A 72089-nucleotide genomic window follows, 5' to 3' on the forward strand; every position below is an offset into this window, starting at 1 on the left:
GTAGTTCTGGCTACTCAGAAGGCTGAGGCAGAAGGATCACCGGAGCCCAGCAGGTCAGGGCTGCAGTGGCTGGCAGCGGCCACTGCACTCCAGTCTGAGTGACAGAGTGAGACTCCAACTCAAAAAAAAAAAAAAATCGGCCAGGCGTGGTGGTGTGTGCCTATAGCCCTAGCTGCTTGGGAGGCTGAGGCAGAAGGATCATCTGCCTCAGTGGTGTGTGTGTGTGTGTGTGTGCATTAAATGAATTAATACATAGAAAGCCCTTGAAATGTCCCTGCCACAGGGTATGCCCTAAGCACATGCAGGCCGTTATTATTATGACCAGCCCTCAGATTCTAGGCCTACTGAGACAGTTTACTTCTGACATGATTAGCCTGTGTTTACTGATGTCATAACCATATTGTACTCATTTATACCATGAATTCAAAGAAGGATAAGATGGGATGGAGGTCAGGAAATGTTTGGATACTGACATGTGTGTGAGCATGTTTAAGCATGACACCAACTATGTTGAGTTATCATTTCACCCTCCAAGAATACCTGTTTATTTGAGAAGATACCTAATACTTTTGTGACTCCTGTTAATTTTCATACCGGTCCTTATTGCTCTACTAGGTGTGTCTTTTAATATCTTGGATGTAGGGGACACAGATACATGGGTTGAAGTAAATGTGAAGGCAGGAAGGTGGTTGGTAAATGAGGAACAGGGAGTAACAGATGACGTATAAAAAAAACTACAGTATTTCTTCCCCTCGAAATTGAAATATGTAACAAACATATCTAGGTTTTTATTTGTTTACTTTGGTTTCATGCAATTTCATGTGGGATTTTTTGATAATTTTTTATTTAATTATCTTCCCAGTAATTGTTTTCTATTGCTGGGCTTGGGATACAGTTATTTTTTTCTGAGCTGTTAAGCAGTTAGACTTTTTTAAAAAATAGAAACTTAATACATGATGACTTTGATCAGTAAACTTGAAAAAAGACAGTTGTTGATTTTGTTCACAAAGAAATATTTCAATATTTTTGACAAGATATCACAAGCCATCTAAATAATAATCTTAAGTAGCTTTAAAAGAATCATGAACTTATTAGTTAAAACAATGATGAATTTCAATATAACATTTTAAGTTGGTGTTTTTGAAAGTATAGATGCTCTTACTTGGGGGACACATACAGTTAAAGATGATTACTTAATATTTAGTAACTGTCTTTACTTCTTCATTGAAGCCAGGTAGTTTATATTTTATTTTGTAAAATATTTCAGTATTCTTTTTACTTTTGAATGTTTGCAGAATATTTATTTAAATTAACATAAGGGAAGGGACAGATAATACAAACTATTGTACAGCCCGGGCAACTTGGTGAGACTTCGTCTCTACAATTAAAAAAAAAAAATTAACCAGGCGTGGTAGTGCGCGCCTGTAGTTCAGGCTACTTGGAAGGCTGAGGAGGAAGGATTGCCAGAGCCCAGCAGGTTGATGCTGGGGTGGTCGTGAGTGTGCCACTGCATTCCAGCCTGGGCGACAGAGTGAGACTCCAACTAAAAAAAAAATCCCCCCAAACAAAAAACTGTTGTAAAATCAGACATCTCAAGTCTTCATGGGAGCCAGTGTGTATCTGTTTAGTATCTACTTGAACTTGTATAGGATTTTTGTCTTTCATTTTATTATTCCTCTTCACTGGGAAATTTTTTTCCCCCCAAAGATCTTATTCTAGTCTCCGAAAAAATAAATGAAAGAGTAGCAGAAGATGATGAGACTGAATGGGAGGTAAAATTAGAATAGTTGCAATCAGTAAAAACCTTGGAAGTACTTTAGTGAGAGAACCGCAAGCAAAATACGATAGTTCATATCCTGTAAGGATTCATGATTACTTGTAATTTATTCACAAGTACATTAAAAATGTAAAACCTTGCATAAATTTAATGTATATTTAAAATGTAAATATTAAACTTAAAACCAGGAAGAGCTATGTGTGCTTCTGTCCTCTGACTAGTTCTGGAGCATGGGAGAGTTATTTCAGTTTGTCCTATTCCTGCTTCTAACATCAGCTTTAATACACACCAGCAGTTACTTTTTGGTCATACTGTTTAGCATTTATATGACTGTGTGTACGCCCGCTGGGCTCGGTGGCATACTTTTTGGTCATACTGTTTAACATTTATATGACTGTGTGTACGCCTGCTGGGCTCGGTGGCTCAGCCTGTAATCCCACGCTTTGGGAGGCTGAGGTGAGTGGATTGCCTGAGCCCACGGGTTCGAGACCCACCTGGGCAACTTAGTGAGACCTCATCTCTACAATAAATGAAAAAAATTAGCCGAGTGTGGTAGCACACGCCTGTAGTTCCAGCTACTTGGAAGGCTGCGGCAGAAGGATCGCCGGAGCCTAGCAAGTCGAGGCTGTGGTGGCCGGGAGCGGCCACGGCACTCCAGTCTGGGCGACAGAGTAAGACTCCAATTCAAAAAAGAAAAAAAGAAAATTTACGCCTTTTGGTTGGTGGGCACTCAAGTTGATGGAGGAACCAACAGTAAGGAAAAGCATTCAAGTTTTTAAAGTGGTTTTTGTTTGTTTTTACTATTTAAAAGTCAGTCTCATCTGCTGTCTCTCTTTTTCCTCCACTCTTGATTTTGGAGGTGTGAATGGACCCTCTACTTTCATTCAGAGTGGTCCTCAGGCACCCTGTGGCACCCCAGAAGCTTGTCATAGCTGCAGCCTCTCAGGCCCTGCTCAGGTCAAGTGAGTTGGAATCTGCGTTTGGCAGCATGTTCAGCTGCTTCCAGTGCTCCCACACTGGAGGAGCCCTGCCCTGTGGGATGGGTCTGGACCAGGCTGATGTCATGTCTGCTCCTGGAAGAATTGCTTCATTTTCCAAACCCACTCAGGTTCTGCACCTTTTTGAACAATCCCAGGGGCTCCTGATCTTCCTATTAGAAGTTTCTTTGTCTCCAGTAGGGAAGATCGTTCCTAATATTGTTCACAGTGTGAGTTGTGGGCAATACTAATTCCATTTATTGCCTACCTACTAGTTGTTGGGCATGGAGCAAAATGTCTCATCCATGTATTTACTTATATCCTCTCAACAACTTGACAGAAGAGAGCTTAATGAGATAATTTACAGAAAAGAAATGGAGGCTGGTGGAAGGGGTTACTTGTTCAAGCTTAAACATACAACCTTAGAGCTGAAATTCACCCCTGGTCTGTCTGACCCGAGCCTGTGTCTCCAAGTCCCCCCCCACCCCCTTTTTAAACAGTGCCGTTTTGCTACCTTTCTGCATGGTTCTTTTTGCAGTAAGGAAGGATGTGCAAAAGTCTACTTGTCTGAGGTCAGTAAACAGCCTGTGTAGGCACAGAAAGACAAATGTGTGTTACCAATGACGTGGGAACTAAAAATGTGGGGCTTATGGTTGGAGAGAGTAGAATGATGGTTACCAGAGACTGGGGAGGGTGGAGAGGGGGGTGAAGAGAGGATGATTAGTGGGTATGAAAATACAGGTACATGGGAGGAATAGGACTAGTGTTTAATAACACAGTGGGGTGGCTATAGTTAATAAGAATTTACTGTATATTCAAAATAGCGAGAAGAGAGGAATTGCAGTGTTTCCAACACAAAGAAAAAATAAATGAGGTGATGGATATTCTAATTACCCAGATTTGATCGTTACACATTGCACACATGTGTCAAAGTGTCATATGGACCCCCAAATATGTACAACTATTGTATAGCAATTAAAAAAGAAAACAAACCTGTGTAGCAGTGTTTATTGATATTTATGGTGCCTATGATTTCTGTTTCTTGATACTGACTTATAAATGTCTAGAATAAGTTTCCTTAGATTTGTAAAACCTACATATAATTTTGTGAAAAATTTTCCCAAATGTATGGGAAGATAATTTTAGTTTTGTTTCAATCAAATTTTCAAAAGAGTCCATCTATGCCCCACACTTTGTAAAGAACCATCACTCTCCTTAGCCTCTATCTCAATGACCCTCAGCTGTTGAAATTCCTGTCTGTCGTCTGGCCTTGTGGGACCCCTCCCCTTTAGCAGCCTGTCCTAGTGTCCCCCTTCCAAATCATTTGTCCCCAGTCCCAGCAGGGCACCAGGGTTGCCTCTAGACCCCGTGCAGACACACCTGCGCGGGCCCCTTCCTGGCCTCGTGAAGTACAATCCTTGGCTATGGAACCCAAAGTCTGGTTGTGTGATGCTCCACTAATGATTCTAACTGAGAGTGCTGCAAGTCAGCACAGTTTTCTTGACAGAATTGTTCAAAAGAGCATGTTTCCTGAATGTCCTGGTGCGGGATGATCTGGAGAGTGACCGAAGCAGCCCAGTCTTCCCACAGGGGCATCCTCACAGCGAGGTAGCCTTCCTCAGCCTCAGGCATGCAGGAAGACCAGAGCCTCCCTCCTGCCCTCTCCTCTCCTTTGAAAGGGCTTGCTGCATCGTCTGCTGCTTCTGGAAACAGTGCTCAGTCAGCATAGCAAGGCTTCTGTCCTGATGCTGAAAAACTACATCCTGTGGTGTTTTGACCACTATTCTGACTTTTGAGTTATCTTCTTCCTGAGAATTAAAAAAAAAAAAAAGGTTCTAAGGATCTCCTGGGAAGAGATTGTTCAAATAAGTTTTTATATCATTTATTTTGTTTTAGGCTGTTGATGCTACTGCCTCTTTATCTGCTTTTCAGCAAGTAGAGGCTTTTCTCCTTCACCTGCCTGTGTCTGCTGGAGTTGTCTGACATGTTCCCCCCACCGCCCCCCACCCCCGGAGTTCTGATGGCATCACTTTTGCTCATTCTCTGTCTATTTACCTTTGAAAGACGAACTGGTCATTTATTGGTGTGCCATATGGAGAGATGGCTGGCAGAGGGCCTAGTGTTTTTCCATTACTTTTTGTGATCATGCCTTAGTTCACCATGGTGATCTACAGTTTTCTCCCTGTTCCAGAGAACTATCAGAATTGTCGACTAATGCTTATTGAGAGCCAGGGTTTGTACAGGATAGCTTTAGAAGCTTGAACACCTGGAGTCTATCAAGCAGGAGACAGAGACCTGGCTTCTCCCAAGTCACAGGATGCTGAAGAGATCACCCCATCCAGCCTGCACAGCCTGTCTCTCAGGTGCCCTTCTGCTTCTGCGGGAATTCATGACCTCACTGCAGCCCTTCAGTCTTGCAGTCTTGCAGTGGCAAGATGACTCCGAGGAAGTGTGTTCTGCGACTGTACTATAGTCTCTCTTTGAACCTTCTAGTTACTGATTCAAATTGTGTCCTCTGGAGTTTTTCAGAATGAATTAAATCCTTCCCCACAGAACAGCCTTTGAAAACTTGAAGAGCTTTCAACCTTCAGAAGCTTGATGTTGCTGCTTAAACTTCTTTTCTCTTCTCATGGAAATTATTTTCCAAAATATACAAATCACAACAAATATGTTAAGGAGAGAATGGTCAAAGCCTGACTCATCGTCACTTGCCATAGGCATCTCCATTCACGCTTTTTGTCCCCTGCTTCTAGTGCCAGCTCATTTAATGCTGCTTGGTGCTTCACATCTTAGTGATCTATCTTTCCATTTTGTCTTATTTTCTAAGAGAGTTATATAAAATAACTAGAAACCAATAATTCTAAAGGATGTTTCAGCTAGGCATGGTAGCTCATGCCTGTAATCCTAGCACTTTGGTAGACCTAGATAGGTGATTGCTTGAGTCCAGGAGTTCTAGAGCAGCCTGGGCAACAGAGCCAGAGCCTGTCTCTACAAAAAAATACAAACATTAGTTGGGTGTGGTGCCGCAAGCCTATAGTCCCAGCTACTTGGGAGGCCAAGGTGGAGGGATCACCTGAGCCCAGGAGATCAAGGCTGCGGTGAGCTGTGATTGTATCTCTGCTCTCCAGCCTTGGTGACGGAATGAGAAACTGGAAAAAAAAAAAAAAGAGCTGCTCCAAGGTCCAATAAAGTGAAAAAAACACACAAAGGCATTTGAATAAGCATTTGATGAGGTCAATAATTGCCGCAGTATGTTAAAAAATAATCTTGGTCTTCCTTGGTGTTTAGTATCTACAGAAAGATTTCAGATCACCAAACTAAATAAAACAATCTGCCCTATTTGATTTGTATGCTAAGACACCTCTGTGCTCACCTAATGATGTTCTCAAAAACAAGTCCAGCTTTCTCTGCATCTAAAGTCTTCCACAGGCAGCTTCTCTTTGGGTAGCAACAATGAAGCGTTTCACATCACTAATTTGTAATAACTAGGTTCTGTGAATTTCAGATTATGAATTTCTGTGAATGGGCACAGAAATTATATTGCCTTTCTCATCCTGAAGACAGCCTTATAGAACAAGACAACAGGGAGAGCAGGAGGAATTTTATACATTTAATATTACTGTTGATAAATATTATAGAAAAACTATTTATTAGGTGAAAGTAAAGTTTCTTCTCTGACTTACTACGGCCAACTTCAGAGCAAAGGCTGATGTATTCTGGTGAATCAGTCACTGCTAGGATAGCTTACTCAGTCAAAAGAAATTCCTACTTCTCCACCATTCCTTCCCAGAAGTTGAACTGATAAGGGGTGGTGGTGGCTGCCCTGCTTTGGTAACAGCTCTGTATCAATACTACAAAAAGCTAAAAGCCAAAAACAAATCTCTTTTAATTCTTCCAGCGTGAAATAAAACATAATGAAAAGTGATAGGGAGGAGACTCATCAGGGTATATTTCTTAGAATGTGTTTGAAAATTCTTCAGGTTTCTTAGACCTCAGCTTCCCCTTTTGGAGAAGTTGTGAAGAAACTGGAAGCTCTATGTCCCAAATAATTGCTTTCCATATACAGGGTGCTAGAGTAGGCTTGTCCTGGCTTGTGAGAGCCTTTAAAAAAAAATTGGGGGGATATTTGCAGGCCAAGTGACCTCACATTGGTAGCTTCACATTGGCCAGAGTGGGAGTGTTTACACCGTGGAAATAGGCAGGGCTACAAACCAGAGCTCATTGTTAAGTGTCTGCCAGCACACCATGGTACATTGTTTGTAAAAGAGTTTCTAGCTTTTGTGAAGGCATCACGTACTTTTATTTCTAAAAGTGATGGCATTTCTATTAATATTGAAATCTGGCATTGCTTCGTAAACCTATGAGGCTGGAAATACCTTCTGTTCTTTTATTCACTCCTCTTTCTTCAATTAGGATTTTACCAAAAATATTCTAGCTGTCATATGTTAGATAACTTGATGGCAAATACGTAATTAATATTTTAAAAATAATTTTGTAATACATCTCTGCAGAATAATTCTGTAATATATTCCATTTTGACTACCCATTAAAAGTTAGATGAAGTAAGACTTTACTTTTTTTTTTTTTAAGAGATGAAGTGTTGCTGTGTTACCTAGGCTGGTCTCAAACTCCTGGACTCAAGCAATCCTCTCACCTGTGGCCTCCCAAAGTGCTGGGATTGATGTGATGTGAGCCACCATGCCCAGCCAAGACTTCAGTTTCAAGATGTCATGTTAATAATTTTTTTTTTTTTTTTAGTTTTTTTTTTTTTTTTTGAGACAGGGTTTCACTCTGTCACCCAGGCTGGAGTGCAGTGGCATATCACAGCTCACCACAACCTTGATCTTCTGGGCTCAGGCTCAGTGATCCTTCTACCTCAGCCTCCTGAGTAGCTGGGACTACAGGCACACACTCCTACGTCTGGCTAATTCTTTGTAAAGATGAGGTCTTGCTATTGCCCAGGCTGGTCTCTAACTCAGGACTGGAGCAGTCCTCCCACCTCAGCCTCCCAAAGTGCTGGGATTACAGGCATGAGCCATTGTGTCTGGTGATTTAGTTTTTGTTTTTGTTTTTCAAATGTCATTTTGAAGGAAGTAAGAAGCGAGAGAATATATCTCTTCTATTCTCTTTTGCAAACTTTAAAAAATATTCTCTTGCCTTTCTTTTGGTTTTCTTTCCTCCCTCCTTTCTTCACTTTTTCCTCATTTCTTCCGTAAAAAGGAAATCTATTTTTATAGCTATACCCACCCCCTTTATTTTTTATTGGCCCCCTGGAGATTTGCTTTTCCTTTAGGAATATGTTCAGCATTTTGGGCTGCTAAGCTGTGCTAACACATGACCCCTTTAATGATGCTCTCATTGACAAGTTCTAGGAAACTTGCCGGTTCATTTTCTGCAAGAATGATCTGAAAGCTATTATAAGTTAGAGTGTCAAACAAGTGGAAACAATTAATAGCACTAATGTCTCAACCCCAGGTTTACCACTGAGGGAAGAGGATCACTGATTACAAGGGCCATCTGTTCCAAAGATGTTTCCAACTTGCTTGCAGAGTAAATCAAGTTTGTAAATCAAACCAGTTCAGTAATTGTGAGATTTGTATAGCCATTTGTTTGTCTGTTTCTCAGTCATTGCTTATGTGCACAGTTTGCATACATGAAGTCTTTATTGTGGATACTATTGATATTCAGAAATATGCTTAGTTTATTACATGTACCAGAAACATGTCTCTTGAAATCTTCACTAACTCCAAGAATTATGTAATCAGTGAATTAAATACCTTCCAAGTGAATTAGTGGACTTGTATTTTGGCATACTTTGATGCTGGAGAAAGAAGAGATTCATCTGTGTGAGTTTCATCTCTATTTTCAGGATGTAAGAGGGGAGAATTCTGTTACTATAATCAAGTTCTTTTTAAAAATACCCTTAACCTACTTTTTTCTCTAAATAATGATGCTCCACTTCTTCCACAGAATTCCACAATTTACAACCTACTTTCACATTTGTTATTTCATTTACCACTGGGTATTTTCCCTCTGCTGTCTTCTTCCCATATAGAGGTCGTTGAATAATTGACTGTAAGATTTGGAAGGGATCTTCAGAGTTATCTGATCAATTACTGTATCCAGTGGTCAGTGTGTCTTCTATTTCCAAGAGAAGAAAATGCTGGATAGGTAGACAGACTGACAATGGGGCCAAACAGGAGAGTGAAAGCAAATTTTCTTGTTTGTGGGAAAGGCAGACAATATTACCTTTTACTTTTGTCTTTTTATTTGATCAGGTCCCTCCTGGACCTGTGGACTTCTTAGCAGCTGTCTGATCACTTTTGGGCATGAATTATTTTTACCACTGGGAACGTTGCTAACTTGCCTCAGCTTTAAACTGTACCCACATTGGTGTGGGTCTCTGGAGTGTAAGACATTAACATTTTATTTTTGAGGCAAGAAACTTCTTTAAGTTGCTTCTTACTGATTTAGTTTATATTAAGACAAATTGGGGTAAATTAAGAGTTACAAGTATGAACTTAATACCATTTGCCTGCTCTGGTTTGAAATTGATGTAGTTATTTCTGACATCATGAAAACCCTGGATATTATTTTTAAGACTTAAACCTGTGTGGCAGGTGTCTGTTGATACATAAGGTGGCTGTGATTTCTCTGTTTCTTAATTCTGACTTATCAATGTCGAGAATAGATTCCTTAGATTTGTAAAACCTACATATAATTTTTTGAATTTTTTCCCCAAATGTGTGGGAAGATAATTTGTAGTTTTATTTAAATCAAATTTTCAAAAGAGCCCATGCCCCACACATTGTAAAGAACCATCATCTTCTTCTGCCCGTGTCTCAACGGCCCTCAGCTGCTGGAATTCCTGTCTGCTGGCATTATGGGACCCCTCCCCATTAGCAGCCTGTCCCAGTGTCTCCCTTCCAAATTATTCATCCCCAGTCCCGGCAGAGCACCAGGCTCCCCTCTAGATCCTGTGTACACACAGCTGTGCAGGCCCCTTCCCAGCCTCCTAAAGTACTACTGTTGGCCAACCCAAAGTCTGGATGTGTGATGCTCCACTAATGATTCTGACTGAGAGTGCTGCAAGTCAGCACAGTTTTCTTGACAGAATTTTTCAAAGGAGCATGCTTCCTGAATGTTCTGCTGCAGGATGATCTGGAGGGAGATCCAGGTAGCCCAATCTTTCTCACAGTGGCATCCTCACAGTGAGTTAACCTTCCTCAACCTCAGGCATGCAGGAAGACCAGGAAGACTGGAGTCTCCCTCCTGCCCTCTCCTCTCCTTTGAAAAGCCCTGCTGCTTCCGGAACCAGTAACCCGCTCAGCACTGCAAAGTTTCTGTCCTGATGCTGAAAAAACTACGTCCTGAGATGTTTTGACCACTACTCTGACTTTTGAGTTATCTTCTTCCCAAGAGAATTTTTTAAAAAAAGTTTCCAAAGATCTCCTGGGAAGAGATTGTTCGAATAGGTTTTTACATCATTGATTTTGTTTTAGGCAGCTGATGCTACCACCTCTTTATCTGCTTATCAGCAGGTTGAAGCTTTTCTCCTTCATCTGTCTGTGTCAGCTGGAGCTACCGGATGTTTTCCGCCCACTGAATTCTGATGACATCACTTTTGTTCATTATCTGTTTACCTTTGAAAGGTCAAGCTGGTCATTCTTAGGGTTTTTCCATTACTTTTTGTGATCATGCCTTAGTTCACTATGACTGAATTCATATTCCAACCCATGGGGTCATTCAGCCTGCTGATGTCTGGACACTTTCTAAAACCTTCCTACAAGAAATGTATCTATCTATGCCTAATCTGCACTAACTACCCTACCTTGACTTGATTGATGATGTGCCACATGATGGAACTGGAACACTGATAATTATGTGAAATTGTGGGGAAATAGATGTAACAAGGAAATGGTATCTCCTGAACTTGTGAAGGACAATCTTGTGCAAAAGTAACAATTCCTCAGTTGCAGGGTTGGGAACTCAGCATTATGCGTAAAGAGGAAGATTGATTAGTAGTGAGGAGAGTGAGATCAATGTAGAATAGCTACTCCAAGGTATGCTGAGGGCAGTGCTTCTGTTGCCAGGATACACACAGTTAACACGCAGCCCAGGGTCCATGAGCAGCTGTACCTACGGGACATGACGCACTGAGCTGCATCTATCACACCTGAGGTCTGTTCTTTGTAAACACTGTAAACAGGAAGGCATATGCCATCCGCTGACCAGTCTGCTGTAAACTCTTGTGTCTTTCTGGCCACAGAGAATAAAATTAATTGGTGATGAAAAGCTGTCGCTCTATTTTTTTAATAAGTTGAGCAATAAGTTGAAAATAAGGTAAACAATTATTGACTTAGGGTCATTAAAAAACTCAAGTCTTCATCTTTATCCCTATTTCTAGATTAAGGATTTTGAAGTCAGAGTTTCTTCAGAATCTGTTGTTTAGACCTTACAACAAAAATATCCTTGCAGAGCTGCCTGGGCAGAGACTTGTGTTGACCCTGGAGATGAATCTTCTGGGTGGGAAATCCACAGCACTGCTGCCTTCATCCTGAGAATGCATGTTGCTCCTCCCCATGTACTTTGCAGACAGTGGCATGCCTCTGAGGTCCCTAGGTGTGCCACACAGGTGCCCATGCTTTGACACTGCTTTCTTTCCCATCTAAGTTCCAGAGGGTTCCAGTAAGATTTGTAGGCATCTCCAGGGAAAGCCCTGGGCTCATGGCTGCTGCTGCTGTGAGGGTGGTGAAAAGTAAGACCACTCATTGTTTATGGACTCAGGAACTTACCGGATCGATGTTCACGTGTCAATACTGTGTTCCAGTCTCTCAGTGGGGCACTGGTGACATCTTCGTGTGCTGAAGTAGGTGCCATTTCAGGACTATTGGGCCTCAAAGTCTGGGCGAGGGAGAGCCCTGCAAATAATCATATTGATTAATGTGTATTTTCAAACCGAGTTATTACAAGTAACAAAGAAACTGGGCCTAGACTAAAGACACTCCAACGAAGTCGTGATCAGAAGGACATACAGGCAAAATATGTGTGTGTGTTAATGATCTTGCAGAGAATTTTGGTCTTGATCATGAAAGCAGATGAGACGTTACAGCTGGGCTTTAGGCAGAGGTGGCCTGATGAGGGTTGTGTTTCTAAAGAGAACTCTGGCTTTTGGAGGGAGGAGGACAGAGCCCAGTGAGGTGGGAGGCTTATCCCAGTTTAGAATCGTGGAGCTGGTGAGCTCTGCACCTGGCATCCTTCACTGTGGCCTCACTCCTGAGCACAACCCATTCTAATGCCGCGTCCTTCAGATGCGCCATTTCTTTGGTTTGGGAATGCTGATGTGTTTGCAGATTTAAAGAAGAGAAACCACTGTGGAAAATTTCAGACTCTGGAACTCAGGAGTTGCAAAGATAAATGAGTAAATCAGCGACCTGGAATGGTACGGTCTGTGGCAGAACTGGGGATATCATGCTGTATCCCAAAACACTCGCATTCAAATATGGAATATACTGTGGTGGCTGAATGAGGCATCTGGGGACATTTGGCTCAGTGGCTATGAGTTGGGTATTTCTCCTTCAAATGATTTAGACAAGATTAAAACTCAGAGAAGTAATACAAAGGTTTCTGTGTGCTTCCACTCTTATGGGTTGTGGGCCAAGCGCTGTAGGGTGTCTTGAAGCTTCCAAGCTGTGTTGGGCAAGACAGCAGGACCAGAATGTGTCTTGGAGAACAATTTTCTCAATTACGTGGGGGGCAGGCTTGTACCCCTTGGTCTCTCTCTCTCTTTCTCTAATGGGCTATGGCAGTTTCTCCTGTGCTTAATCAAATGGAAACATCCAGTAAGGGAAGGTATAAAAAGCATGAGTTTAACAGGAGGAAGGTGATGACTTTTGAAGTCAGAAGCAAACAGCACATCTCATACCCTCTGGGAAGTCCCCAGGGGTTAATTTTATTAGAGGCTCTCCCTCAAAGTAAAGAATAAAGTGTATAAATAGCCCTGATCCTGCTCCCGCCTGAGCCTTAGATTAAGATTAACGTAAGTGCAGGCAGAGAGGTCATACAGGACATGGTTTCTGGGGTGAGTAGTCACTTTAAACTGATGTTCAGGAAAGGATATTTACATAACTTATTTCTAGGAGAAAAATATTCAGTGTTCTTTCTTCTGCCACAGGTGAGCAGTCCTAGTGATTGTGTAAGTGGGAGACTCTTTTCCCCTAAGAAGTTGGGCCCATGGGATGGACCAAGCAGAGGGAGCCCCACAGGGTGAATTAGGATTGCTTTGCGGCTGTGTGCTGCACTTTCTTGATTCCTTCCAGCATAGTACAGAGTCATAGGAAGGGCCGCGGCAACTTCCCTTAGAATTCTGAGCTTCTCAGCACAGCTTACCCTCTTTGAGCTGCATTTGTATCATAGGATAATAAAAATATCTGGCTTCCACATTTCAGTGGGCTGTTGTGTAGAGAAATTAGATTATGTATGGCAAAGCACCTCACAATGCCAAGATAATATGATGTACTAATAATAGTATTAAAGATAATTATAGGAGACACATAACACTCATTATCTGCCAGTCCTGTTCTAAGCATTCACATTTATCATCTCACTTTGTTCTTACAATAACCTTCCATGTGGGGAGAATCTATTGTCTATTTTTTTGATGGAGAAATAGTGTCACAGGGAACTGAAGTAACTTGCTCAAGGGCAACCAGGAAGAATTGGTGCTAGGATTTGAACCATATAGTCTGGCTCCTCTTAATTACTATGATTTGAGAATGAAAGCAAAAACAAAAACACAGCCTTTTGCCTAAAGCAGAGGACCAGCATTTTGAGCCCTGGCCTCACAGCTATGTAGCTCTGGTCAGGCCTCTTCTGCTGCCTGAGTGGCAGTCTGCTGTCTGTTAGGTGGAGACAGCCAATGACACTTACTTGAGATGTTTGGTGAGGACTAAATAAGAAAACAAAAACCCTATGTTTAACCAATAGGAGGCATGCAGTATATTATTATTATTATCAGGTATTGGAGTGAGGTTGAACTGCCATAGCAATATACTCACAGATCTGTGTCTTAAACCACAAACTCAGCTCTGGAGGCTAGAAGTCCAGGAGCAACATGCTGGCTGGCTTGGTTTGGAGTGAGGCCTCGCCTTCTGGCCTGTAGGCAGGGGCCTTCTCCCTGTGCCTCATGGGGCCTTTCTTCTGTGCGGAGGAAAGAGTCTCTCATGTCTCTTCCTCTTCTTCTAAGCACACCAGTCCTGTTGGATTAGAGCTTCATCTTGTGACCTCATTTAACCTTAGTTACTGCCTTGATATAGTCACATGGGGGTTAGGTCCTCAAGATAAGAATTTTGGGTGGACACAATGCAGCTCCTAACAGGCGGGTAGCTGTGGAGAGAGGAATAGAAGAGGAGGGGCATTGGGTGTTTTAATGTCTGAGGTTGGTTTCTTAGGCATCACTTCTGGAGTGAAAAGAGTCTGCCAGCTATTCATAATAAATTAGTAGGCATGCAGTACATTTGGCATGTGTATCATTTGTGTTTTCCATGGTGTTGTAGAACATATCTCTATACCGTCTATTTTTGATCTTCCAGGTGAGCCTGAATTTAAATACATTGGGAATATGCACGGAAATGAGGCAGTTGGGCGGGAACTGCTCATTTTCCTGGCCCAGTACCTCTGCAATGAGTACCAGAAGGGGAACGAGACAATTGTCAATCTGATCCACAGCACCCGCATCCACATCATGCCGTCCCTGAACCCTGACGGCTTTGAGAAGGCCGCGTCTCAGGTGAGTGCCAGCAGGCCAGGTTGGCATGCTTATGGTGGAGAGTAAAAGGAATCCAGCTCGCTGGGAAGGACCCCCTCTAGGATGTGAGGGATGGTGGCTGTGTTTCTCCTGCCAAGACTGTGGATGGAACATTTTGTTAGTAAGTTAGTATTTTAATAACGTTTTGTTTATATTGTTAAATATATTATATTTATTCACCCACATTTGTGATTAGGTAAGTTTTCTTGCAAAAATCTACAAATATGAAAAAATTGACTGCCATGTGTTGAAGAGCAATGCCATGGCTGGATCTGGGTGTGTCAGTGTTTTAGCACCCTCTGCTGATTCAAGGAAGAAAGATTTTTTTGTTCAGATCATTGGACAAACTTGTAAACAAACCCTGTATACCTGGTGCTTTCATGTCTGTATGAGTAAAGTTAATCAAGCAAACAAAACCCTACCCCATAACTAAAAATAATTTAATTCATCTTCACTGTTAGATAAGCTGGAAGTTGAAACTTTTAAAGAAAAGTTATATGGTATATGTTCCCGTTTTGATTGGACGGGGTGGGGGACATATTTGCTGTTATCTACAGCTTGCAATAATTTCCTTATTTCCTTATTTTGGGGACACATTAAAGTAAAAATTTAGTATGTTTATCTACAGTTAAAAAGATCTAATGACTTGATAGTTTGACTTCATAAATAACCCAGACAGTGAATTTTTGTAAAGCAGTATAACATTGATATAATTTCTAAAGTTATGAAAGGAAAATTCTAATAACATATAAAATTAAGTTATTTACTATTTTAATGTGATAGTAAAGAATTACAAGACAGATGGTCAAAAGATGATCATTTTCTGTCTTACACGTTTTTATTTCTCACAGAATAAGGCATCTAGCTTGTGACTTCCATGACTTCAAAACTATGGAAAATATGTCTATATTACGTGATATAATTTAGTGACAAAACAAGAAAATTCACGTTGTAAAGTAAAACGGAATATCTTGGAATTTATTACTTTTTCATATTGTACCATTAGTGAAATGAAGAGCTTAAACTGAACAGAATTGTCTCACAGCATGAGGTCCTAGAACTTTTCTTCTAGAGCATATATTTTTCTCTTGAAGACTACAAAAGGGAGACATGCTATTAATATGTAAATAGTGCGTGTTAAAGTCACTCAAAGTTTCTAATCTTATTTTGTTATTTATTATTTTGAATATTAAAAAAGTAGGTTGCTGTGATATATAGAGGCAATGAATATTACTTAAATCTAGTTAAAGAGTGATGTACTTTGAAGCAGGTCATGTATTACTAGTAAAAATATATAGATTTATTCAATTTGATGATAAATGTCTCTTAAATATTATTAGTATTACATTTAAAATATCATTCACTGAAAATATTTTCAAAATGCCTGTGACAAATGTAGTCAAATGCCTTGCTTAACAATGGGAATACATTGTGAGAAATGTGTTGTTAGCGGTTCTTTGGCGAACATCACAGAGAGACTGCACTTACACACACCTATGTAGTGTAGCTGCTCACACCTGGGCTGTGAGGTAGAACTTATTTATCCTAGGTTACACACCTGTACCACATGTTTCTGTACTAGATACTGCAGGCAGCTATAACACAATGGCAAGAACTCATGTATCTTAACGTATCTACACAGAAAAGGCACAGTAAAAATATGGTATATAGGACATCAAATGGTACCCTACATAGGACACTTGCATGAATGGAGCTTGCAGGATGGAAGTTCCTGGGTGAGTCAGTGCGTGAGTGTTGCATGAATGTGATTGGATGGGGTGCACATTATTGTCCATACTATAAGTTTAATAAATATTGTATACTTAGGCTATGCAAAATTTATTTAAATTTTTTTCTTTCTGAAAGAATAAATTACTCTTAGCTTACTATAACATTTTTATTTGCTAGACATTTAGTTTTTAAAAACTTTTTGGCTCTTTTGTAATAACAAATAGCTTAAAACACAGACCCATTGTACAACTGTACCAAAATATTTTCTATCCTTATTCTGTAAGCTCTTTTCCATTTTTAAAAGTTTTTATAGTTTTTGCTTTTTACACTTTTTGTTAAAACGAAGGCACAAACACACAGGCCTGCACAGGGTCAGAATTATCAAGACATCAAAGGGCAATAGGGATTTTTCAGCTCCATTATATTCTATTAAAAACTTTTTTTTTTTTTTAAGCCAGGGTCTTGCTTTATCGTCTTTGTACAGGCTGGAGTACAGTGATGTGATTATAACTCACCACAGTCTTGACTTCCCGGCTCAGGTGATCTTCTTATTCAGCCTTCAGAGTTAGTTGGGACTACAAGCATAAGCCACCATGCCCGGCCATTTTTAATTTTTAAATTTTTATAGTGGTGGGGTCTCACAGTGTTGCCCAGACTGTTCTCAAACTCCTGGCCTCAAGCAGACCTTCCACCTGGTATGACAGACACATGCCACAGCACTCAACTCCACTTCATGATAATCCTATGAGGTCATGTAGACAGTCTATGGTTCACTGAGATGTATTATGTGGTACACGGCTCTACTTCAAACCTGGTACTGCCATGCTTATATCAAAAAGTAGTGAAAATGCCATTACGGAAGGATATTGCTGGAATGCATAATTACTTGTAGCAAATTGTTCTTAAGAGCGTTGATAAAGACCTGAAATAGATAGCGACAATAACAATGAACAACTGATGATTTTTCTCTTTGCTTTTTTTTTTTTTAGCCTGGTGAACTCAAGGACTGGTTTGTGGGTCGAAGCAATGCCCAGGGCATAGATTTGAACCGGAACTTCCCAGACCTGGATAGGATCGTGTATGTTAATGAGAAAGAAGGTGGTCCAAACAACCATCTGCTGAAAAATATGAAGAAAATTGTGGATCAAAACTCGAAGGTAGAGATCATGCAGTGCCTTCTTGGGTTTGTCCTGTAGCTAAGGAAGTATGTTCTGGCATCGTCACCATCGTGAAGACCTAGAACTACTCCCAAAACTTGACTTTGGAAGTCAAGGCTGTGAGCGCTAGAACCCTGAAAGTAGTCCTGGCCCTGGAACTGGGAGAGCAGGAGTTGGGGATGGGACCAGGGAGGACGCACTCCCTGACATGCCCTTTAGGACAGGATGGATATAATTACATAGCTGCTAAACATGGGTGTGCCTTCAACACTGCTATCAGTTGCATGGGAGAAATGGAGAACATGGTGGAGGAAAGGCGGGAGGAGTTGTGGTGGGCAGCCCTCTGTGCCTTTTCTTTTGTGCTGGGCAGTTCTGCTCAGCAGATCAGCTACTTCTAGTACTTTCCTCCAGGAGAGCCTGCAAAGTTCACTTTGTACATTTGATTCTAGCTGTAGGGACATCCCAGGGTCCCATGGTCCCTGGGAGCAGCCTTCTGGTTTATTCCTTAATCTAGCTCTGACACCCCATAGACTCCAGTCACAACACCTGTTTTTATTCCTCACATGTAGTATTTTAAATAATTTTGCGTCTTCCTATGCATTGCTGTTCTGGCTGTCTAGAACTCTGGAAGGTCTCTCTCCTTCACTGCCCTCCTCCATAGGTGTCCTCTGCTCTTCAGGACAGACCCTTTCTGTGAAGCTTCCTCTCTGTGTCCCTTACAACACTTCCAAGGTGGTGCTTGTGTTACCTCCAGCTTTCCTGATAGCATCCTTTTTTGTTGATGTGGCTGTTTTCCCCTTGACTCTAGACTTTGATCCCATGAGTGCAGGAATTGCAGTCTATTTTTGAGTCTTTCATAGCAGTCCGAGGGCTTATTGTGAGTAAGTGCAGTCCAGTCCAGCAAGCAAGACACAAACTGAAATGGGTAGCAGCTCAGATCAGCAGCTGGAGCTCCAGATGGATTCATCATGTGGCCGGGACACCGGATGGGGCCCAGAAGACAGGGAGTCCCAGATGATCTGTCTAGAGTTCTTAAGACTCTCCTGCCTAAAGATAGCCTGCAGACTGGCTGGCCTGAGACAGGAACTGCCAGGGCCGAGGGTGCAGGCAGGACCCCACAGGTGGGTGACTTGAACTTTCCTGCTCCCAGGTCACAGACACAGTTCAGTTTCTCAGCCTGAAAACCATCCTTCAGGAGAGGGAGAGTTGGAAGGCTGAGGACTGGGCAGTCCTTGTGACAAACCTCGGTGGGACAGAAATGGAGAGTGTCCTGCACGCAGTTCCCAGTTGGCTGCACACTCCCCACTGCATTCCTCAGCCTGCCTGTGTTACATCTGAGAAGCGAGGTAGTTCCTACTGCCTGTCCCGGAATTGTGAAATACACTATGTTGACTGGATGTTGGTTGTGGACATTGTGCCATGCTGTTGTTCCCACTCAGCATGGCCTTCTCCTCACCAAGCCTTTGTGATATTTGCCTATGTTAGACATTTTTGTGTTTCTACCTTAGGCAATGCTTATATAAAAGAGGTATGTTCATGGTACTATTTTTTTTTTATTTTAATTTTTTTCATTTTAAAGATGTGGAGTACAATTCAGGGTTAGGTATACAAACGTTGATTATGCAGTTATCCTTGTTGATGAGGTGTGCCCCTTCCTCCCCTAGCAGTTTCCCTTAACTGCCAATCCCAAGTGGGACCTCATCGAACTGATGAACTTCTGCAAAGCAAAAGAAGCCGTGAAAAGAGCAGGGAGACAGCCCACAGAATGGGAAAAAAATATTTGCCAACTATATATCTGACATAGTACAGTTTTTTTTTTGAGTTGGAATCTCACTCTGTCGCCCAGGCTGGAGTGCAGTGGCACACTCATGGCCATCGCAGCCTCGACCTGCTGGGCTCCGGCGATCCTTCTGCCTTAGCCTTCCAAGTAGCTGGAACTATAGGTGTGTACTTCCATGCCTGGCCTATTTTTTATTTATTGTAGAGACAAGGTCTCTCCAAGTTGCCTGGGCTGGTCTTGAACCTGTAGGTTCAGGCAGTTCTCTAGCCTTGGCCTCCCAAAGTGCTGGGATTACCGGCTGAGCCACCGAGCCCGGCCAGTACTATTTTTAACAAGAGCTTTTATTTAAAAATCTCAATGCCACAACTTTTTCGAGATAAGGGGTAAATAAAATAAAAATATGTGAAAACTAAAGATTGTTCCCTTCTCTGAACATAAGCAAGATGTGTTTATGCTAAATCTTCAGTAAAGCTGCTTGATACTCAGGTGATGTTGTCTATGACTGGCTCATCTTCTCTTTTTCCGTGTTTGTCACTAAGAGTAAGACAGAGTTTAGCCCCAGCCCGGTATAACACGTGTAGTAGGCATTCTATTCATGTTGTTATACATCCGCCTCCCTTCCCCCACTCAGCCTAATCTCTTTATATTTCTTTTTTTTTTTTTTTTTTTTTGAGTTGAAGTCTCACTCTGTCGCCCAGACTGGAGTGCAATGGCCGCTCCCGGCCACCACAGCCTTGACCTGCTGGACTCCAGCGATCCTTCTGCCTCAGCCTTCCAAGTAGCTGGAACTGCAGGTGTGCACTACCACACCCGGCTAATTTTTGATTTATTATAGAGGTGAGGTATCACCAAGTAGCCCAAGCGGATTTCGAACCTGTGGGCTCAGGCAATTCACTCACTTCAGCCTCCCAAGGCGTTTATATTTCTTATAGAAGTTTTTACATTTCAGGGTTGACTGGGTGCAGTGGCTCATACCTGTAATCTCAGCACTTGGAGAGGCTGAGACAGGAGGATTGCTATAGCCCAGGAGTTTAAGACCAGCTTAGACAACATGGCAAGACCTCATCTCTACAAAAAATCAAAAATTAGCTGAGCATGGTGGCTTGCCTGTAGTCCCAGCTACTTGGGTGACTGAGGCAGAAGGTTCATCCGAGGCCTGGAGTTTGAGGCTACAGTGAGCCCTGATTCTGCCACTCTCTGTCATCCAGCCCGGGTGACAGAGTGAAACTCCCATCTAAAAAAAAAAAAAAAAAATATATATATATATATATAAAGGTGCAGTCTTCTGTTTGACATGCCAGGAGTCATGGGTTAGAAATGTGGATTCCTCCTTGTTTGTATGTGATGAGAAAAAAATATAAATGCATTTCCCATGGAGGCTGACTCCAGAGGCCTGGGCTGTGTGTGCTGTAGGAGGGGTGGGGAAAGGAACCTCATTCTTAGGGAATCCTTTGGCTGCTGTGAGTCACCCTGCTCGAGGTGGATGCTCTCTATGCACTGCTGAGCCTCTCCGAATTAAAACTTTGTCGTGCTCCCAGAGTCCTTGTAAGTTGTGTGTCACCTGTTCTTGAGCTCGGCAGCCTGGCTACCTCCACTGTCTGGGCTCAGCACACCAGCCTGGACCTGGGCTGCTTGAAAGCAGAGTGGATTAAAACACAGCCAGCTATGTGTTTAGTTTATACTTGTCTTTAATGGTGAGGGTTGTAAAGAAAACTGAATAAATACAGCTTCAACGCCATTTAAGAGCAAAAGTGATCTAATTAGAGAGTATAACATGTGAGCTATATTTGTAGTCTTTGGATGGAAGGTTTAAAGGAAGTCCACAATAGATCTAAATTCCATTAGAGGCTCTATTTTAGGGGTGTTCCAGAGGTTCCTCTGCAGGTCACTTAAATATATAATTACTGTACACTGGGGTCTCAGCCTAAAAGACTCCATTAATAGTCAAAGAGAAACTTAATTTATGAAGTTGTGGAATATACTTGCTTGTTGCTGAACACACTATTAATGTGCACATTGGCAGTAGTATATGTGTAAGAACAGACAATAGGCTAAATCTAATAGTGTCACACAACTTTGTGTATTTAGGACAGTTTCAAATTTGTTTCAAAAACAGGTAAAAAAATTAATTAATTAATTAATTAATTTTGAGTTGGAGTCTCACTCTGTCACCCAGACTGGAGTGCAGTGGCCGCGCCCGGCCACTGCAGCCTCAACCTGCTGGGCTCCGGCGATCCTTCCGCCTCAGCCTTCCGAGTAGCAGGAACTACAGGCGCGCGCTATCACACCTGGCTAATTTTTTTGATTTATTGTAGGGATAAGGTCTCGCCTGCCCAGGCGGGTCTCGAACCCGCGGGCTCAGGCAATCCACTCACCTCAGCCTCCCAAAGGCGCGGGATTACAGTCTGAGCCACCGAGCCCGGCTAAAAACAGTTTTTAAAAAAATTTTCTATTACAAAATTAATGCTTTATTACAAAAAATAAAGCAAATCTAAAGAGGTAGAAAAATAATCCATTGCCTTAAAGTCTTCAGTGAGCATCATTCACGTTTTGGTTATATATCCTTGAAAATTATTTTTTATGGCCATACTGACTTGTGGCTGTGTGGTAGTATGCCACTCATATCGTTCTGACCCCTTTCAGGTGGGCAGTAAACACAGGGGAACAGTCTGTCTCGGGGAGTCTTGGCCTCTGAGTTCCACGAGCACCTACCCTTCTTGCCAGTCTTTTCCTTATGTACACAGATGGGCCATGTATATACACCCCCTTTATTTTTACTGTCTTTCATCCCTTCTCTCTACCCAAGTCCACCTCAACCCCGGATGTGGTGACACACTCCTTCCTGAAGTCCTAGGTGATTCCCCAAACCACAGCAATTTCTGTCTCTTCTGAACTCATTGAAATATCTGTCATGCTTATCCCTGGGCCCGAGAATACAGAGTGAATGAAGGCTGCACGAGGAAGAGGAGCACTGAAAATAAATTCAGCATAAAAAGAAAACTTCTAAACAGAATATTACAGAAGAATATGTGTTAAGCACACCTCATTTAATATCAATGCCATGTTAGCCATTGGGCCCCTAAAACATAAATTCACTGTAAAAAAGCATATACATTACAGAGTATTTTGATTTCAGTTTCTATATTAGTTATTTTTAGGTTGATTTCTTTTTTTTATAATCAGTATTTTTTATTATGATATTGTGGGGTACAATTAAGGGTTAGGTATGCAAGTACATTTCGTTCAGGCACCTTTGTTAATAAGAGGTGTTTCCCCGTCCCCAGACAGATATTTACTACCGTTAATCCCCTCCCCCCCATAGTTTCTCACTACTGTCAGTCATTTTCTTATAGTATTACATTGGATGTTCAAGGTCCACTATATGAGTGAGAACATGTGATACTCGGATCTTTGTTTCTGTGAGAGGTCACTCAATATTATAGACTCTAGTTCCATCCAGGTTGCTGCGAAATTCATGATTTTGTTCTTTTTTATGGCTGTGTAGTATTCCATCATGTATATGTACCACATTTTAAAAATCCAGTCCTCTTTTGATGGGCAGCATGGTTGCTTCCAGGTTCTTGCTATTGTGAACAATGCTGCGATAAACATACGTGTGCAGGTATCTTTTTTATAGAGTGATTTGAGTTCTTTAGGATATATTCCCAGTAGGAGGATTGCGGGGTCATATGGGAGGTTGATATTTAGAGCTTTTAGGAATCGCCACACTGCTTTCCACAGAGGTTGCACTAGTTTACACTCCCACCAACAGTGTAGAAGTGTTCCCTTTTTGCTGGGAAAACTGGCTGATCACATGCAGAAGATTGAAACAGGACCCCTATCTATCCCCATACACAAAGATTAACCCCAAATGAATCAGAGACCTAAATGTAAAACCTCAAACCATAAGAACCTTAGAAAATGAAGGACATACCCTCATGGAAATCGGAACTGGCATCCCATTCCTGAACAAAATCTGAAACCCACAGGTCATAAGAGAGAAGATAGACCAGTGGGACCTTATTAAACTGACAGGCTCCTCCAAAGCCAAAGAAACCATAGAGAGTAGGGAGACAGCCTACAGACTGGGAAAAAGTATTTGCCAACACCAGGTCTGACAAAGGCTTAACATCTTGGATCTTTAGGTTGATTTCAATCAAAATGTAAAAAGAATGCATTTCAGATTATTGTGGAAAGAATATATTATTGGATAAATAGAATTGTGATAAATCTATATCACAAATATCAGCATAGACCAAAATAAAGTCTAGATGCATTACAATTTAAATATACAAAGTATGAAACTAGTATAAGAAAAATTTGTTAAATATAGGATAGAACTTTAAAAATTCTTCATGTAGACACAGAGTGGCCACTTCATAGTTACTGAATGAATGAGTGAAATGGAAAAGCAAAGATACCATTAAGAAAAGATCAATAGATTTGATGTTGTTTTCTTAACATAGATATGTTTATTATTCTTAATGTTTGGTATTTTAATTATAGAATTTGAAAGGCACATGACATACTTGGAAAACATTTAAAATATATAGTAGAGGGCTTTTTAAAAAACTAAATAAACAACTCTTGCAAATTAATAAGAAAAGCTATACATTTCAACAGAAAAATCAGGTAAATTACTTGTAAATATGTCACAAAATAATATAAATAATCACTAAATATATAAAAACAATTCTAGTTTTATTAACTCATTCAAAAAATACAAATTTAAATTTTTTTTATTAATCAGAGTGGCAAAGTTTGAAAACCCTAATTCCATTGTTTTTAAAAATTGTTTTATTTTAAAGATTTGGGATACAATTCAGGGTTAGGTATACAAATGTTCATTATGCAGGTACCCTTGTTGATGTGTCCCTCTCTCCCCTGGCAGTTTCCCTCAACTGCCAATTCCATCCCCCCTTTCCTAGCAGTTTCCCACTACTGTCAATCCCTTTCTTATAGTATTATGATAACTGTTTAAGGTCCACTTATGAGTGAGAACATATGGTACTCTGTTCTTTGTTTCTGTGATAGATCACTGAGTATTGATAGACTCTAATTTCCATTATTCTTAAAAGTGATTAGAGATGGAAGGTTTATTATCCTGTTGCTGGTTATATCCCTGTACCTTACAGGCAGGCAGTTTGGATCACATTTTTAAAATTTAGCTGAATATAAATTTTAATTTAAACATTTCTGGCTAAAAATGTACTTAACTTTTGGTCAACTCTTTCCATTTTTGGAGATTCTCCTAAAGAAAGTGTAGATTTGCACAAAGAGTAGCTACCAGGGTTCACAGTGTTTTATGTAAACAACCCAACACCTGGCCACTGGAGCTTGCTGGTGCTATGTGCTGGCTCTGGAGCCAGTCAGGCGGGCTCAGGGCCAGCCTCTGTCATTCCAGCTGTTCCCTGACTTCTCTGTCTCAGTTTACTCATCTGTAAAATAGGGAAACATAGTTTTTATTTCATAGGGTGGAAGGGAGGATTCGATTTGTGACACAGAAAGTGTTTGATGAGTATTAGCTATCATTTTATTAGTGCTTAAGATTGGTATATACAGACACTGGCTAGCACTCAGCCATTAAAATATTATTTTAGAAGGGCACTCAATGACATGAAAAGGTGTTTATCTGTTCTAGCAAAAAAAGCAGTATATAAAATGGCATATTATTTATCATGTTTTAATAATTATATAAATATATTGGAAAAAGACTGAAAAAGAGATACATGAAAATGTTAACAGTGGGTATCTTGAGGTGGTAAAGTTATGGGTAATTCAGATTTTCTTTGTCAGTGTCCTTTACATTTTCTACAGTGAACCTCTTTTATCGCAAAAAATAAGATAAACCAAGCAAATAATAATAAAACAACACCACATTCTAAATCACAATTTTCCAAAATTATGTGTAGCTTAAGTGAAAAATAGGATAATTTTAATAGACTAAAGCTGATATACTAAAAACTGCATGGGCCTTAGGGCTTCAAAGACTGGATGTGAATGCTCAACTGTGTGAACTTGGATATATTATTTAACGCACCCACCCCTCAGAGTCTTCCCTGTGAAATGGGATGAATATCTTTGCACATCCAGTGGGGATATTTTGAAGCATAGCAGAATGGTTTATGTGAGAGCTATTCATAGTTTAAACAGAGAGATACAAATACAAGATCTTATTGTGGCCACAAAACCCTCCTGTGCCTGTAGAGTTTCCATCCTGAAGAACAGCGTGGATGTTATTGCCAGTAAAACTTTTTCATTTATTCAGAAAGGTATTTAGAGTTTGAGAGTTTTCCTAGTTTCTTTTAAAAACTCATCATATAAAAGAATCAAACTTTTGGCTCTGGGTTTATTCTTTGGTATAAATTTCTTTTCTCCTTTGTTTTGCTTCCAAGGGGCCATGAATCATTCAAAAGACTTAACATGAATTCTTGAAAACATTGTCTTTGTTTTAAAATTTAAGGTGACCATTCCAAAGTACACTAATATTTTACAGTCTGCTCTAAAAAAGACTCAGTCTAATATTCTTTGATAGGAACAATGTTTGAAGTAGTTGAAAAACATTGGAAAAATAATAAGCAAAAATTGAAAAGAAAAGTTACCACATATTTAAAGCACCATAGAGGACAACCTTGTCTTGCAGTTCTACTGTTTTCTTTCTCCTTGTCTTGTCCTCAACTATAAATAGCAGTGATGCACAGCCACTACAGATCAGATGGGGATGTCCTAAAATTTGTAAGTGATTTGTGTGCTGGTTTTTAAATTACAAAGAGAGAAAAACTGGCAGCCCATGCAAGTAAAACTTTTAAAACTATTGAAATATTTTTTATTATAAGTCTGAGAAAGACAGACATGGGGAATGCTGCTTCTGTAGGAACCTTTATTTTTTCTGTGACAACCACCACAAAGTAGTTATAATTGGACTGGCTTTCAGTTTCTTTCTTTTTGTTTCCTGTGGTGTTTCTGTCAAGTGATCACATCAAGGATTTTCAACCTTACAGCCCTTTTACTCTGATCTGTGCAGCTCGCTCCTGAGACCAAGGCTGTCATCCACTGGATTATGGACATTCCTTTCGTGCTCTCTGCCAATCTCCATGGAGGGGACCTGGTGGCCAATTACCCGTACGATGAGACACGGAGTGGTAGGTGTTCTTCCTGCCCTTCTGATTGGCTCATGGCTTACGATTACTGTGCAAGGGTTTTTAGGATGATTTCTGTAACATCCTTTAAGGAACTGACCATTAAGTGATTTTCCCAGTAGAAATACATACGTTTAACAAAAACATCCCCTAATGATTTCATGTGATATTGACATATCTATCTGGCAGAAAAGGACCGTAGCTTTCTTTCATGGTTTGTGTGAAGAGAAACGTGATCTTGACTGTATATTTAGCTTAGAGAAGGGGAGAAAGCAGGAATCATAACCTGGGTCCTGCCTGGACACTGGGACAGTGGAGAGATGACAGAGTTGTGTGGTTTGTGTACAGGTTGGATCAATCATGGAGTTAGTCTCTTGGCATGAGGTCAGGGCCCCTATGAATCCCCACATGTGTCTTACCATGTACTCAGAGTTCTGCATTTGGAACTGTTCCAAGGAGTGTCAGGGAGGGGAAGGGGTGTTTGGGTTTTCTCTAAGCAGATTTAGGTAAGTTTCAGGCAAAGCAAGCTTTAGCCAGATAGACATTTTCAGCCTAATTTGTGTTGCCCAAGAATGTTTCCTGCTTTGGCTCCATTCTCAGGGGCCTCTGAAGAGTTAACTCTTTGTAAACACAGGATAGTAATTTTTATATTGGAAGCTTTGAGTGTTGAAGAAAACCTTTGGTGAAGCAATATTGTTAAATAAATTGAGAGATTTTTGTGTTTTGTGTATAACTGGAGAACTTGTAGGTCTGCAGAGTTTAAATGCATGGATCAAAATACATTTGCACAATAGCAAATATATGTTATTTATTTCTATAATACACACAGGAGACTTATTAATGAATCTAAAATTTGAATACTTAGTGATATGTATGAGAGTGGTTCATAGTGGCCATGAGGTTGGTACAGGAACATTTTCTAAATTGAAAATTGGTCAGTGGACATCGTCTTGTTCTCCCAGTCCAGTTCACTGTGACCTATCACCTTTCCTTGTGAAGCTTTCTGTTCATAAGTAGAATGTGCATTCCACCCAATTTCCATTTGAAAACTAAGTGTAGTTGTTTAGCACTTAAACCGTACCCCTTTTCCCACTGAGTAACTCCAGAAGACGTCACTCTTTGGCCCCTGTCAACCTCTTTCATCTTGTGGACTTACTTTCTAGGCAGTGCTCATGAATACAGCTCCTCCCCGGATGATGCCATTTTCCAAAGCTTGGCTCGGGCGTACTCTTCTTTCAACCCAGCCATGTCTGACCCCAGTCGACCACCGTGTCGCAAGAATGACGATGACAGCAGCTTTGTGGATGGAACTACCAATGGTGGTGCTTGGTACAGCGTGCCTGGTGGTGAGTTTCCAATTTGCTCTCAGACTGTGACAGTAGCTTACTTATAGTTACCATTTAGATTTAGAGAATCTTTGATCCTTCTCAGACACCAAGAAGTAGACTGAACCTATAGCTTTTTCAGTTATTTTTTTCATGAATGATTAGTGTATATAATTTTGTTTTTGTGAATTAAAAAAATTGAGATGCTAAATGAAGAGATACTAAGATTTTCTTTGTCAAAATATTAACTGAATATTGTTGGCTGCGTGCAGTGTCTCATGCCTGTAAAATTCCACACTTTGGGAGGCTGGTCGAGGATTGCTTGAGCCCAGGAGTTTGAGACCTCAACATAGCGAGACCTCATCTCTATAAAATTACAAATAAACCACAGGTCATGGTGGCATGCGCCTATAGTCCCAACTACTCGGGAGGCTGAGATAGAAGGATTGCCTGAGCCCAGGAGGTGGAGGCTATGGTGAGCCTGGGCAACAGCGTGAGACACTGACTCAAAACAAACAAACAAAACCAATTGAATATTAACTACTTTACGTTTCAAATCTGGGCCTTGTTATATGCTAGTCATGCCTTTACTATAGGCAAGTGTATATTTTAGAGGGTATGCTTGGCTTTCAGCATTTTTTAAAAAGTGCTGTGATAATGGGGACTATTTGATGTGGAATATTTGGTTTCTGTTACCACCGTAATAAGTACCGTATTGAGTTTTGAAGAGGGAACAGGCCCTGTGCAGGACAGCTGCTGGAGCAAGCCCCTTCCTGGGTAGCCTGGATGGCCTTCTTGCCTCCCATGTCCTGACATGGACTTTACCAAGTTGAGAATGAACAGTGAAATGCAAAGACATTTATATGTGTTTTTCTTTTCTCTTTGTCTACAATTTCTTTTTCTTTGTTTTTTTTAAGTCAGGGTCTCACTCTGTCATTCTGTTGTTCAGGCCAGAGTGCAGTGACAGTCAGCACAGCTTTGAACTCCTGGACTCAGGTGATCCTCCTGCCTTAGCCTCCTGAGTAGCTGGACCTACAGGCGTGTACCACGGTGCCTGATTAATTTTTTGATTTTTGTAGAGAGGTGGCCTCGCTATGTTGCCCAGGCTGGTCTCGAACTCCTGGACTAAGGCAATCCTCCTGCTTTTACCACCCAATGTTCTGGGACTATAGGCATGACCCACTGTGCCTGGTTGCGTGAAATGCAAAGATATTTATATGTGTTTTTTCTTTTCTTTTTGCCTAAGAGCAATTTTCTGTGGCTCACCTGGAAATAAAAAGTTAGGGTAGTAGCATTAACTAATTATAGGGTTTTGATTTGTTTAATATGCTTCCTTTTATTGAATTATTCCCTGAGAAAGATATTCTTCCTGATTTTTTTCTCTCTGGCATGTGTTAATTCTGTTTTTATTTATATTTTTCATTTCATCAGGTCAGATTTAGTATGTTTTTCTACTAAAGCTTGAGAAATATAGTCTATGTTAGACTTAGGATTTAGTGTATGTCAAGCACATCAGATGGGAAGTAATTTTCCAAGTTTTTATAAAAACTAGCAATTCCTTTGGAATTACCTTTTTGAACAAATAGGGTTGTCAACAGAATATCAATAATGTATATCAGTGATATGCTTATAATAACAGTATTAATAACAATAATGATATTAGGTTTAGTCATGGTTATGCCCACAGAAACCAATAGCCAAGCTCAGCTGGTCTTTAGCTCTCTGTGTAGTGAACTCAGCATCATTTTGGTCAGGTTTTCCAGAAGTGGAGCCTGAGATAAGGCTTTGATGCTCATGGTTTTCTGAGGGTACCCTTTAGGACAAGCCTGCAGTTAGGTGTCTCCTTGGCTCACCCTTGGAAGGGCCTGGGACGTAACTCACAGGCAGCTGTCTCCTTGAGGCCCAGCCCCGGCCCCAGCCTCTGGAGGCTGCAAAGGGAGCAGGCTCTGTGCCAGACAGTGGCTGGAGGCAGCCCATTCCTTGGCAGCCCAGGTGTTTCTCTTGGCATCCTTACCCATCGTAGACCTTACTGAGCTCTTATTTTATAATGATGTTCTGGACACAGAATCTGCTCTCTGGTGCACTCTGAAGTATTGTTATCATCATGTATTATACATAGTAGGTTCTCAGTAATAGCTGAATTATTGTCACGACTCTCAACCACTCAGGAGTACACTATGATATTGGTTGGATGCAGGGAACAGTATAGGAGGTCATCAACTATGAATGAGTTTGGTTCTGAGAGCATGTTCATAAGTCCATTTGTTATAAGTCCAACAAAATTAGACTAGTTACCCAACTAACAATTGGTTCTATAGTTCTTTGTGTATATAACAGGCTATACTGATACCCGGTGGAGATAAATAATATATTAAAAAACACGTGCATCATTAAATTTCATAACCTGAAGGTTTGTATGTATGGGATTTACTGTATAGCGTGTCCGCTCATCTCATGTAACTCTCCAAGTTCTTCCCTGATAAAAGGTAGACTTGGAGGGATGTGCATTTTTTTCTGGGGCCATGGGGACTGGATCTTTTTTTTTTTTTTTTAGTTGGAGTCTCACTCTGTCACCCAGACTGGAGTGCAGTGGCATGCTCCTGGCCATCGCAACCTCGACTTACTGGGCTTCGGCGATCCTTCCACCTCAGCCTTCCAAGTAGCTGGAACTATAGGCATGCGCTACCATGCCTGGCTAATTTTTGATTTATTGTAGAGATGAGGTCTCATCAAGTTGCCTGGGTGGGTCTCGAACCCACAGGCTCAGGCAATCCACTTGCCTCAGCCTCCCAAAGTGCTGGGATTACAGGCTGAGCCATCAAGCCCAGCCGGGACTGGATCTTTCACCCTACTGGCTTCTTTGAATCCTGTTCCTGCTGTGTGGAGTGGGGTTATATCTGCCTTAGCACTGGGAACCAGCAATGCCTTTGCTTAAGCACTGAGAGTGGCTATGGTAATGACTCTCTCCTGCTGTGGTGTTCAGTCCCTGCAGCAGGGGGCTCCCCAGTGCCCTAGTTGATGGACCTTCTGCTTGGCTCTCAAGTCAGCAGAGTGGCCTGTGTGGAGGTCCCCATGTGCGCTTTGACTTTACACCTGGCTCTTTGGCAGGGATGCAAGACTTCAATTACCTCAGCAGTAACTGTTTCGAGATCACTGTGGAGCTCAGCTGTGAGAAGTTTCCACCTGAAGAGACTCTGAAACGCTACTGGGAGGACAATAAAAACTCCCTCATCAGCTACATCGAGCAGGTGGGTACAACCTCTGGCGTAAGCTGGGAGACTTGGCTGCGTTTAGACCTGGCGCAGGCAGCCTCCTCAGGGTGTGGTCCAGGGAGGCCATCTGCCAGGGGGAGGACGTTTGGAAAGCAAGCGCCACAGTGGGTCAGGTAGGCCTCTGCTGTCTCAGGGCATGCGGTTCATGAATATTCGCTGGGGGCTGACTGAACTAGAGGGGTGTGTAGAGATGAGGTGGGGTCTTGTGTTCACTCCTCTTAGTCTAAGCAAGGGCAGTCGGAGGATCTTCCCCCACCTGGTCATCCTGGGCCTGGAGGCATCCCAGGGCGGGGCCAGGCCAAGAGTGAGGTGAGTGAGGCACTTTTAGGATCAAAGTAAGGAAGACGTCATTCTCTGTGCCATGCAGGCGCGGGCTTATCTGCTGAGCGTGAGGGGCCCTGTGGATTTTGTGCCCTACGAGCTTCCCATGTCTTGCCCTGGACTCGGCTGCATCCCAGGTGACAGTAATAATGAGAGCTTACATTGACTGGGCATCTACAATCTCCCAGACCTTATTCTAAATGCTTTGTATATAGTAATTGATGCATTTAATCCTCACAACCCTGCGAGGGAAGTGATCATTATCATCACCATCATCATCATCTCTGAATTAAAGAGCAGGAATCTGAGACACTGCCTGAATTAACCTGAGGCAGAATTTGAACCCGGCTGTCTAGTTCCGGAATCACCACACTCTGCTGCCTTGCATGACTTAAGCTTGGGTCCTCACCAGAGTCACTTGTGTGGCCATTCCAATGTGGTCTGTGGAGACTTTGGGGGGGCTCGTACCATCTGCCAGAATAAAATCTCCCACTCAGTCTGAATTCAGGTCAGGACTTGCCAATCCCACGCCCTCTAGTGTGTATAGACATTGGCACCAGGGTGGTGGCGGTGGAAAGACCTGAAGACTGTGTGCTCCTTGCCTGCAGGCCTTGGCAGTTTTCAAATTTTAGTCTGTGGCCATTCACACCTGAAGGCAAGTAGAGTGGTGTGTTTTATTACCTGGCACATACCCCAGGCTAGTTTGTTAAGCTAATTTGACATAAACAAATACTGTTAAATAAACATTTAGCTATTTGTATGTATATATGTGCATATATACATATAAGACAAATACATTTTTTAAAAAAAGCAAAATCGGGAGTTGAGTCCAGTCTCTCTTCCTGAAGGATCCTGTGGCAGTGGTCCCCAATTCTACCACCACTAAAAAAAAAAAAAAAAGTGAAGTCAGCCTAGGAATTCTTTCACATATGTTGAATATCTGTACTATCTCACCAGAAGGGACTATTGGGGACTAGATCCATGGTTAACATTCCATTCCACAGGATCGTTTAAATCAGTGGACTCCTGCTGCATGTCAGTATGAAGAGGTATTTTTCAACAACAAAAACTAAGGACAGTGAGTCCACATTGATGGAGAACAACCCCTACAGGATGTCTCCTTTGAGGAGAGCTGTATTTGGATGGATCTTCCAAGAGCAAAGTTAACTAAGAAGTGTATTTTAGGATAGAGGAAGTAAGATGGGGAAATTTGGTGTGTTCTCCATTTCCATATCAAAGAATACCTCCTTAATTCAATGCTTTTTATTTTATTTAAGAATTTTTTCAACCAAAATTTATTGAGCGACTTTTGTGTCCCAGGTTCTCTGTGATGCACTGGGATAGTGACCGTCCTAGAGCAGGCTTCGTATTCAGGGGGTCAGAAATGTGAATACCTGATCACGAGAGAGGATGAAGAAACTAAAATGAAGGTTAGCTCCAGGAGCAAAGGCAGCACCCAAAAGGGCCCCTTGCCCAGTGGTGGGCGCCAGAAAAGGCTTCTGGAGCTGTACTTTAAGCTTTTCTGAGGTTGATGCCACCAAGATCATGACTCGATCAATAGCTGAGAAGCAAGCTTAGCTGCTGCTTAATTTATCTCTTAATTCTTGGGGAAAAAAATTGCAATACAAACCAAAGCAGAACACAAATTCGTACCACCAAGAAAAAGGAGAATATTTGTTCTATTTACAGAGACCGGTGGGCATACCGCCAATTCATTGTAGTTCTATCAATTAATTTAGAAATAAGCTAAACAGAAGAGGGTAGTGCCATGCAGTCTTGTTTCATGCTATTTGGAAGGGTTTGCTGTGCCTCAAATCCACGTGGTCCACAGGATGTGGCTGTGAGTTATGAAGCAAGTGGTGTCAAAACACTGAGCGGGTGTTTATATGAGTGCATGCAGGTGGCAACACAGACCCCCCCCCCCCACCCTCCCCCAGCTGTGGAGTCAGAGGCTGGAGAAACTCAGTGAAGACTGCCAAAGCTCTTTATTGTAATTGCTTTCTTGGCAGTGGTGGTGATTAGTAATTGAACACCTGGGCCTAAACCTATGGACTTGTTTACAGCTCAGGAAAGTAGGTGATTGGGAGATTGCTTCTTAATTGGCTGAGAGGAACTCTCTTGCAGAGTTTTAGAGATGTTTGAGGCACTAGACTTGTAAAGCTAATTAGGGCAAATAACTTGCTCAGGAGGAGAAGGGCCTCTCCCACTCAGCAGTTTTGCCAGAGTCTGGTTCTCAAAGTTCTTAAGGAATTTCTCAAACAGTGGTTCATGAGCACCGCATCAGAATCATATAGAATTCTGGTTGGAAATGAGCTTCCTGTCCTGCTACTGAATCACACTCCCTGCAGGGCAGAACCCCAAATCTTCAGCAAGCTCTCTGGATGAGAGTGGTGACACTTAAGTACATGAGGGTTTAAGGGCTGTTGATACAAACAGTCCTAGGCACAATGGAGAATCTTCTGGATGCTTTTAAAACTTTGACTGAAATTGAGATGTCTTGGAATCTGGGGAGTGATCGCTGCAGGAAGGACAAGTGTAGGAATACAGTTTCTCCAGGCATGAGTGAAATTTGAACTTGTGACTTCTTTTGTAAAAACCTTAAAATGATGGCATTTTCCAGTCTGAATTCACCTCAACACTTTTGTTGAAACTTATGACTATAGTGGAATTTTTTAAACAGAAAAGCTGTGGCCCATAGTGGACCTATCAGAGACAGACATGACCTTATTTAACTCTGTTTATGCCTAAGGCAGGTGGATGCTGTGTTTTTGCAGGTGATTGGTTGGTTGATTTTCCAATGAGAAAATCAAAAACTTTCTCTTAGGTTTATAGTATTGATAATTCCAAAATTAAAGTGCCTCAATATGAATAAAGTACCTGTGAGGAAAAATAATTCCTCTTTTACCAGTGAGGATCCTTCTAAATTTTACTGACTAGGTTTCATGTTAAGAGATTTTAGTTGCTATTTTCCTTATGTTTTCTGCTCTTGCCATCTCCACGTGGAGCCTTGTTTTCTTCACAATTTCCTGACCAGTAACAGTACTCCCTTCTTTTCATCTGGAAGGCTAACTTTTCATTTTTCATGATTTCTAATGCCTAAATTTCATGCTCTTTCCGTTCTGGCTCGCTAATTCATAAATATATCTTGGAGAAAAGTTAGAGAGTCACTAGGTCCTAAACTTTTTTTTTTTTAATGTATTTACTCTCTTTTTACCATACTGGTAACCAATAAATCATCATTCATTATTACTGACAACATGTATAGCCTTTTACCATTTGTAAATTGTCTTTAGAGGGGGAAAAAAACCTATGTGTTATTTTTTAGGGCTTTAGAGGTTTCATTTTTTTAAAAAATGGCAAATGCAAATAATATTGCTGGCAGCGAGGCCTTGACATGACACTGTACCACTTCCAAATTTATTATTTGACGACAAAGGAATACAGGAGGTTTATTCTACTTTCTGTAGAGAAATAGTTAAGCCTCATCAGTAGCAAAAGAAAATTCGTTTTCTAGAGCCAGATTGGGTGAGGAGAGACTAAGCACTTGTGAAGTTGAGGCATGTTTTGTTAAGTAGTCCAGTTTAGTGAATTATCATTTGATATTCCAGAAGCAGATCTTTCTTAAAGACCTGAAGTGACTCTCTATTACTTCAAACACATATTGACTATTGACTTAAATGAATTATCTTTTTTTTTTTTTTTGAGTTGGAGTCTCACTCCGTCACCCAGGCTGAAGTGCCATAGCATACTCACAGCCACCCCAGTGTGGACTCAGGCAATCCTTTCCCCTCAGCCTTCCAAGTAGCCGGAACTACAGGCCACCACGCCCGGCTAATTTTTTAATTTATTGTAGAGACAAGGTCTTGCCAAGTTGTCTGGGCTAGTCTCGCACCCGCGGGCTCACGCAATCCACTTGGCCTCCCAAAGTGTTGGGATTACACACTGAGCCACTGGGTCCAGCCTGAATTTTCTTTTCAAAGTAAAGAAAAAAGTTGTTTTTGCAGTTTGCATTGTAATAGCCAGTTGATGACTACAATTTAATTCAGAGAAATTGTTCTCAATGACACCTCTACTTTCTTCCTAATAAGTATCCAATTTTTCTGTTATGAAATTCACTGCTCTTTCATGCCACTTATTCTCAGTCAAAATAATATTGTTAATGGGTTTAATGCAAAAGTAGTCACAGTACATATCTTTGTTTCCAGTATCAGTTAAATATGCTTGTTAACTGACGATGGCCAAGTAAGGGACACACAGCAGACCCAATTTTTAGAAGAGGAAGTAATGAAATGTGCTAAGACTAGTACTTTGCAAATGTGACAGAGTTTTTGTTTCTGAAGGTACTTCAGACGTTTTTTGACTAAGGTAAAGTATTAATTTTCTGGTTATGTCTCATTTATTTATTTAAGAAAAAGCAGGGTACAGAGTGCACAAAAAATGCATTTTGAGCATGTTTTGATTCTTAAACAATGGGATCGATAGTATTTGCTAATATTTACTAGAAAATAAGATACTTGAAATGAAACATACTTTTAGTTCTTTCTCTTATGAATGCTTTGGTTGTTCTTGACCTTCACAGATACACCGAGGAGTTAAAGGATTTGTCCGAGACCTTCAAGGTAACCCAATTGCCAACGCGACCATCTCCGTGGAAGGAATAGACCACGATGTCACGTCTGGTGGGTGCTCCTTGCCTTGATCTGAGGCTCTCGTATCACGTACAAGAGCATACTTACTTGGTGTCACAGCTACAAGTCTTACATTCTTCTGAGAGAGACAGTGCCACCCTCACACGTCCACAGTGCTTGTCGGCCTGGACCTGGTGAGGCTTCCTTGTGGACACAGGCCCGGCTGGAGCCAGGACACTGTCAGCTTAGAACTTGAGGTGCAGCAGAGGGCGCCCTTCCCTTGGCTGTCTTGCCCAGGGCTTGGCTCTGCAGCTCTTCAGGCAAAGGATCAGGAACTCGCTGGCGTCTGTGACTTTCTAGTCACCGCAGGAGGATGCGGGAAGAGTTGGGAGGAAGGAAGCAGCGGATTGTGTGTCTGGTTCTCAAGCAGGTGGCTGTTTAATCCAGAGCCATTCAAGGTTGAATAGGATACTACAGGATTTAGGTGTGGAGTTAGTTATTTTTAGGCTTAGAGTCCCATTGCCCATTTCCCCAGTTTGGGGAAAATGATGTATGTTTTTTCTGGCAAATCTATCTACTCTCGTTAATAAACACCTATCCAGTTCATTTTAGTTTAGTTGTCATTGTTGTGGTCTTTTCAGTAAAAACAGCTTTTTATTTATTTTTTTAACCTATAAACTCTTTATAATATTTCTAGGTCTTATAATTAATTAATATTTAATTTATTTCCTAAGCCATTCTGTATCATTACTCCTTTTTAACCTTTGTATTTATAGTTTGGATTTTTAAAAAATCTTTTTTTATGTTTGTCCTCTGACTCCATTTATTAACCTATGTAACATACATTTATAAGCGCCACTAGGTGGCAGCATGCCTTCCCTGCCAGCACACGGGTCCTGTGCCCAGCTCCTCCTCGCCTTGCCTGTGGGGAGGGCATAGTGCAGGTGTTGGTCTCCTCTGGCTGCAGGAACCTCCCTTGTCTGTTAGCCATAGGTGCCACACAAATACTTGCTTTGCAGACCATGATGTGGAAGGTTCAGGAAAATCTAACTTAGGAAATAAATAGGTAGAAATGAAATGTGAGAATTATGCTCTGAGACATACCTGCTTTTCAAGGAGGAACCAGCAATGGAGTCAAAGGGAAAAGGAGACTCAGCATGTTGTCCTGGACCTTGAATCACTTCAGAGAGGGAGTGAAAAGGTGTCAAGCAAGGTGAACCTTGAAGACGAATTGTATCTAGCAGTTTGGAGATAATTGACAATATCTATTTCACTGGGAGATGGTGGGAGCCTGACTGAAGTGGGACCCAGGGAGCATGGGAGTGGAGCATTCAGAGACCCAGGATAAGGATACGTGTCCTTCCATGGAAGGAGAGCATTTTGAAATCCAGGAGCTGGACATGTGTCCTCCATGGGAGGAGAGCATTTAGAGACCCAGGATATGAACATGTATCCTCCCATGGGAGGAGAGCATTCAGAGACCCAGGATATGGATGCACATCTCTCATGGGAAGAGAGTATCTAGAGACCCAGGAGATGGACATGTGTCCTCCATTGGAGGAGAACATTTAGAGAACCAGAATATGGACACGTATCCTCTTATGGGAGGAGAGCATTTAGTGACCTGGGATATGGACACACATTCCCCAATGGAAGGAGAGCATTAAGAGATCCAGCATGTGGACACATATCCTCCATGGGAGGAGAGCGTCTAGAGACCCAGGATATGGTCACATATCCCCCATGGGAGGAGAGCATTTAGAGACTGGGATATGGACACATATCTTCCATGGGAGGAGAGCCTCTGTAGGATATAGTCATGTATCCTCTATGGGAAGAGAGCATTTAGAGACCCAAGATATGGATACCTTTCAGCCACTGTCTGTAGAATGCTGATGTAGACTCTCTGACCATTTAGTATTCAACTGAGTGCTCAGACCCTGCGCTTTGGGACTTTATCTTCTTTTCTTGTTTGTTTTTAATTTTTTTATTTTAAAGATGTGGAGTACAATTCAGGGTTAGGAGTACACATGTTAATTAAATTTAGTTCAAAGATATGGAGTACAATTCAGGGGTAGGAGTACCCTTGTTGATGAGGTGTACCCCTCCCTCCCCTGGCAGTTTACCTCAACTGACTTTATCTTCTTGACTGTGTGACTCCTGATGTGAAGAGAAGCTTCAAGCTCTTAGGTTTGTTAGACAATTTATCATTAATATCTGTAAAGCAGCTATGAGAAACGAGGCCCATGATACACCATTCGATAGAGTTTTATTGAATTTTCTATACATTTACTTTAAAAATAGGGACTTGAGGAAACCAGACTGAAGTATAGTGGGTATTGCTTGGATGGTATAATTATGTGTTCACATTTGTGCTGTGTGATTTGGTATTCTGTTTCCTACAGCCAAGGATGGTGATTACTGGAGACTCCTTGTACCTGGAAACTATAAACTTACAGCCTCCGCTCCAGGCTATCTGGCAATAACAAAGAAGGTGGCAGTTCCTTACAGCCCTGCTGTTGGAGTAAGTAGTCATTGTAACAGCTAAGCACTAGAATAGCTAGTAATAATTAAGCACTTACCATTGTCAGGCATATTTAAGTGACTTACGTTTAATCCTCATAATAACCCTGTGAGGGAGGTGTCTTCATTATCACTATTTAACAGATGAGAAAACTGAAGTCCAACAAAGTTAGAGGCTTGCCCTGAGACCTGTGGCCAGTCAAGGCACTCTGAGTTCCTCCTGCCATGGGGCCCAGGAGAGTGGGGGCTGGAGCTGCATGTTTTGAGTAGCCGTTTATGAAGAGTATGTGGATTCTTCACAGATGTGATGAAGGTGCCCAGTTAACAAGGAGAGTAGTTGGAGACGTATGTGCTTCTGTCAGTTTCTTTAACAAATTATGATCCCCATTTATCAGATGAGAAAACTGAGGTCTGATAAAGTTACTTGACTTGCCCACCAGATGGTTTAACATCAAGCAGAGCCTTGTGGTTTGGGACAGCAGCACACTGAACTATACTCTCCCAATTCCCCAGCTGTTGGCATATCCAAGGCTGGCAAGGGATGCTCACTAGTAAAGGCAGAAAGTTGACTCCAAGTGACATCTGTTTATGAGGGAAAGTGGCTGGGCAGGGAATTCTGTTGAACTATATATATCTAAAGCTATGACATCAAAGCACATTTCAAACATACGGTTTTTGACTGATTTCCCCTGAAAGTATCTTTTGTTTATCAAATGAGATTTTTTAGGATCTACTTTAATTCAGGTGGCTGAATTGATTTATTCTATAAGCTCTGAAACAGCCTTTAGTTTTTATTCCAGTTTTAAAAAATACATATGCTGATTGCTAACAATATGGTCTTAATTTTCTGCTTTAGGTTGATTTTGAACTGGAGTCATTTTCTGAAAGAAAAGAAGAAGAAAAGGAGGAATTGATGGAGTGGTGGAAAATGATGTCAGAAACTTTAAATTTTTGAAAACACTTCTTGTTAGCTGCTTTTATTCTATCTATATAATGTAGTATGATATAATGTGACCATTTTATTTTAGATTTTGTGCAGTTAATATTTAACATTTACTTTTAATCATTTAAATATTAATCAAAACTGCTTAAAATAAATAGATTCTTAGGTAAAAATGTAAGAACTTGATCTATTTCATTCTCCTATATAGTATTCATTTTCCTATATACATTACACACAGTAATTCTAGCTTTTAAAAATTAGTGAAGTTCTTTTACTGTATTTGGTGACAGAATATAATGAATGCCATTGAAAAGGGCAGCAAACATAGCTTGGAGCTGTGATTACTCTCCTGCAAGACTTAAATAGTTCAGTGTAAATTGTCACTTTCCTCTTGTGTTGACTAGTTGTGTGAGCATGAACTTGTTAATGCATTTCTGATGGGAAGAAAATGTGCAAGTTTCCCAAGAGGTTTTATGAAAAGGATAAGAATCGACTTCTTGCTTGTTCATACAGGGCCAATGCTGTTGCACTGTTTAGTCTGTTAAGACTACTTCAAAGTTTAGGGTTTCTCTTGGTTGTAGATTGTCCCAGAATTGCATTCTGAATGAATAAAAGTTTTTAAAGTCCCCAGGGTGTGTATTTTAATTCTCTATGATTTTTGGTGTAGAGTTGTGATCTTGTGATGAAAAAGAGTATTCCCTTGAGAGTGGCTTCCCATTCGTCCATCCTCTACATGTTAAAAATCCGTTAAATGACTGTAGAATGCCAGACTTAGCGATGGCTGTGTGTAGATTATCATGGTGGACAAAGGTTGTGATTCCACGGATCTTATGTGGCAGTTGTGGACACAGACTTGGAGTAAATAACACACAAGTAATTATGTCTTGTGCTGAGTGAAATGATAGGGAAGAATCGGGCATGGAGAGAAGAGTGACTGAGCAACTTAAATTAGATGGGATGAAGGGAGTCAGGGATAGCGTCTTCACACAGAAAAGCCCAGGCCTAAAATATGAGTGGGCATGAGGGGTGCAGGGGCCTGGGTGTAGGCTTGTGGGTGCATGGTGGTGGTGGTGATGGTGGGGTGAGTAGGGGATTCATGCTGCAGCTCCAGGTTTTTGTTAAAATAGTGCTAGCTGTTGTCATAACAGATCCTCAAATATAACATGGTTTAAACACAGTGGAAGTGTATTTCTTGCTCAGGCTCCTGGACTGAAGACAGAAAAATAAGATGACTTTTCTCTATGTAGTCTGGGGCTGCATGCTGGGGCCCATCCTAATAGAAGATCTCCTGTCTTCTACATGTGTCCGCTAATGTTGTTGTCTTCACTGCAGCCAGTGGGAAGGGAGGAAGGACAGGAGGAGCACACGAGGGATGCTTTTATGGGCGGGCTGGGAGTGATATCCATTACTTCTGCTCACAATACATTGCCTAGAATTGTGTTCCCCGGCTATGGTAATCTCAAGAGAGTCTGGTAAATGTAGTCGAGCAGCACACCCAGATAAGTGAGGAGACCATGAGCTTGGTGAACATCTGACAGTCTCTGCCAGATAACTGGAGCAGCAGGTGTAAAGGCATCGGGGTAGGAGGAACATGGCTTCCCGGAGGACTAAAAGAAGGACAGAATGATGGAGCAGAAAGATGGGAGGGTGGGAAGAAAAGCCGCCTGGAAGTGGACAGGGATAAAATCAGGCAAGACCTCAAAGACCAGAACCGGGGGACTTAGAATTTTGTTCTTAGAATCAGTGAATGTTCTTAAGCTCAGAAAGGACATGATCGAATTTATGTTTTAAAACTCATTCTGGCTGCTGTGTGGGAGTAGAAACAAGAGTAGAGACCAGGGGAGTTATGCGGAGTCCAAATAGGCTGGATTGGGTCGTGGCAGTGGAGATGAGAGCAGTTGTGGGTGTGGGGGAGGAATTGTTACATATTTCAGAAGTAGGATTGGCAGATCTTTAAAAAATTTTAGCTCCAGGGGTACAAATGCATGTTTGTTACATGGACATATTGGGTACTGGTGGGGATTGGGTCTCTGATGGCCGGTTCTCCAGACAGGGAACATTGTACCCAATGGGTAACTTCTGAGGCCTAACCTCCCTTCCGGAATCCCCATTTTAGTGTCCCCAGTGTCTATTATTTCCATTTTTGTGGCCGTTTAGCTCCCACATATAAGTGAGAATATGTGGTGTTTGGTTTTCTGTTTTTGAGTCAGTTCATTCAGGAAAATGATCTCCAGCTCCACCCATGTTGCTACAAGAACATGATTTTGTTCTTTTTTATGGCTGTGTAGTACCCCATGGTATATATGTACTACATTTTCTTTGTCTAGTCAATTGTTGATGGACACTTAGCTCAGTTTCATGACTTTGCTATTATAAATAGTGCTGCAATGAACATATGAGTACAGGTATCTTTTTTATATAATGACTTCTTTTCCTTTGGGTAGATACTTAGTAGTGGGATTGCTGGATCAAATGCTAATTCGATTTTTACTTCTTTGAGAAATCTTCATACTGTTTTCCATAGAGGTTGAACTAGTTTACAGTCAGACCAACAGTGAATGAGTGTTCTCTTTTTCCTGCATACATGCCAACTTCACTTGTTCTTTGACTTTTTAATAACTGCCACTCTGACTGGTGTGAAATGATATTTCACTGTGGTTTTAAGTTGCATTTCTCTGATGATTAGTGATGTTGAGCATTTTTCCACGTGTTTGTTAGCCACTTGTGTGTCCTCTCTTGAGAGGTGCCTGTTCATGTCCTTTGCCCACTTTTTGATGGGGTTGTTTTTATCATGTTGAGTTGAGTTCCTCATAGATTCTGGATATTAGCCCTTTGAGGTATAGTTTACAAATATTTTATCCCATTTCATAGGTTTTCTGCTCACTCTGTTGATTATTTCTTTTCCTCTGCAGAAGCTGAAGTCTCATTTGTCTCTTTTTGTTTTTTTTGCATTTGACTTTTGCTGTCATAAATTATTTGCCTAGGACAAAGTCCTGAAGAGTTTTTTTCTGGTTTTTTTTGTAGGATTTTTTTTTTTTTTGAAAGCAGGATTTATTGAGAGGACAGAAAGGCTCCTATGGTGGGAGGGGACTTGAGGGACTTGCCCTCTTGTAGGATTTTTATAGTTTCAGGTCTTACATTTAAGTCATTAATCCATGTTGAGTTAATTTTGGTATACAGTGAGAGATATGGGTTCAGTTTTATTCTTCTGCATATGGCTAGCCAGTTTTCCAAGCACCATTTATTGAACAGGGTGTCCTTTTCCCATTGTTTATTTTTGTCAGCTTTGTTGAAGATCAGTGGGTTGTGGGCATGTGACTTTTTTTCTGAGTCTCTATTCTGTTCCATTGACTGTCTATTCTTGTACCAGCATCATGCTGTTTTAGTTATCACCATGTAGCATAATTTTAATTTTAAGTAGGGCAATGTGATGCCTCTGCGTTTTCTGTTTTTATTTAGGATTGCTTTGGCTATTTGGGCTCTTTCTTGGTTCCTTATAAATTTTAGGATTATTTTTTTCTAGGTCTGTGAAAAATGATGTTGGTATTTTTTAATGATTGCCCTGAATCTGTAGATTGCTTTGGACACTGATCATCTTCATGATAATGATTCTTCTGATCCATGAGCATGGGATATTTTTCCATTTGTGTTGTCACAATTTCTTTCTTTTTAAAAATTTTTTATTTTAAAGATGTGGGGTACAATTCGGGGTTAGATATACAAATGGTCCATCGTAAAGGTAAAGTTTGGTCCCCATTTCAGCTGGTTTGACATCAGGTACCCTTACTGATGAAGTGTGCCCTTCCCCGCCCATGGCAGTTTCCCACTACTGCCAATTCTTTTCTTGTAGTATTATGATAATTGTTCAGGGTCTGCTTATGAGTGAGAACATGTGGTACTCAATTCTTTGTTTCTAAGTCCTTCCAAGTTGCTGTGAAATTCCTAATTTTGTCCTTCTTTATGGCTGTGTAATATTCCATCATGTATACGTACCACATTTTAAAATCCAGTCCACTTTCGATGAGCAGCACGATTGGTTCCATGTTTTTGCTATTGTGAATAATGCTGTGATAAACATGTGTGCTCAGGTATCTTTTTCATAGACTGATTTGAGTTCCTCCGGGTATATTCCCAGAAGGGGGATTGTGGGGTTGTATGGAAGGTCAGTTTTTAGATCTTTTAGGAATTGCCACACTGTTTTCCACAGAGGTTGTACTAGTTTACACTTTTGTTCTTGTAGAAATCTTTTGTTAAGTGTATTACTAGGTATTTTTTTTGTTGTAGCTTTTAAAAATGGGATTAAGCTCTTGTTTTTGTTCTCAGCTTAAGAATTATTAGTAGAATGCTACTAATAATTTTGTATCCTGAAACTTTACTAAAGTCATTTATCAGGTCTGTAAGTTTCTAGGAGGACTTTTTAGTATTTTCTAGTACACGGTTTTGTCATCAGTGAACAGAGATAGCTTGACTTCTTCCTTGCCTATTTGGATGCCTTTTATTTCTTTCTCTGGCTACTCTGGTCTAGGACTTCCAGTACGATGTTGAATAAGAGTGATGGATAGGATTGGTCTTGATGAAGGATTGAATATAGATGATGAGAGAAAGGCAGCTGTCAAAGATGATGTTGTGTTTCTAATTTGAGCAATGGTGTATGGTTTTATGGAGAAGAAGCAAGTTGGGAAAGGTGAGAAGAAAAATAAGTATAGAAACTGTTATACTTCAGGTTCCTGTGCTTGTGAGAGATACAAATGAGACGTTGAGTGTACGGCTGGGATGTATGAAGTTCTAAAGAGAGGTCTAGAATTGGAGATGGCAATTCGGGTGTACGGACAGTTCAAGACTTAAAATGGTTCAACTTAGAATTTTTCAACTTCATGATGGGTTTATCCAGACATAGCCTCATTGTAAGATGAGGAGCTCCTTACGACTTATGTGGGAGTTGTAGATTCTACCACTGTAAAGTCAAAAAGTCATAAGTTGAACTATGTAAGTTGGGGACCATCTGATGTGTTGCCAGTATTAAATACATTTTTGACTTACGATGGGTTTATCTGGAGGCAATTCCTTTGTAAAAGGAAGAACATCTGTAATTGGCATATAGATAAAGTGACCAAATAATAGAATCATCCAAACTGGGGCATTTTTGAGAATGAAAGGGGCATGGCTGACTATGCCAGGACTGCAGGTATGATCCAGAGTTGCCTGGAGAAATCTTGGGAGGTGTGTTACCTACACACAGATGATCTTTAAAGCCATGGAAATGTATAAAATCCCCTGGGAGGAGTGCAGAAAATGAGAAGAAAAATAGACTTGGAAGGCTCTTGGAGGAACCTCAAAATGTTGCTCTTTGTGATTTGTATAAGACAGGATAGGTCAGACTATACACACTAAGAAGCACCCTCAAATCTCTGTGGTTTAGCTTAACAGTGACTTAAGTTTACGAAAAGTCTGCAGGTCTGTGTAACTCTACAGGAAATTTTTCCTGCATGTAGAGACTCAGTGTAGGATGCTTTACTATATGGCTCTGACCTCTTAGCACAAAGCTTCCTCAGTCCCTTGTCTTGGTCACAGGGAGAGATAACGGAGTCACTTCTGCCCACAGCTCATTGGCCAGAGCTAGTCATATGGCCTTGTCTAACCACAGTGCTTGGTGAACAACACTGTCATTGCCAACACTACTTTGTCTCCTCTTTCCAGATACAGGATTCACTTGGTAGAGTTCCTGCCATTCATGCCTGCACCATTTGAAATGTGGGGCCTATACTCTTACTGAGGAAGAGAGAAGAGTGGCACTAAAAGTGGACTTCTACCACCCCTATTTAACATAGTACTGGACATCCTAGCCAGAGCAGTCAGCCAAGAGAAAGAAAGAAAAGGTATCCAAATAGGAAAAGAGGAAGTTAAATTATCCCTTTTTTGCAGATGATATGATTCTACCTAGGCCGTCCTAAAGATTCCACTAAAAGATTCCTTGAACTGATAAGCAACTTTAGTAAAGTTGCAGGACACAATGTTAACATTCAAAATTTGATAGCATTTCTGTATACCAATAGTGTTCAAGCTGAAAACCAAATCCAGAACACAATCTCGTTTACAATAGCCGCGCATACACAAAAAATACCAGGGAACACATCTAATCAAGGAGGTGAAAGATCTCTGCAACAAAAACTACAAAACACTGCTGAAAGAAATCAAAGATGACATGAGCAAATGGGAAAACATTCCATGCTCATTGGTTGGAAGAATCAATATCATTAAAATGTTCATACTACCCAAAGCAATCCACAGATTCAACACAATCTCTATCAAACTGCCAGCATCATTTTTTCACAGATTTAGAAAACACAATACTTAAATTCATATGGAAACAAAAAGAGCCCAATTAGCCAAAGCAATCCTAAGCAAAAAGAGCAAAGCAAGAGGTATTGTATTGCCCAACTTCAAACTTTACTACAAGGCTACAGTAACCAAAACAGCATGGCAGTGGTACAAAAATAGACACATAGACCAATGAACAGAGTAGAGAACTCAGAAATAAAACCACATTCCTACAACCAATTGATTTTTTATTAAGTTGAAAAAAAACTGGGGAAAGGACACCCTATTCAATAAATGGTGCTTGGAAAACTGGCTAACTATATGCAGAAGAATGAAACTGCACCCATTCTTCTTACCATGTACAAAAATTAAGATGACTTAAAGGCTTAAATGTAGGACCTCAAACTATATAAATCGTAGAAGAAAAATCCAAGGATGCAGTCTTCTGGACATGGGTTTAAGCAACAAATTCATGACAAAGTCCTCAAAAGTAAATGCAGCAAACCTCAAAATTGACAAGTGAGACTTAATTAAACTAAAGAGCTTCTGCACAGCAAGGAAACTGTCAACAGAATAAATAGATAATCTACAGAATTGGGGAAAATATTTGCAAAGTATGCATCCAACAAAGGCCTGATATCCAGGATCTATTAGAAACTTAAATGAATCAACAGAAAAAAAAAAAACAACTCCATTAAAGAAGTGGGCAAAGGAGATGGACAGAAAATTCTCAAAAGACATGCAAGTTGCCAATAAATGTACAAAAAAATGCCCAGCATCACTAATCATCAGAGAAATCCAAATTAAAGCCACAATGAGATATCATCTTACAGTCAGATGGCTATTATTAAAAAGTCCATAAACAACAGATGTTGGCGAGGATGCAGAGAAAAGGGAGAGCTCATGTACTGTTGGTAGAAATATAAACTAGCTCAGCCCCCATGGAAAGCAGTTTGGAGACTTTTCAAAATAGGTTGAAAAATAGGTTACCACTCCACCCAGCAATCTTGCTATTGGTTACATATACAAAGAAACAAATTGCTCTACCAAAAAGATGCCGGCACTTGAATATTCATTATAACACTATTTCAAATAGCAAAAACATGGACCCAAGCTAGGTGCCCATCAAGAGTTGACTGGATAAAGAAAATGTATATATATATACATTTGTATATATATATACACCATGTGTATATATATATACACCATGGAATACTATGCAGCCATAAAAAGAGTTAAATTATGTCTTTTGCAGCAACATGGATGCACCGGAGGCCATTATTCTAAGCTAAATAACTCAGAAACAGAAAACCATATACTGTGTGTCCTCACTTATAAGTGGGAGTGAAACATTGGGTACACATGGGCATAAAGATGATAACAACAGACAATGGGGAGGGGGATGGGGAAGAAGGGGCAAGGGTTGAAAAACTACCCATTGTGTACCATGGTCACCATTTGGATGACGGGCTTATTGGCAGCTCCAGCCTCACCAACATGCAGCATACCCATGTGACAACCTGCATATATACTCCTAGAATCTAAAGAAAAATAGAGTGGACTTCTCATGGTGTTGTCCTGGAGATGACACAGGCTAGCTCTGCTCACATGTAATTGTTCAGAACTGATTACATGGCCTTGCCAAACTGAACAGAACATATGGGGGAGCAGGTGGCCTCTGTGTCTTTGCCATGGGGTGTGCAGACCACACGAACCCCTGTTCAGCTGTGGGAAGGAGGTGTTGGGTCCATACCATGTTGCCCTCACACCCATTTGTTGTGTACCAGATTTCAGAGATCCCTGCTGGCTCATGCTGTGAACGGCTCCAATCTTATCTAACGGGGTGTGGAACTGAGTGCTGCTGGGAAGGAAAGGCCTTCTTCCTGGCCTCATGTTTCTGCATGAAGGACCTCCATGGGAATGACTCCTGGCGGCTGTTCCCCACTCACTCCCCCATCTCTGCAGAAAAGTCATTTCCCTGATTGCTAGGTGATGACAGGCACACTAATTGGGACACCTCTGTTGAAGGAATGTCAACGTCTACTCTTTCTTCCTAGAGGCAGCTCCAAACTTTCTCTTGGGTGTCGAGGAAGAGTCTGGGTGTCTGTTGGGACAGAGGAGAGAGTCAGCAGGCGCAGAATATTGATAGGATCTTTGGTTCACAAATCTATTATAACATGACTTTCTCCAATTAGTTTATCAGTAATAAAGCTGACAGTTTAACTTCTATCTGCTGGTCTCCTGTGTCTTATTTTTCATCTGGTTCAGTACTCAGAAATGGAAGAAATGGGTAATTTATGTTTAATCCCTAAAATCTTTAAGAGGCGGAATACTTGAGTATTTTAGGCTAGGCCCCTTTTTGTAAGTAAAAGTGGGACCAGCACCTTCTTCTTTTGACTGCTTGCTTCTCTTAATTCAGTCCAAGATGACAATGACAGTTTATTGGCGGTTCTGTCACATTGTTACCTCATATAAACTTAGCATAGTTGAAAACTCTGAACTATGATTTTTGATTTGGTTTGGAACTGACAGTGAGAGTAATCAAGACCATGGAGGATACATGAGCTGAGGGCTAAACATATCTGGATTATGAACAAGAGGGTCAAATTGTTTTGCATAAGAAAAGTCAAAAGAAGGAAACTAAGAAGTTTATTTTAATAACATAATAAACACATTTTGAACTTTGTTTTTTTTTCCCTCATTGACAATGAAAAGCAGACACATTATATGGCAGGAATAACTAATCTTAACTCCTATTTTGATTTCCATGTCTTTGCATAAACAATGATAAACATGCAGAAATGGAATGATGAGCTTTGATATTCATATTTTATTTATGCAGACAGCTTCTGACATCTTTCCATGATTCGGTGTTGTGGGAGACTGAAAACTATCATTGGTTCCAACGTATTACTCAACTTTTCAAAACGCTTGTGAGAGTTGTCTTTCGTGGTTTAGACTGGCTGGCATTTGGAGTTTCTGCCTCAGAAATGTCAAGATAGACTATACTCAGACATCTAAGTCTCACCTTGTAAATACACTACATCCTGGTTTTGCTGTTCTTCAATAAACACCATAATAGGTTCTTAAACTGCTGATGACTAGCTGGGCTCGGTGGCTCAGCCTGTAATCCTGCGCCTTGGGAGGCTGAGGTGAGTGAATTGCCTGAGCCCGTGGGTTCAAGACCCGCCTGGGCAACTTGGTGAGCCCTCATCTCTACAGTAAATCAAAAAAAATTAGCCAGGTGTGGTAGCGCGCACCTGTAGTTCCAGCTACTTGGAAGGCTGAGGCGGAAGGATCGCCGGAGCCCAGCAGGTCGAGGCTGCGGTGGCCAGGAGCGGCCACTGCACTCCAGTCTGGACGACAGAGTGAGACTCCAACTCAGAAAAAAAAAAAATTGCTGATGACTTACTCTTTCAGTCTTTCTACCGTACAGCTTGAGAGTCGACTCAACCATGACTTGGGTTTCTAGGGCAGTACATTGTTCTAGCTTTGTGTGATGATTTAAATCATTGCAAAGTTCCCTGAGAATCCGTATTTTTAAAAACAGGGCAGAAATTTGGCTTAACTGGGTTAAGGGTCATCAATGCAATCTCAGCTGATATTGAGTAGGGTCTATAAGGATGACTCACAGCAGAAGAATCCCTTGATGAAGCTTCCTGGATGCCTCCATGAGGCCAAAGCCCATAAGACTGTCTTTGCTGTAGGGTGCTTCTAACACTGGCCTGTCTTAGCTCATTCAGTATTCTACCCGCTTCTGCTTACTTTCCCCATTCAGCACTTACTAAATGCTCACCCTGTGTTCTCGTAAGGAATTTCAGGTGCATGTTGCCATGGTCTGTGGTCATCACCATAATTGCTGTCGACATCATCATCTCCATCACTAATGTGCTCCCCATTCCTGGGCGTGTGCCTCATGCCACACTCTCCGGCACTGGCAATGCAATGTTTTTTTTTTTGTTTTTTTTTTGAGTTGGAGTCTCACTCTGTCACCCAGACTGGAGTGCACTGGCCGCTCTCGGCCACCGCAGCCTCGACCTGCTGGGCTCCGGAGATCCTTCCGCCTCAGCCTTCCCAGTAGCCAGAATTGCAATGTTTTAAACACTGTAAGGCAAGAAGTGCTGCAGCATTCCTATGTAATGAAAGAAGAAAGACTGAGAATTTAAGTCAAATTCCTCACCTCCATCCCTGGTAAGTGGCAGAGCATGGTGAAACCTCTGTCTGCCTGACTTCTAGCCCATCCTGTTTCCACCTTCCCCCACTTCCTAAGCAAGACCTGGGAAGAACCGTATTCTTCCTGATTGACCATATCTTTGTTCTATATTCTTTTGGCTACTTCACATATGCTGATGGCTGTACTTTGGGCTTCCGGAGTATTTATCACCTTTCTGAAAGAAGGCCGTTCAAAGATGATTTTAAAACATTTTCTAAATAAATACTTAAATAAGCTCCTTTTTACAGCTCTTGCTATGTGAAATTACTGTGAATGCAATTAGTTTGATCAAGTTGCCTGTGGATGTGGTGATTTTTGGCACAGATGTTATGCGTGGTCCTGGCATTAATGCTGGAGAGAGACATGTTTCAAGATTTGCCAGGCACAATGGATGACTTCCAGCAGAACAGGGCAGCCAAGGAGAGCGAGACCTGGCCTCACAGCTGCCTCCTGTTCTCCACCTTCCTCACGAGGGAGGGATTTTCCAGTAAGCCCACCCAGTGCAGGTTCTGGTTGCTAAAGTTCTGTCTGCCTTGAAGTTACAGTCAGGGCAAACTGCAGCAGGAGAGTGGAGGGAGTGTGCAAAACAAGTGTCAGGGATCTCAACGTTAGGAAAAAAGGGATGCAGACGATACTTGAGAATAAAGGAGCTGGATGTGGTGGCTCATACCTGTAATTGCAGCAGTTTGGGAGCCTGAGGTGGGAGGATCGCTTGAGCCCAGGAGTTTGAGACCAGCCTGGACAACATAGTGAGACCTCCTCTCTACAAAAAAATAAAATAATCAGCTGAGGTGGTGATGCGTGCCTGTAGTCCCAGCTACTCTGTGGCTGAGGTGGAAGGATCGCCTGAGCTCAGGAGGTTGAGGCTGCATGAGCTGTGATTGTGCCACAGCACTCCTGACAGAATGAGACCCTGACTCAAGAAAAAAAAAACAAGAGAAAAGAAAGGGACTTAGAACCCTAGCATGTGTGGTGAGGCTTCGGCTCTGGACAAAGTCCTCCCGTTAGTGTACAGCCTAGAAGGGTGGTTACAAGGGGCTCTTACACACACACTTAGAAAACTGCACGGATCATGTGCCCCCAAAATGCAGCTATTATTATTACCTGATATCACGTTATTATTACTCATGTGTTGTTACTATTATTCAAAAGTGTGCTATTGTTTTTTATTCCTACAACCATTACTACAAGGTAAGTTATGAGACTTGGTATTCACTGAAGCACTGGGACCCTGGAAGAAACCCAGGCAAAAGGTAGGGCCAGTGCTTGGAAATGAGGCAAAAACCTAGTTACCAGAATAGTGATGCTGTAATATCTGGTTACAGAGGAGAGTCTTGGTGTGACTTAACTATCTCTGTGTTAGAACAGGGTCTAGGGCCTGCTGTTGGCTCGAGCCTGCTGTTGGTGTTCCGAGGGTGCAGTTGCAACGATGTAAAGTAATCGGCTGGACTCTGTGCAGAGGGTGCTCTTCAGTAACAGTTTTAGTATCATATTGTGGTGTCTGGATTACTTAAGAATTAGCTCAAATAGTTGTTGATATTTTTCTCCTCATTGCTATTCAGTCAGCAACCATTTAATATGAAGGCCAGAATGATAAAATGGAAAAGAGAGATGAGACCATGGTGAACTGACACTTGAGGTCTGTGAGTTTAGTGTGCTGCCCTTGCTGCTGGGTGCTGCTTGGCATGGTCAGTGTTTCTGAGTGGTCATCCCCTGTGTCTGTGTGGAGACGGTCATGACAGAAGATGAGGAAACCTCACCCAGAGGTCCTGGGTGGTTGGAGTGCGAATCTTCATCTGCAGATACTTGTTGAAAGGATGGATGCCCATGGGGAAGATGAGCTGCCACTCCTGGATAGAGGTGTCCCAGCCTTAACCTGTCAGCGAAGCCAGAGCTTTGTCAACAGCAAACAATCTGACACACAGAAACTTACTCGGGAAAAAAAAATACTGATGAAATGGTCACGGCTTTGTCCCTTTACTTGATAAGCCCTTAAAATTTATCTGTTGCAACTGCTACAAATCTGGGAGAAATGTAGTATTTTCTCATATTTATTTCTTTTTCTTTTCTTTTCTTTTGGAGTTGGGCTCTCTGTCTCCCAGGCTGGAGTTGAGTGGCACTATCATGCATGGCTCACTGCAACCTTGACTTTCTGGGCTTGGGCAATCCTTCCCTCTTCGCCTCCCGAGTAGCTGGGACCACAGGCACAAACCACCATGCCTCGCTAATTAAAAAAAATTTTTTTTTGTAGAGACAAAGTCTCACTGCCTAGGCTGGGCTCAATCAATCCTCCTGCCTTGGTCTCCCAAAGTACTGGGATTGCAGGCATGAACCACTGTGCCTGGCTTCATATTTCTTTTTTATATCATTTTTCAGATTTAAACAATTATTGGCTCTGTGTCTTAAAACTGATCTAGCTGAAATGGTCATAACTTTGTCCTTTTTGCTTTATAAGCTCTTGAAATTAACTTGCTGCAACTGCTATAAAACTAGGAGAAATGTGGTCTTTTTCTCATATTTCTTTTTTATATAACTTTTCAGAACTAAACACCTACTGGCTCTGTGCCTTAAAACTGATCTGGCTGAAATCCTATTCATGGACTTAAGAAAACTGACTAAGGAATAGAATATTTAATGATTTACTAAGAAATCACTAGTTGATTATCATAAAACAAAACTTAACAAATGTACAAAATATGTAAACCAGAAACCGATACAATGCCTTTCTTGGAATAGCTGAATCAGTGGTTGAGTCTGTCAAGTTTTATAAGTTTGAATATCACAATAATGCAGTTTTCGTATTATCCTGATTAGATGACTTAGGATTTTCCAGTGGACAGTCTGGCCAATACTGCTCTTTCTTCTTACCCACATTTACACTAATATTTATTCTAGAAACACTGAACAGTCAACCTTGACACTCCTGGCCATTGCTATCCCTCCCCCTGCCTGGAGCTGTCTAAAAGCAGCTGGACACAGCCACTGATCTACAGCTACCTGTTGCTCCAGAAAGCTCACGGCAGCTTCCCCTGTGTAGACTTTAAACCTTAAACTTGTGGAGCCAGATGAAGAGAAAACAGCCTGAGTCTCACCAGGGCTTCCTAAAGTACTGCTACAGCTTATCTGGCCACACAACCCCTGTTGTGGGGCATGGGGCCTGGTTAGGCAGGACTAAAGCCGCGGGCGGTGCAGCATCCTTTGCCTAAAACCAAAAAAGCACCTCCTTGTGCTCTGAGCACTCAGGCATTACAAAGCCAAGCATGTGTGTACCGGAGTCACAAAGTGCCAGGTCACCTCACACATGCTCCTTGTCTGCCTCGGGAGGTGCCGACCCACCCTGGAAAGGGTTAGGTGCTGAACTTGGGGTTGAGTCCTTTGCCCCGTGCATGGTCCTAGGTTCCTGCCTGCACAAACCTGGTTGTGTTATTGCTTTCTTTTTATTCAAACAGAATGAGGATACCACCCGGGGTCAGCCACGAACCCACCTGCATGAGTGGCCTGTGGTCTGCTTGGTGCATGGACTGGAGGCCCTGAACCCACAGCTCAGGGTCTTGGGGGTTGTAACTAAACAGGAAGATGGAAAAGCAGGAAGCCATTTTTTTTCCATCTTGGAACCACTTTCAAACCCAGTATCATGGTCTATGAGTGTTTGCACTGTTGATCATGGTGCCCATCTGCTTGCATTTCTGCCTTCTGTTTCCCCATCAGTGGTCTCTCGGGGACATTTGATCTGTCCAAGCATCCCTACCCTCCCTTCTTTCCTGCTCTTCCATCTCTTTTCTCTTTCCTCCTCTGCCTGCTCTCCCTCGGCCTCTTTGGACCTCTTTGGGTCATGACTGCATGTAGCCAGGAAAGCTGCTGAGGTCCAACAGTGTGAACTTTCTCTCCTTCCTCCTTCCCGCAGGCCTCCCCGGAAGAGGAGTTCTAGCCCCACCTCCCTCTGGGTAGCATGCTCTCCAAACAATCCCCTCGGCCTTCACAGTCCTCCAAACTCTCCCACCCCAGCCCTGCCCTGGTCGTAACTCTGGGCTCTGTCCGGCCTTATCTGAAATCAGCCCTCCTGGGTAAAATGGAAACTCAGTAAAATGCTAGGCTGCTTCCCTCACTACTGACAAATAGTATGTGAAACTGCAACCAGCTAATTAGAAGTTGGAAAGGATAAGCTCAGATCACAGCAGATGGGAAGAGCCCTGAACTGGGCTGGGGAGACCTAAGCAATGTGTGACCTGTCTAATGAGGAAGCTTGGCATCTTTTAGAATCTCAGTTTCCTCACATGAGCAGAAGATGAGAGAGATGCTGTCCAGATAGTTATTGGTCTTTCCTGATAATCTCATAAATCTGCAAAGGAAATTTTCCATGGAATGTAAGAGAGAGTCAAAATGGAAGGCAAACTAAATATACCATTGTGATGTTCAGTGTGTTTTGATTAAAATGTACAGTGACTCAAGGATAGCTTTGTGCAGCCCAGCAAAGCCTGGCCATAAAAACTGTGACTCCTGATTTGAGTAATGTTGACTCCCTTAGCGAGAGAAGCAATTGAGGCCTTAGCCACCCCTCCTTTTCCACTTGTGCAGAGTGAGTCTGGGACTGTGGAGACACTGCGAGTTTGAGATAGTATCTGGGGGAGAGAAGTCAGGGAGAACTGGCATGGATGTTGGATGGAGGAAGAGTGAGAGGCAGCAAGGCAGTGCAGACAGGGAGGTGACAGATGGGGTGCTGCACTGGCATCTGATCCAGACTGTGGGTGATACTGTGAGTCCAACCATAGCATTTTTAGAGGAGGTAGATCCATACCTGCATCTATGCCTACATCTAAATCTATGCCTTAACCCATACCTACGTCTGTGCCTTCATATCTATACTTATCTATCTCTATTAAATCTATACCCACATCTACATCAATACCTGCATCTACACCTACATCTACATGTGTCTGTACCTATACCTGCATCTATACCTACATAGCTCTACTTATATATCTTTATCAACATCTATACCTGCATCTAGGCCTACATCTACATCTATGGCATTACCTATACCTGCATCTGTCTGCATACCTTCATCTATATCTACGTGTCCATGTCTACCTACATTGGCATCTGTATCTGTGCCTATATTTATACCTACATTTATATCTGTATCTATTTCTACGTCTATATCGATCTCTATCTCCAACTCCATTTGTACCTGCATCTACATCTCTACCTATATTTAACCTACATCTATCTATATCTGTATCTATCTCTATATCTCTATCTATTTCTACTTCTACATCTGGGTCTATATCTGTACTAACGCCTATACCTATACCTGCATCCATAGCTCCATCTCCATCTCTACCTATGCCTATATCCATTCCTACATGTATCCTACAGATCCATTCCTACCTCTGTATCTTTAGCAACATCTATATCTATAGTTATATCTCTATCTCTACCTATTTCTCTGTCTACGTGTACATCTACACCTATATCCACATCTTTATCTATATCTATATCTATATCTACATCTACACGTAAATCTGTATATCCATATCTATAACTATGTCTGGACCTACATCTCTGTCTATACCTCTATCTGTACCTCTATCTATGTCTACATCTCCGTCTACACCTACATCCCCATTTCCATTTATGCCTACACTTCCATCTCCACCTTCATCCACACCTACATCTCCACCTACACCTATACCTACACCTCCATCCCCATCTACATCTACACTTATACCACCATCTCCACCTCCACCTACATCTACATCTACATCTCCACCTACACCTACACCCCCATCCCATCCATAGCTACATCTGCATCTGTATATCTATGTACCTAGATGCCCAGGAGCTGTTAGCACGTCACTCATAGGAATCACATTCACTGGGGTGGGGACCACTGGCACCCTGAGGGATCCTGTCCTGGATTCATGGGTGTGAGAGAAGGGAATAAGCAGGCAGGTGGCGCTGCTGTGCCTCCTTAAACTCTCTGTATTAGATAGACTTGCTTCTTTTTGTTTTTGAAAACCTCGAGTTAAGAATGTCCAGTTCTCAGAGCTGACATAAGCCATCTTTAAGCTTTTCTCCATCACTTAGGAGGCATTTTGAGATATTTGAAGAGTGTTGAGAAACAAGATGATGTGAAAAAGCAGCTGTGCTGTTGATATTATGAGATTACGAGAATGTCTATTTCCATGTATCATGTGTGCTAATAATAACAAATCAGTTATGAGGCTGTTGGGGGAAAATCATGTGTAATTGGTTGGGAAAAATTTTCCCTGAGTTTTGAATGGGACATTAATCTTTTTCTTGTAGTGGGCTGTTTTGCTGAAAGACAGAAGTAAATATGTGACAGCATCTGAGTGAAAGACAGTCACTTGGCCTCGGGCTGCTTTGCAGTAACAGGTGGCTGCAAATATTCCCCATGGTGTAAACACGCTTTGTAGAATTGAGCCATGCAACCTTTTAGTTTTAAAATATTGCCACTTCCATGAACTTCTGATAATTTTTGAATGTCAAACTCTTTCCTAGACTTGCAAGTCTTTTCTTTTTTTTCTCTGTTTTTTTTTTTTTTTTGAGTTGGAGTCTCACTCGGTTGCCCAGACTGGAGTGCAGTGGCCGCTTCCAGCCACTGCAGCCTCGACCTGCTGGGCTCCAGCAATCCTTCCGCCTCAGCCTTCCGAGTAGCCGGAATTATAGGCACGCGCTACCACGCCCTGCTGATTTTTTGATTTATTGTAGGGATGAGGTCTCGCCTGCCCAGGTGGGTCTCGAACCCGCGGGCTCAGGCAATCCACTCACCTCAGCCTCCCAAAGGTGCGGGATTACAGGCTGAGCCACCGAGCCCGGCCTGTTCTTTGAAGGCCATCATTTAAGAGGCGAGAGCTAACCCTGAGGATGCTGGTTAGCCAAATACTCTGGGATGCCAGCATAGACCTCAGCAAGGTCCTTGTGATGTCAGGCTGCTTTGGGTTCTTTATGTTTGCTGGAAATCAGACTCCAAAAGTAACTCCTTTCCCTCTTCTCTCCTTTTTCTTCCATGTGTATGTTTGCTGATGATCTACAGAGAGTGATTAGCACAGGGTCTACTGTCGAGCCTGGTAAGTGCTCAACTAAAGCCACCTGTCTAGTCTGCGTATTATAGGCTCTGGCATCCTCTTAGCAGTAAAGTACAGTGTGTGAAAGAAAGGATACAGAGGTGTCAAGAGACAAGCCTTCCCTGACACCCAGGGCCTGGGAGAAATCAAGGTGGGCAGAGTGAGCACAGGTCACTGCCTCTGACAGCATGAAGGAAAGAGGAGCATGTTTCTCCTTTCCTGTCCTGTCTGGGTTGGTTTGGGGTGCTTTTCTTTGGAATTTCCTTCTGAGGGAACCCAAGTTCACACATGCCCCCTGCGACACACAGACGTGGGTGGAAACATACAGCGTAGGAAGGAAAGGGGCGGGAGGGCTTGGATTTGGTACCGGGGAAGCACTGGGATGTCTCAGTGTCATCTTTAAAGCTGTTAGAAATGCAGACTTTGGCGAGAGAAGCACCCCCTTCATGCATTTTTAGCTCTGGATGTGTTGGACAGACCCCTCAGGCCACCGTCGCTGTGCAGTGATGCTCAGAGTGCACCAATGTGGTATCTAGCCACTCTTCCCCCAGGAAGTGGCTAGTCACTAATGGGGGCAGTCACAGGAAGGGCTAGTGGCTCGTTGCTAATGGGACCAGTCACATGAAGGGCACTGGCTTTGGAGTACCACATCCCTGGATTTAGATCCACTTTTGAGCTGTGGGACACTTGACAAGTTACCAGTCTCTTAGAGACCTAGTTCCATAACCCAAAACAAAAGTGGAAATGCCTTCCTTGCCTGGTTGCTTACTTGGGACAAGGTACACAAAACCTCCCCATGTAGAGACCAACCAGTGTCTTTTTGCTGGATACATTTATGATTTAGGGAAACCAGTTGCTCGCCTTTCCAAAAGACTGACGATAAGCTAAACACACTTAAATTTGTTTACAGAACCATGTAACCAACTTAATTTACATAAAATAATACAAACATTTCCCAGACACAGCTGGGGAAGGAGAAACCAGAATTGTTTGGCCAAGCCAAGAGAAACCAAATACAGTGTCGGCAGTTTTTTTTCTCCCCCCAAGAAAACAAGGAAATGGAGAACAGACATCTGTCTGTCTTGGTAGCAATATTTGGTAATTCAAGGAAAATAAGACTTCCACTTTGCATTTAGCTCCAGTTTGTTATATTTTTATAGAAGTGGATTTTGGGTTGGTTTCAGAATTTTTGTCCCAGATCAGCAAATCATTTTTTCAGAGATCTCATGGAATCATATAATGTCAAAACAGAAAACTCAGAAATGCAATGAGAAGGTTCTTCTGGGGCACACCAGTGGACGGCCTGAGATTCACTTGGGGTATCGCAACAATAATTACGATGATGGTGATGAGGATAGTACCAGTTGACACTGCTGGAGTCCCTGTGCGAGAGGGCGCATGGTGAGCACATTGGCCATGTTTTCTCCTTTACTACCCTAACAAACGCACGTACTATTTTTAATCCCCACCTCAAAGCTGGGGAAGTCAAAGCGCTGTTAATTGACAAGAAAGTGCGGAGCATGAAGCCCATGCCTACCAACCCCTGAGAGAAACAGTCACCTGGGTCTCTGAGATGTGTCCTTACAAGCCTTCCACTAGTAACCCTCCTCAGGGGCAACATGGATGTGCTCATTATGCTACAGTTACACATTGTATTCCCACTCTGCATTGCTGGAACATTCTTTAGATTAGGGTTTCTCAATCTTGACACTGTTGATGTTTTGGTATGGATCCATTTTTGTTGTGGAAGCTGTCTTGTGCTTCATAGGATGATTGGTAGCTTCCCTGGCCTCTGTGCAGTCGATGCCAGTAGCACCCACAATTGTGATGGCCAAAATGTCTCCAGACATTGCCAAATGGCTCCTGGGGACTCATAGTCCCTGGTTGTGAAACCACTGCTTTGGAGTCCTTATAAAAGTCTCAGATCATCACAAAATATTAATACAAAAGCTGCTTGCGTTGCCAGGTCTGCTCTCTAGAATGGTCAGCACCATAACATTTAGGAACACTACTGAATGCTCATTACATGGCCCTTTCCCATTTTTCTTTTTCTTTTTCTTTTTTTGAGTTAGAGTCTCACTCCGTTGCCCAGGCTGGAGTGCAGTGGCATGCTCACGGCCACTCCAGTGTTGACCCACTGAGCTCCAGCGATCCTTCCACCTCAGCCTTCCAAGTAGCTGGAACTACAGGTGCACTCTACCACATTCGGCTAATTTTTTTTTTTACTTATTAAGCCCTTTCCCATTTTTCAAAGGCAATTCAGCCCTCCTGAAATTGTTGCCTCTGGAGGTAGTTTTCCGCTGAACTCTCTGTCTGCAACACAGTAATACTGGCATGTTGATGCTGATACATGTCTGTCATCTGTTGTACTCATGGTCTGTTAGTCGAGGACTGCTCCAACAGATTACCACACACTGGAATAGTTTACAACAACAGAAATTGTATCACCTAACAGTTCTGGAGACTAGAATCTGAAATCTGAAACCAAGGTAACGCTTCAAAGACTTCCAAGAAGGATCCTTCCGTGTATCTTCCTGGCTTCTGGTGATTGCTGAACATTCTTGACATTCCTTGGCTTGGAGGTGCATCACTTCAGTAGCTGTCTCTAGTCACACCATGTTTTCCCAGTATCTGTCACCAAATTTTTGTCTTATAAGGACATTGTCATTGGTTCAGGGTGTACCCTAATCCAGTATGACCTTACTGTAACTGGATGCCATCTGCAAGGACCCTATTTCTAAAGAAAGTCGCGGTTACAGGTAGTGGGGGTTAGGATGTGAACATATCTTTTTGGGGGACACACTTCTAACCCCTACACTGATTGAATGCTAAAGGGTTGCTGGAAGACCAAGTTGAAGTTGTGTTGTTTTTATTTTATGTTGCCTTCCCCTCTTGGGTCTGCACCTTCTTCTCTTCTGTCTCTTATAAAAAGACATTTGTCATGGGATTTAAAGCCCACCCAGATAATCCAAGTTCTTAATTTAAGAACATCTGCAAAGACTAGTATTTCAAATAAAGTTACTGTCACAAGTCCCAGGACATGGACACATCCTTTAGAGACCACCATTTAACCCACTACAGAGGTGATGGGATTTAAGAACAGGGTAGATTTTCACCTTTCTAAAATGATTTGTGTGAAGACTTGCCTGAAGTGGAGTAGATTAACTTACTCTTCAAGGTCATCCCTAATTAATTTAATTATTTAACTATATAATCATACCAGAGTTTGGGGTTTCAAGACCTTGGTTAAAGAGGAGAAAAGACTGTAGGCAAATCTGTCATGAGTAAGTCAGACACAAAGTACTCTGTGTTCAGTAGATTTAACTTCACATAAATGATTTATTCAGAGGAACAATACATATTTATAATCAACTTTTGAAGAAGGATATTTTCTGACATCTGAGAATTTTGAAAATGATGTATACCTCACAGATGGGCCGAGCTCTAGCCTGAAACTGATGTGTGTTCAACTCCAATCTTCTCAGATCACTGTGCTGCCTAGGTCAGATCGAGATGGCAGGAGCTTTAGGAAATGTGGGGTGTCTGAAGTCCCCACCAAACCCGCTGCAGTCCCATGTGACAGAGACACACGAAGGACCCCTGTAACTGTTTCTCACTGCCCTTCCAGACCCACTCCTCTTCTGCTCTGGGATGGCTCACAGGCTCCTCCCTCCCAGGACTGGTGGGTGATGCCCCTGCTGGAGCACAGGATGGCGGTGTTGTCTCGTGGCCTTCTCCCCGCCCGACACCATGATTAACTTCGTTCTCTGCCCTCTCCAGGCTGCTGGCCAGTCCTGCCAGCTCTTGCTTCCCCCTTACCCCCACATTTGCCGGCCTTTGCTTAGCTGGGAGGCATGTGCGGTTTGTTCTCTGCCAGGCCCCGACTGATGACAATAGTGATTACACAGCAATCGTTTGTTTGGAAATAATGTCTGTGCCTGCCTCTTTAGATTACAGATGAAAACTGTTCCAAAGTTGTGTTTGCCTGCTTCTTAAACAAGCAGATGAAGCATCCCACAGGCTGGCTCTGGGCCAATCAGATGAAGACATGCAGCCTCCTCTTGGCTGGCCTTCTGGGTTGATCATGGAGCAGCAGGGGCCTCTGCAGAACAGCCTTTCTTTTCGGGAACAATTCATATTTGCCTCTGTCCCCTCTTTTTCTTAGTTGTCCCCCTCTGCAGCAGCGCACAGGTTAGGGAAACTGACCTCTTTGTAATTTGGGCCCCAACCGTTCAGAACTTATGAATCATTCACCAAGTTGGAAAGAATTTGCCTTTCTGCGTTGGCCCATAGCAGCCTGGGCCGAGTTAGGGCGCCATTAAGCAACTGTCCATGGGGGCTTCACAGGAGTACTGGGGCTCCTCTGTCCCTCTGAGAATGGACAGAGCTCCTGCCTGTGACCTCACTCCCTGGGCCTTTCAGAGAGGTGCCCTGGTGAGCACAGAAGATGCCAGCCCCTTGGCTGGTGAAGTCAGAATACCATATATTCCCTTTCTTTCCTCCTTATCTCCCTCAGCTGCCTAGTGTTGAAGGGAAGGAGGGCTGGGAACAAGGAGAGGAACCATTGTGGCGCCGGGAGATAAGAGGGGTGGAGGTGGGCTGTGAAGCTCTGAAGCTCTGTTGACCTGGGAGATGTTCGGCTGTAGCCAGGACGCCTTCTGGTTTGACAGCGCATCCAGGTCCTGGGGACTTTGAACACACACCCCTTTTCTCAGTCTGTTGACTCTGTGGAGGTAGTGAGGTGCCAGTCAGGGCTGGAGGGAAGAAGCAGAAGCTGTTAAGACTCAAGGGAGATCATTCCATCCTTTGTGGCCAGCCTGCTCTCAAGAGCAGGAAAGAAGCAGAGCTGAGGGCACCAGCCTCTGGAGCTGGGCTGTCCTCTTCTGGGGTGAGGAAAGGTAGGGAGGCTAGCCTCAGGTTTTGTAAACAAAGAGGGGCTGAGATCCTGCAAATCCATAAGACAGATATGGGAGGATGGAATCTCAGGGCTAGTAAAGCATTGCACATTCTAATAAATCTATGATACCATTACCTCTCAACTGGGTATATTTATGCTTGAATAAGTGCTTGAGAGGGACTATAGGAATTAAATATCTTAAATGCTACTTAAAAATGGAAAACACACATAAGTACTGTGGGGAGAGGAAGGAGAAAATTCATTAACTCACTGTCCATTTGGGCTGTTATAACAAAATGCCATAGACGCGGTGGCTTATGAACAACAGAAAGCTGTTTCTCATGTCCTGGAGTGTGGAAGTCCAAGATCAAGACATCAACAGACTCAGCATCTGGTGAGCACCCATTTCTCATGGACAGTGCCTTCATGGTGTCCTCACTTGGCGGAAGAGATGGGGGTGTCTCTGGGGCCCCTTTCATAAGGGCACTAATCCCAGCCTCTGTGGGTTCTGTCTTCATGATCTAATCAAAGACTCCCTTAATATAGTCACCTTGGAGGTTGGCATTTCAACAACTGTATTTTGGGAGAACAAAAGCATTCAGATTGTAGCATTCACTTACAAATGGTTCCATTTACTTGAGAGTGACCTAGAGGGCACTTCATACTGGCATACCAGCCACTTTCTTTCTTTTTTTTTTTGAGTTGGTGTCTCACTCTGTCACCCAGACTGGAGTGCAGTGGCCGCTCCTGGCCACCGCAGCCTCGACCTGCTGGGCTCCAGCGGTCCTTCCGCCTCAGCCTTCCGAGTACCTGGAACTACAGGTGCGCGCTACCACGCCCGGCTACTTTTTTGATTTATTGTAGAGGCAATTCACTCACCTCAGCCTCCCAAGGCGCGGGATTAAAGGCTGAGCCACCGAACCCGGCTGCCGGCCACTTTCTTCAGCACTTTCCAGAGGCCCATCCTCCTGAGGGACGGAAGTCCCAGCCCCTGGGGGGCCCAGTCACTTCGTCATCTTCAATAATGTTTGATTTTGAGCATTTTAACATACATATATTATTCATTTTGAGTTTAAAATTCATGTGATTTTGTAGCAACCATGGGGGAATATACCAGGCAGGCAGGCAAGCTCCCTGAGGAGCTTAGAGAGGTTTAGAGAGACTACACAGCCAGCCATGAATTGCACAGCTCGCTGGTGCTAGAAGCCAGCTCTTCTTGGGTGGTTGGTCCCACTTCCCCCAGAGTGTCCTATTTCTCCTGAAAATGGGGGAGTGTGCCTGTACCTAAGGACATTGTGCAAAGTTATCTTTGAAAAGTGGGGTTTGGAGGCAGGAGCCATTGGACAATATTTAAGTCAAGACACAGAAACTATCCTATTATAGCAGAAGACTCAGCTTCTCTAATTGGCTGGGATTTTCTGAATCTAGAGAATCACTGTATATCTTCATAAACTTGAAGGTCATAGAGCAGGGATAGTTATCCTTATTTCATAAGTGAAAAGCTGAGGTTCAGAGAGGCTAACTAATGTATAGTAAATAGTTTGGTTTTGTCTCAAGAGCAGGATCAACATTGCCTTTGGCTTCTGGAAGATAATTTATGCCATACCTAATAGGTGTGTCTTTGTTTGGAAAGGGGGTTTAGCCATGCCTGACAGTATTAGGGTGAGAGCTGGGCACACCAGAAAGACCAACCATGTGATTTTAGGGTTGGGTCTTTGGATCAGTCAACCTGGACTGAGTTTCAAATTTGGATCAGTCAACCTGGCTAAGTTTCAACTATGCAGGTGACTAGTCAATCAATCAATCCATCAGTCGTGCCTACCTAATAGAGCACCTGTAAAAACTCCTCATTTGAAGACTTGAGTCAGCTTCTCTGGTGGGCAATACTCTGTGTATCTTTCATACACTAGAGCTGGGAAGGCAACATGTCTGAGGTCAATGGAAGCTTCATATGTGGAGCCCTTGTATCCCTGCCTCATGATTAACCATGGTCACGAGTAGAAGAGCATCAGTGAGCATTCTTTTAGTGAGTGATCAAATGTGATGATGGCTTGTGGATCTCCCGGACCTGGTAGCTGCTATCAGAAGTGGTGGCAATCTCTTGAGGACTTTCCCTTCTGACTTTGAGTTGGATTCTAACTCCTCACAACTGGTGTCAGAAAATGTAGAGCAGATTTGGCAGCCTGAAGACCTGTGCTCTTGAACTTTGCAGTTGGCTAACTCCAGGTGGGTAATCTGCCAGCGGTAGAACTCAAATGACTGTAACACAAATTCATATAAGCACATACATAACACAAAGTGCCCTTACCAGGAATGTCCTACTCATGCAGCCATTGCTGAAGCGTCTTTTGGGAGAAATGATGGTGGTCTGAGCACATAGGAAGTGGGATGCAGAGAGTGGTGGTCAGTCCATCCTGGGATGAAGAAACAGGACCGGGAGGGAGTAACTGGGAGATCTCGAAATTGGATTAGATTGTGTGTGGCGAGAGACGGGTGACTCACAAATTTGCACATCTGCAAGCAAGCCCTCAGCTATACTCAGGTGGTGCTGCCACCCACCAAAAGCAGAGGTGCCAAGTCTAGCATTCATTGGGAGCTCTTGCACTGATGTGTGGCAGTCGAAGCCAGCTTTGGAGGCTTCTGTCCTAGGCCAGCCCAGAGGAATGAATAGGGGATTCAAGTAGGCCTTTTCTTCACAGATCCTAAATGGTTGTTGTTGCCCCTAAAATGTCAAAACCGCAGGAAGGGAGTACAGCTGCAATAATAATAGAGTGCTCACCTGGAAGCTGATGTTAGGTGTAGGATCGCACAGTGAAGCAATCACCCTCAACACATTTCATATTGCAAAGTGCCAGGAGCACTGAGAGGACTGGTGTTCAGTCACACCAACCATTCTCTTCCAAGATGATAACAGCAATCTTAATTCTCCATAGAAACTGCTAAAATGTTCTGCTTGACTGTGAGGCTTTTTCATAAAGTTGTCAGTTTTTTAACTGTTTCAACTAACTTGAAGTGCCAATTTAGCCCAACAGACGGACTCTGTTGAAAGCAAATGAAATTAGGTATTTGACTTCATGATCAAGTCAAGGGCATCTCAAAACGATCAAAGTGGCTGTGTGTGCAGTTGTGGGGTTTGGAGAAATGCTGGAGGAAGGTGGAGCCTTGGTGTTCACTGAATACCAGGCACTTTTCCTGCTTCGTTTAATTCTCACAACTATCTACTATGATATGGACTATAGTCCCTGTTTTACAGATGGCAAAACTGCGGCTTAGGGAGATTAAGTAATTTTCCATAGTTATTAAAAATGGCAAAGACAGCATTGAAACCCAGACCTTTCTGCTGCTAAGTCTTGACCTACCCATTATTTACACTTTTTGCCTCTTATAAATAGAATTCAGAAATATACCATCACATTACCCCAAGAGACTATTAATTTAGGAATCTAAATAAGGAATTCTAAGATATGATCTAAACTTTATCTGTGATTTGTTGGATTTTACCCTTGAATCTTCATTTCTAAATCTCACCAACCCTTTCTCTCACCAAAGGCCTAGTATCTTCATACTATCCTTTGACTGCAAAAGACTGTTCTTCCTTGAAGTGATCGAGACTTTAGTGACAAAGTGATTTACTGTATGCCCCAGGCAATGCTCCAGGTGATGGATGTACAACACTGAACACAGGAGACCTCCGTCCTGTCCTCAGGTAGCTTCTTTTCTAGTGAGACCCTTCCCCATCAAAGTTCCTATCCTTGAGTATCCTTGCTGGGCACAGATAAATTTGATGATCAGGTTACAATATGCCAGGGGAGAATATGAGTGATTTACAGGGAATTAAAAAAAATAAAACCATTAATTTAAATATCCTTCTGATAAAAGAGCTATGCATCTACTCTTTCTTCCCTATTTAAATTTATAGATAAAGAATTGTAGAAAAAAATGTTTTACAACAATATTTAAAATTGCCTTATTGCATATTTAAAAATTAAAGATAGTTTTCAAAAATGTTTTTCATTTTTCTTTTTATATGTATAGTTTCATGTAGATGCCACCAGGATAAGGATAATTGCCTGGAGTCCTAGCTAGGGCAATCAGGCAAGAGAAGGAAATCAGGGGTATCCAAATAGGAAAAGAGGAAGTTAAGCTATCCCTCTTTGCAGATGATAAGATCCTATACGTTGAAAACCTAAGAAAATGTGTCAAAAACTTCCTTGCACAGGTAAAGGACTTTGGCAAAGTCTCAGGGTACAAAATCAGTGTGCAAAAGACAGTTGCATTTTTTTATGCAATAATACACACCAGCAATAAACAGGCAGAGAACCAAATAAAAAGCACAACTCCATTCACAATATACACACACACACACAATACATTGGCATCTTCCTAGCCAGAGAAGTGAAAGACCTTTATAATGAAAGCTGCAAAACACTGCTCAGAAAAATCAAAGAAGACACAAACAACCATATTCCGTGCCCATGGATTGGAAGAATAAATACTGTTAAGATGTCCATCCTACCCAAGGCAATCTAGATTCAGCAATACCCATTAAATTACCAACATCATTCTTCTCAGACATGAAAATAGCAGTACAGAAATTCATAAGGAAACATAACCACAAATAGCCAAAACAATCCTTAGCAAAATAAACAAAATAGGAGATATCACACTCCCAGACTTGAAACTTTATTGTAAAGCTACAATAATCAAAACAGCCTGGGATTGATACAAGAACAGACATACAGACCAATGGAACAGGACACAGACTCTGGAAGCAAAACCTCTATTTCTCAACCAACTCATCTTTGACAAAGTCTCCATTAACAACCGCTTGGGAGAGGAGAACCTATTCATTAAATGGTGCTGGGAAAACTGGCTGACCCATGCAGAATGAAACAGGACCTCTATCTATCACCATACACAAAAATTAAATCTAAATGGAGCAAAGACCTATATGTAAAACCTCAAACTGTAAGAATTGTAGAAGAAAACACAGGACATGCCCTTCTGCACATTGGAATAGGCAACCAATTCCTGATCAAACCCCCCAATATCCCATGCCATAGGAGATAAGATCAACTGAAAAACTTCTGCAAAGCAAAAGAAACCATCAAGACAGTGGGAAGACAGTCCATAGAATGGGAAAAAAAATTTTGCTAACTGTATATCTGACAAAGACCTAACATCCAGGATCTACAAGGAACTCAAATGTGCTGAAAGAAAAAAAACAAAAACAAAAACAAAAAAACCAGCCCATTAAAAAGTGGCCAAAAGACATGAACAGACACTTCTCAAAAGAAGACATATGAACAGCCAACAGACACATGAAAAAAAAGTGTCACTAATCATCAGAGAAATGCAAAGCAAAACCACACTGAGATACCACCTAACCTCAGTAAGAATGACCATCATTAATAAAACAAGCAACAATAGATGCTGGCGAGGATGCGGAGAAAAGGAAACCGCCACTGTTGATGGGAATGCAAGTTAGTTCAACCTCTATGGAAAACAGTGTGGCGATTTTTAAAATAACTAAAAATTAACCTTCCACATGACCCAGCAATCCCCTTTCTTGGAATATACTTGGAGGAACTCATATCATTCTATAAAAAAGATACCTGCACGTTCATGTTTTTTTGCAGCATTATTCACAATGACAGAAAGATGGAATCAACTGTGCTGCCCATCGAAACTGGATTGGATACAAAATGTGTGGTACATATACATGATGGAATATTATGCAGCCATAAAGAAGGACAAAATTATGGACTTTGCAGCAACTTGGATGGATTTAGAGTCTATCATACTCAGTGATCTATCACAGAAACAAAGAACTGAATATCGCAGGTTCTCACTCATAAGTGGGTGCTGAAAATTTATTACAATACCACAAGAGAGGGATCGGCAGGGAAGGAAGGACACTGCCAAGAGAAAGGGAAAGAAGGAGGGAGCACATAATATCACTAACGGTACCTGATCCTAAACCAGGGGAAGTGAGGATTGGTTGGAGGCCCAAACTTCACCACTTATGTACCTAATGCTGAATGGCACCCCACATCTTTAAAATAAAATAAAGGAAAAAAAGGTGGTTGTTTAAGTTCTCACAAGCAGCAAGTGAGAGAGTAGAAACTCAAACCCAGCCCAATTTAATTTTTAGAGCAGTGTTCAATTCTCCAAACCCAGCTGCCTTTCCACACAGCAATACACAGCTTCAACACAGTGATTATCATAAAACCCTGAAATGCAGTACTATCTTTCTTAAAACTCAAAATGGGAAGAAAGGAGATTACAAAATATAGATTTCAATGTCACTGACAGTATACAATAGAGAAAACCTGATGGCGTTTACATACATGTGAAATGTATCCCTGTAGTTTACATCAAGACCTTCTATCCTTGTTGCTAGTTAGATGTCAACAGTTCACTAGTTGAAGAGCATGTCAGTGGGCCTGATGGTGCTGCTTAGGACAGGGTTTCCTTTGGAAAAACTCTTTTCGGGTTGCATCAGCATTTGACATAAAAACCATCTCTGCTGCTTTGACTTTTTACTGAATTGGATATGGAGAGGTAGTTTGGCCTAAAGATCCTTTGATTTCAAATGAAAATCTTTGCATAGCTGTAAGATCTCAAAGAAAATTAAAACCTCTGGGACTATTTAATAAATTACTATCAATTTGTTTCTGTAAGCATCTGATCTTTAATCTTATTAAGAAATGAAATAAAATCTTTCAAATTGCTGCTGGCAAATTTGCACAATAAATTGAACAGATTAAGTGAGCATAGGTACTTTTCCTCATATTGAAGTGGTATTCAGATCTCTCAATTAATGTGATCTGTTTCCAAATGTTGTAATTGGAGAAACAGTCTGTCTTGACTTGCCTAAAAATTTACAATTTGGAAAAGGAAGTTGGCAACATGTCCTACATTTCTCGGGTAAAAATTACCCATACAGGTGTTCAGACAAAGAAAATTTGGCATGGCTATCAAATGGCTGCAGGTTAAACATATCAGAATTTTGATGGAAACCTCAGATCTGCAACCTGTATTATTGTGATTCCATTGAGTAATGCTCCTCTACTTCTTGTTAGTGTTATAACTAATGGTTTTAATTGGATAAACCCAGACTATGATGCCTGAACATACTTGTATAGTTTACTATGCAAATACAATGAAACTTATGATAAAACATTATCTTTTTATGATATAGTATAATTAAGCTGTGTAACAATTAAGCACAACTCGTTACCAGTTTTTATCAATGATATATCTTGTGTTAATTTACTGAGACAAACTTTATTTCCATTTTTTAACTCTATTTATTTACCGTATTTATAATTAGTGTCATTTTCAATTTTGTCTATGTGTAACAGTCTGCATCACTATGATTCTTAATTAAAATTTTCACCATTAACAAAACATGTAACTGACGTGCATATGAAAGGAGAGATATTCTGAACTTTACATCTGGAAAGGTGGGGTAATGGGCTAATGTTATACATTGGGGACAATAACGATTCTTTGGGATTCCTCTGAGTATTTCCAAACTCATTGGTGAGGGTTAATGAAAAATTACAGTAAGTAAAGCAGTATGACGCGGATTCATATTCCCTCAGCATAAAGGTTTGGTCACCCTACTAGATAACCCCAATTTCTATGTTCTGAATATGTGTTCCCCAAAATTCATATGGAGAAATTTGAGCTCCCAAGGTCATGGTATTTGGGAGGTGATCAGGTCATGAGGGTGAAGCCCTTATGAATGGGATTAATGACCTTATAAAAGAGACCCCAGAAAGCTGTGTTGTCCCTTCTACCATGTAAGAACACAATAAGAAAGTGCTGCCGGTGACCCAGGAAGTGCATCCTCACTAAACACTGAATCTGCCAGTGCCTTGATCTTGGACTTCTCAGATCTTGGACTTCTTAGTCTCCAGAACCAACCAGAAACTAGGAAATACATTTCTGTTGTTTATACGCTACCCTATCTATGGTACTTCATTATAAAAGACCAAGTGAATTAAGACACAAACCAACCTGACATAACTGGGGAAAAAGTTATGGAATAAGAAATAGAAGAAGGACATTGTAAACATTCACCATAGGGTCCCTCCTCCAAGTTTCTAAGTTTTAATAATTTTACTTCTTCTCTTTGTTCCCTCAGTCCTAGGGGCAGTAACTGTTTCCTGCACTTGCTACCTCTATGATATCCCTTTTTACTCTTTCAGTTACCTTTTTAAACACTTTATAGCTAGTCAACTATTTTTCATATTAGGTTGTCTCTGTTCAAACATTCAGTGTAGCATCTGCCTGCCCTCTGGACTCTGGCTGAGGGTTCTTTCATGCAGTATTTTCCAGTGTGACTCCATGGGCTTCAATCTTATCATTCTTTCCTGTTTCATAAAGTTTGAGGGGACTTTGAACAGTGACTTCCCATCTTCCTAGTTATCTTGCTAGCCCTGCTCGTAGATCAGCCTGTCTTCATCTGTGCCTGAAATATTAGAATGGAGGAAGTGGGAAACTATAGAAGATTCTTATGCAAAGAGGCGAGCAGTATCTAAGAAAGACACTTATAAAGGATTTATGGAAGCAGGGAGTAAGAAGAGGAAGAGACCACACACAGCAGCCTTGTGAGGAGTCTGCAGCAAGTCACATACAATGTAATGACCATTTGTTCTGGGTGGTAGCAGTTAGAATAAAAAGGAGGACACCAAACCAAGAACCACTGTGAAGGGAGAATCTCTGTAACTTTAGAACTGGGCTCTGGGTCCTAACTGTCAAACTTCAGGGAAAAGGAGAGTCAGGTCCAGTCCCAGCTCAAATGCACACCTCCCACTATGTGCACATATAAATATCTCCTGAACGGCATGTAAACTATTCAGTGAAGTTAGAACTCGAGAAACAGTTTCAAGCTTAACACTAGATATTAATTCATAACATTTTAAAACCTGGGCTGCAGCATCCCAGTGCACTAAAAGTACGGGTAGAAATCCAGTTAAATTAGCAGGAGAGGCTGAAGTCAAGGCCGGAGAAAGCAGGAGAGATAAGAAAAGTACCACAGTGAAGGCTCACACAAAGGGGGACCTGAAACACCGAAATTATCTTTTGGGGGACAGTTCCCTTGCAGTATAGGCTTCCCCCAATAGGTAAGTGTTCTAGGAACCCATCAACATCAGTGTATCAGCTAGTGTTGTGAGAGGCTGCATTCGGCGTCAGTAATTTTTTTTTTTTGTGGCAAACAGGTGACTGATTCTTCTACATTGACAACACACCTGCTCACACCACACTGAGAGTTCAGCAGTTTTTGATCAAAAACAGCTGTGCCCCTGTCCCTCCCCCCCATTCACCAGCTCTTGCCTGAGCAACTTTTTTTTTTGTTTCACCAGATGAAAAAAATTCTCAAAGGGAAATGTTTGCCACTGTGGAAGAGGTAAAATAAAAAACAGAAGAAGCACTAAAAGGCATCAAAATTGATGATGAGTACAAAAACTGTTTTGAGTAGTGGAAAAAGCATCTTGATAGGTGTATTGCATCACCTATCAAATGGATGCAATGGATACTTTGAAGGTGACTGAAGTTTAAACATGTCAGAATAAATACACAGTTTTTAATAAATAAATTCTGGGGTTTTTTGGTCCCCCCTTGCATATCAAATCAGGGCTACAAAGACATCTAATTAATTTGGTGTCAAGAACTTGGGAGTACTCATTAATGCTTATAACACTTAACAGTATTTCCTTACCCTTCTCTACCTAAGAAGAATATAGATTAAGGGAATTAAGGTTAAGGCTCTTCAGAGTATCTTTTAATGACAATGCCTGTAGACCCACTGCTTTGGGAGGCTATGGCAGGAGGATTCTTGAGGCCAGGGTTTGGAGGTTGTACTGAGTTATGGTTGTGCCACTGTACTCCAGCCTTGGCAACAGAGTTATGTTGTGTCTCTAGAAAAATACATATATAAATGACAGCTTGTATTCCTCCTTCAAGAGAATGAATTAATGGTAATAAATCCCCTCCATGGGTGTATACCTGCCTTCAACCATTAGCTTCCTCTTCATCTTTACCCTACAGGCTTTATTATCACTATATTAATAAATACAGAAAAAAGGGACATAAAGATGATCTTCTATTGAATCACTTGTGGTCAATAGTTGATGCAGAATATTTAGGCTGTGTAACTTCAGGTCAGGAGGTGTATTGTGG

At 41.8% G+C, this 72089-nt stretch overlaps 1 protein-coding gene across 1 annotated transcript; it reads left to right on the top strand.

Annotated features, from left to right (window-relative positions):
- Positions 1-4303: 4303 nt before the first annotated feature.
- Positions 4304-40009, top strand: CPE (carboxypeptidase E). The gene is made up of 10 exons (XM_021712461.1): positions 4304-4362; positions 7751-7782; positions 14346-14542; positions 17281-17448; positions 26253-26370; positions 27531-27713; positions 30801-30940; positions 35865-35964; positions 38319-38437; positions 39293-40009. Exons 1-10 carry the CDS (start codon positions 4304-4306, stop codon positions 39389-39391), a joined length of 1215 nt encoding a protein of 404 aa, XP_021568136.1. The 3' UTR covers positions 39392-40009.
- The last annotated feature ends 32080 nt before the right edge of the window (positions 40010-72089 follow it).

The sequence above is a fragment of the Carlito syrichta genome, unplaced genomic scaffold (assembly GCF_000164805.1).
Source record: "Carlito syrichta isolate Samal-C Ts95f unplaced genomic scaffold, Tarsius_syrichta-2.0.1 Scaffold303285, whole genome shotgun sequence".
In the NCBI taxonomy this organism is placed as follows: Eukaryota; Metazoa; Chordata; class Mammalia; order Primates; family Tarsiidae; genus Carlito; species Carlito syrichta.

What these genes read in the sequence shown, in the direction of transcription:
- CPE (XM_021712461.1), top strand. Translation starts at nt 4,304, where the DNA reads ATGATCTGGAGAGTGACCGAAGCAGCCCAGTCTTCCCACAGGGGCATC. An exon ending in GTACGATGAGACACGGAGTG is followed by an intron (nt 26,371 to 27,530) that starts GTAGGTGTTCTT and finishes CTTACTTTCTAG; the next exon opens with GCAGTGCTCATGAATACAGC. An exon ending in AGACCACGATGTCACGTCTG is followed by an intron (nt 35,965 to 38,318) that starts GTGGGTGCTCCT and finishes TGTTTCCTACAG; the next exon opens with CCAAGGATGGTGATTACTGG.